The sequence below is a fragment of the Copadichromis virginalis genome, linkage group LG11 (genome assembly GCF_057382275.1).
Source record: "Copadichromis virginalis isolate Kocher_CV1m ecotype Utaka linkage group LG11, C_Virginalis_male_GT1.1, whole genome shotgun sequence".
In the NCBI taxonomy this organism is placed as follows: Eukaryota; Metazoa; Chordata; class Actinopteri; order Cichliformes; family Cichlidae; genus Copadichromis; species Copadichromis virginalis.
Window position 1 is genome coordinate 36652050 of NC_140628.1, and position 59641 is coordinate 36711690.

Here is a 59641-nt window from a genome sequence, read left to right on the forward strand (position 1 = left end):
TGTAAAATAAAGGAAAAGAGATTGGATTTCCATGTGTGGCCCTCACTGTGAGGCACAGGGGACATTAAGACCACAGTCACGACTTAAATCCAGTTGAGTCAATTTGGGAATAGTTGAAAAGCAGCCAACAAGTTGTGCTCGGCTTATGAGGGAACTTCTACAAGAGTGTTAAGAATGCTGTATACAGAAAGAGTATGTAAAGCTGTTAACAAAGCAAGAGGTGGCAACTTTGAGGAATTTAAAATGCAAAACCTACTTTTGCTTTATTAACACTTACTTGAATCCACATGTTATTTAACAGTAATAATTTATTGTGACGTTTTACCATACAACAAAAGCGGAAAGCATAAGCACCCAGAACCTTCCGCAACAACTTAACGCTATTACAAAGAAAACATCTTTATGAGAATTTTTTTTTTTACATTAATAAATCACACGCACCACATAACAGCTCTGTTTAAAAGATTTACTAATGAAAAGTTGAATATTAAAAACAATGGAGCAAGTCATGATTTGTGTAAATATTTTTCTGTGGAAGCAAACAAGTTTGAACATTGAGTCGTAAAGAATCATCCATAAAGGGAAAAGTACAGAAAAATAAACAAACACACATAAACCCATCCAGAACATTTAGAAACACAGTTTTAAATAGTGCAATATAAAGTAAAGTGAATCTAGCTGCTTGATCTCTACATCTACAGTGTATGAAGCAAAGTGTATGAAGCAAAAGAGTGGGTGACCATGAGCTCTCTCAATCACACCCAAAGGGATATAAAAGCTCACCAGAGGGATGTGGGTTTGGGTGATGTGACAATAATAAAGAAACATTAATCTACCCACTACCACTGATTTTGCTAAACTGCTTATGGTACTGTGCCTTTTCTTTTAAAACTGTATGTCTGGATGTATCACAGCATTGGAGGGAAAGCTGCAAATCAATCATGGCTTGAAGGTTTATAATACAGATTTTTTTTGTTTGAAAATTTGATGTTTTTTTTTAACCAAAAACTAGACATTATTGTTTATAGTTGCTTTACTCATTTAGATTTCTTGATTGAAAATGCATTCTTTTATTATGACGGAGGATTTTTATCTGGACCGGTCTGCTGGTTGCATCTTTGGGACAGGATGCAACTCTCAGGGACTGCTGAGTAGGTAGATAACAGCTTCAAGGACTTTAAGGTGCAACAGTCTTACTGGGTAAACTCCAGCAAACCTTTGTAATACAAGGGGTGGTCTCACTGCAAAAAAAATATTTACAATATAAATGTAGCCTGAGTTTTGCATCTTTTAGGCCTGGTTTAGACTTCTGCGGGGAATCTTTGTAGAGCCCACACATAACCTGCTTAAGTGGGTTAAACGTCATTGCCGGCATTTATGCCTTTGCTGGTGCATTATGTGTTAATTACTGTGTGGTCAAGTCCTGATGTTTCATATGTGGTGCCAGCTGATAGATATAAAATGTAATTTGGGGACTTTTTTCTCTTCTGGGTCGCTGCTATTTGTAGTGGTCAGTTTTTTTTCGCAGTCAGACATATTTGTCCTTCCCGTTTTTCACTTCTTTGTACTCTTTCTCTCATGTCTATTCTGACAGTTTCAGCACTCCAGGAGTTTGCTGACATTTGTGAATCCTTACATTGATGCTATGATTATTATTCCTTATACTGAAGTGACCACTGTTATTCTTTCACTCGTAACTTTAAAAACTGCTGCGAAAAACTAGCACTCAAAATATACAGGAGGAATCGATGATGCTGAACAAGCCAATCACAGTAACTTCGGGTTGCATCCACCCAATGTGTAGTTACATTTCACTGGAGGTGCATGTCGGGTTAGGTTGCAGGGTTAGCAGGGGTTTATGGCTACATCACAGGTTAAGGTGTAGATTTCCCGCTGAAGCATAAATCAGATCTAAGTCTTAAAACCAGCAAGTCTGTTCCTGGAGTGCTGCTCACACTTCTCACTGCATCTCAATTCAATTCTTCCTCATTTCGGAAACAGCTCTTATTTTGCTTTTCCACCAGGCCAGCATAAAGGCCTTTGTTATTCATCAGCTCCTCGTGGTTGCCCTCTTCCTTCACCATCCCTCTATCGATGACAATTATGTGACTGGCCTTCTCAACAACACTCATCTTGTTGGATATCAACAGCACGGAGCAGTCTTTTGCTTGATCCGTCAATGCCTGGTGGACCTGTAGAGCACAATTATTATGGTTTTAAAGGAAAAACAGTTTTAAGAAATATGCAAAATCACTAAAGATGAAGAATTTCCTACTTGATATTCGTTCTCTGTGTCCAAATCACTTGTGGCATTGTCCAGAATCAGGACTTTAGGACGTCTGATTAAAGCTCGAGCAATAGCAATACGCTGCTTTTGGCCTCCAGACACCTGGCCACCCTTCTCCCCGGCATCTATGAAACAGAGGGATGTACCAACAAACTTTTGCTTAGGTAGGGCCTTAGAAAATATGAAATGTTGTGGTGCCGTTAAACGCTGAGATTCTGGGTCGAACCTGTGTCATATTTATTCGGCAGTTCCATGATGAATTTGTGGGCGCTGGCCAGATTTGCAGCCCTATGCATTTCCTCATCAGAGGCATGCTCGTAGCCATATTTGATGTTCTCTCGAACAGAGCGAGCAAACAGCACACATTCCTGGCTCACCACAGCAATCTGTGAGCAAACAGAACGAAGACAGGATATTAGTGACTGTGTAATATTCACAGCAGACTCTAAGCAGGGCCTTCAAAGAAATCAGCTGCAGATTAAAGCTAAGAAAAAGCACAAATAAGTATCCTTATAACAAGATAAGACAGATGACAAAGGAGTGAATTTAAACAGGAATTTGGAGGAAAAACGTTTAGTAATCTGTGAAAATGCTTCCCTGTCATCATTAGCTGAAGCTCAGGGGCTAATTTCATTCCATTTCCATTTTATACAGAATTCACAGGATTTATTTAGTATCTTTAACTTCAGTTTAGGAGTTAAATTTGTGGCATGAGGACTTGATAAACCCCTAGGTGCGAATAGCCACAGAGGTTGATGTTGATGATGTCTTTGTTCCCAGCTGAAGTTTACTGTTAGCTAAAACTAAACTAAAACTAGGTGTAGAAAATACTTAGCTGAAATTAAAAAAATAAATAAAATACACTTATATAAAAAGGAAAGAACTGAAATAATTTTAGACACTTGAAAAAAAAGGAAAATATACAGGAAATGTATTTTGTTTTAGCCTTTGGTCAAACTTGTCCTAACAGTGAGTCTGATGAGGGTTTGATGCATACAGTTACTGGGACGGTTGGTGTCCCTGTGACTGCGAGTCAGTTACTTTCATAATAACAAAAACCTAGCAATGAAACTGGTCAATTTTAATTGTAATTATATTTATATTAAAAATCCACTCTGGGAACTAAGGGCCAGATATACTAAACTGGGCAAAATAGCGTGTGAACGCAGTCCCCAAATAGTAAAACAGTATTCGTAGGAGTAGTTACTTTTTCTGAGCGATGTACAAAAGTTGCGTTGTTTTCTAAATTTGGATGCAGTCAGTTCATTTAAATATCAAGCACAAAAAAAGATAACTTTACGTGCTTGATTAAAAAGATTTTCTCCCTATGTTTTGCTCCTTCAGTAGGGGACTCCCAGAAAGACATACAGAACAGGGTCAGTCACAAACTCAGTTCTTACCTCTTACTCGCAGTCGCTTTGTAAATACCAACAGCACTTTATTTTAAACCAATTGGCACAAAGTATTAGTAAATCTGGCTTTAAATGAGATTAAACTAAATTGAAAAAAATAACATGAAGAGAAATACTAGTTAGAAAATGCAAAACAATAATACCTCTGCATTTATTTCTTCTAAAAAAGATATAGTAAAATTTGATCCCAGTAAAAAACATAAAAAAAAATAATATACAGAAACATATGGCCCTGAAAACTATCCTCAGTGGGTCCCAACAGGCTAAAAGTGTTTACTGTTGTTTTTCCACTGTGATCAGGTCTTTTAAAGCTAAAATATGATGTTATTGACCTTTCATCTTTTTAAAGAAGAAATGTTTAGGCATTAAATCGATCTTCTGAAAATACTGCATGCAGAACTTGCATCACACTTAATAATTTTAGAGCAACAGCTTAACAGCTTATAATTTAGCTTTATAAGCTGTTTTTCCCCCAGTGGCCAAAAAAAGACCCCACTTAATGCAGCTTTAAAGGTGCATTCTGGAATTTTCTTGTAAACAAACCAAAGAAATGTTTGCGTTGAGTGTTTCCCATGGCACCGTTAAGCACAAAGATTATAAATAAAAACACAAATGGAATTAAATATCTGATATTCACAAACCTTGTCATGTAGGTACTGGTCTTTGTAGCTTTTCAGTGGTTTGCCATCCAGGAGAATCTCCCCTCCTATAGGCTGGTAAAACCTCTCCAGCAGCTTCACGCAGGTGGACTTCCCTGATCTATTAAGACCCACGAGGGCAGTGATTTGGCCTGGCTTTACCTCCAGAGATATATTCTGGTGAAAGAGGTATATTTTAAGGAATGCTTTAACTTGAAGTAAAACATGCACAGGACAAATTAGTACATACCTTAAGGACGAGATTTTCTTCATTTAATTTTCCATTATATGAAAATGTAACATTTTTGAATTGAATGTGTCCCTGAAGATTTTCAGGGGCCAAAGTACCATCTGGGGGTACTTGAGGTTTTCTATCCAAATATTCAAAGATCTTCTCAGAGGCTCCAATTGCTTTCTTCACTTGTGGGTAATATCGCATGACAGCCTGAAAGAGAAGTAGTCATGAATAAGAGGAAAAAGTGAGCATCCATTTATGCTTCTTCTTGGTCGATGGCTCACCTCAACAGCAGAGGCAAACTGCAGCTCATAAAGGACAAACGACACAAGATCTCCACTGCTGACGGCCCCCCTGGTCACAAGTGTGCCCCCGTAGTACAGAATGCATACCTTCAAAGCTAGGGTAGTCATCTGGAGAAACAAGAACAACAGCTTACAGAGTGATCAACTGTAAAATGAGTTACATTAAGTATTAATGAGTAATTGACCGTGATGCTGAAGTCTACATTTACAGTGTACCACCTTGGTGTACCCTCTTTTAGATTTATTGAAATTTGCTTTGTGTGATTTAAAGTTAGAGCCCTTTATGCACTTCACTTTGAAACAAGAGAATATAATAAGCACCAAAGATTGCAGCTGGACAAATGTTTGGTATCTGCTACACTCCTTAACTGCTTATTGTGTGATATAATGATGGGTTTGGCCTCTTAATAACAAGGCCTATATATATTCATAGGTGCGAGAAATGCACTGCTTAACATCCTCTGTCAACAAAGACACCACCAGAGGTCTGAACTTACAGCACAACAGCAGGAGCAGGAGTAGGCAGGTTAAAGGTCAGATCTGATTGCATTTATGTTTTCGCATGCACCGAAAAGCACAATAGATCCTCTTTGAAATTTATAATCAGATTTCACCTTGTGTATTTATCTCAGTTACAATTTCTAGCTATAAAAACAACAAATAAAAGGTGTTTAAATGTCTTGTTAGCTGCCTTTAGACACTCCCACTGCCACATATTCACACAAGTCAGGCTAAACAAAAACTGCAAATACTCTGTAGCATAGATCAGTGTTCAACTCACACTGTTAGCCCAGGTAGAAGCCGCATAGGCAGCTGCCTCCTTTTTATTAAGGGCGTAAGTGTCCTCCAGGCGCAGTCTGTACTTCTCTGTCTCACCGTCCTCATTGGCAAAACTCCTCACTGTCTTCATGTTTGAGAAGGTCTCTGTGGCCACCTGGTTAGCCTTTGCCAGTGACTCTTGAACTTGCACAGCAATAGTCTGAAATATAATGAAAAATTAAACTACACAGTTTGATTCAGTAAAACAAGACATATTTTATTGATTTGTCACTATTGTAACTGATCAGAGGAGATTTGATCAACAAGTAATTAAAGCTAAATTTTTCACATCACCTGGTGGAAGCGTCCGGTGAGCTTGGGTATGACCCAGATGATGGGCAGCCCCATGCATGTGAGCAGCGTCATTTTCCATGACTGGCTCACCATGTAGAACAAGAGGAAGCCGAAACGAGCCGTGTACCACATCAGAAGACTCAGCTCCTCGCTCAGAGCTTCACTCACGCTGTTGGTATCAGTGGTAATCCGTGACACCAGTTCACCTAACAGTACAGCATGAGTCTTCTTAAAGGGATCGCATTTTAAGTGTATATATACTTCTTTTTTCTGGATTATTTGTAACAAGTTCACAAAACTTTTTAAGAGGAAACTGAGATTGGCTTTTAGGGTTTTAGTTATTAATTAATGAAACATTAATCTTGTATACAGTTTGTACATAATTTACCTGTTGAAGTGGCATCAAAGAAAGCGATCTCCTGTTTCAGCACGGCCTGGAAGACGACTCCCTGCACCGAGGTGTGTATGCGGCTCATGGTGATATTGTACGTGAGGTCACATATAAACTCGAGCACAGCACTGAGACATAAAGCAGAGGAAGAGTTACACTAAAAGTACATAAAATATTATTACAGCCATATCTTTAAGCTTTTGTTAAGCTTCTGTTGTACACATATCCTCAGAAGTGACTGAAACTACACTACATGGGTTGGAGCAGGAGCTCGGGTGTAAAAAGCATCCTAGGTTAACGCTGACCATCCTCACAACACTCTTTCAGTTCATTTCTGAGTATTAAAAAAAATCCCTGAAATTTTTAGCAAACAGATCACATGTTTTTTATTTATTCTAATTAAATTGTTCTGCGTTAGTAAACGGAGAGAACCTTTTAAAAACCAACTTTAATAACCAAAGAAGACAAAGGTTGTATTACCTGGCAATGGTCATTAGTGTCATGATTGTAATGGCCTCTGTGAAGGCGTCAGGTGCTTCTTCATTCATGATCCAGTCAGCCATGCGTCCAGTGTACTGAGGAATAGCCATCTCACCTGAAAGCAGGTGTTAACATTATCACCATACTGATCTTTGGCAAAGCCCAACTGCCAGGTTAACTTTTACATTCAGCAGCGTCAGTGGACTGTGATTACATTTCAATTACAATTACAATTGCCTACAATTACAGTTTCATGTTGCTGGCATTATTACAGATATGCAGCTAGTGCTGCAGAAAACAAGACCTTTTTTCCTATACTTAAATTAACAGCATGAGGACAATGACACGAACACAATGATAACTACAGGATATAATTTCAAAACACTGTAGTGGCAAGAAGGACATGCATGCTTTAATTTAAACGAAAAGAGGCGTATTACGCTTTAGGCTCCAGATTTGTATTCTTGGACTCCACACATGATTCAAAGTTCACAATAATCCTTATTTATCTTATACTGGGCCTTAATGCAACCCTCTAGGTAATTCACTGTCTGGAACGGGCACATTTATCACCCTTCTCCCTCTCTTTAAAAAACTATCTGAAACCGAGTCTGAAGCATGACATTCTGCATACAGGGTTTACTTTCACGTATGCTAACCTCATTATTTGCCACTCTGATGATGTTTAATATGAGAATACACAATTGTAATACTATAAATACGATGGAATGAAAGAAGCGCAACAGACCCCACTTCAAAGGTGTTATTTCACATACCATAAGACGAGAGAAAGACAAGTATCAGCACAGCAACAAAGCGCCAGAAAAAGGGCTGCATGTATCCCATCAGTCTCTTCAGAGAGGCCCCAGTCTCCTCTTTTGGCTTCTGAGATGGTGTCCTCTTAATAAAAGATGAAATGTACTGGCCCCAGGAGATCAAAAGAGATGACACATACCGACTCCAGTAGAGCCAGGCCACTAGTGTCACGATATAACCCTGTAACACCTGCAGGACAAAGGACAGGTTTAATATAACCATTACACGTGTGTTTAGTTAGCTTAGATGAAATAAATTGGTTTTGGTCTCAGATCTTGTTCCAGGCTGAGTATGTTTTATGCATTATTTTTATTTTCTGCTCAAAAAAAGTTCAATTACACTGGAAACTGTTCAATTATCTGAGAGATCTACTACTAGAAATCTAATAAACACATATAGAGAAAAAAATTATTCACTTTTTCATTATATTAATGTGTAAATGTGTGTTTTGTCTGCTGATCAGACTTAAGACATGAAAGCAACAATTTATGCATCCCATCCATGCTGGCAGCAATCACAAAGTTGTTAAGTGGTTTCTGTCATGAAACAAAAGAAGAAGAACTGAAGACCTCCAGGGTGGCAATAACAGTGGTAAAGGAGGTGGCCACAAATAGCAGTAACACAGTTTAAAAAGATTCCAAGTAAAAATAGCATAAAAAATGTAGATTATAGATACATTAACAAATACTTGTATTCATACTTCTTATTTCAGCTAAATGCTCCTGATATTTTCATTATCTAATATATTTGACTGTTCTTACTGATACTGCAGTTTTAACTGGCACTTTTACAACTTTCTGCTGCAGGAGAAGTTACTGATATAGAACAATAAACTTCAACTCTTATCATAAGATTTGTGTGATGCATTTTACACTTCAAAGTAGCTGGTAAGAATCCTGCAGTTCACAGATAGCTATTGCACGTAAAGAAAAGCACATTTCTTATTGAGATATGTCCCCTCAAAGTGCATTAGGTAATGAATTCATATTTTCCTTCTTGCTGCTCACCAAGGTTGCACATATTGTAGCATGGTAGGCAACAAAACACATACACTCACCCTCTCCCAAGAGTGCCACCCCCACAGTTCCTCCATGGTGGACTGCCCCAGCACCCAGAGAAGAGTAGCGTACACTGGGAAGTGGAAGCAAAGGACCCCTAAGCTCTGGATCCCCTCGAAGCTTTTAGTCCATGGTAGGCTTCCAGGGTAGGTGAAGGCCAGGAAGGCAAGGAGGGAGGCTCTGGTCAGGGCTCCTACCCATAGGGTGATGAATGGATGAGAGAGTAGGAGAGGCGAGAGTTGGGCCAGGCGGATGGTGTGCACCACACACACATCCAGGCACACGCAAAGCACCGGGAAAAAGTAGCTCATCTTCTGCATTACGCACACACTCTGCAAAAACAAATGACAGAGACAGCTGAGTATTAATATCAGCAAAATATGCAAACATGCAAAAACATAAAATAAGAATGATCTATGTGTCACCAGTGGGCAAACTTTTTTTAAAGCAACTTTTTCAGCTTATACTCATATATTAACGCTATAACGCACCATGCACTAGTCTTTGTACACTAGAGTATTTCCTTTTCCCCCTGGAAGAGTGACATTACGTCTATAAGTGTTGGGTGGATGGGACTGACGGATCAAACATGATCAAACATCAAACACCAGGCCTACATTTTGAATGCCCTTTAAGGACAATGGTCCCTATTTACTTTCACTTTGCTGCCGATTGCATTTACTTTCATTTTCTGCTGCCCTGATGATTTCTTTGAAATGGCTCCGTGAATAAACCAAACATCACACACAAACACAAACAATTATGGCAAATGTTGACACCTACTATCATAAACAGCATTGATAGCGTATACTACACGAGTTTACAGGGGATAGCAACTGTTATAATTACCCTTAAATCCAACCTACTTACTCGGTTTCCTTGACACGACCTATTTGCTTCGACGAACGTCCCAAACCTTTGAAAAACTCGAATATAACCTCAGACCAAGTAAATAACGTTAATTTAATATCTACAAACCGGCAGCCTGTTCAGTCACGAACCGACAACCACTGACTGGCAAAACTGAAACCGAAACTAACTATTTTTAGAGCTTTTGGAATGGAAAGTCCCACATACGTCCTCCTACCGAAGACCAACGACAAACAAAACTTACCTTTATTTAAACCGTGACGTTTTTATTTCAACATTACTACTCAGAAAACTTGTTTTTGAAGAATAACTTCAGTGTGTGGAGTGCCTGCTGCCACCAACACTGCAAAGTTGATAGGATGTGCCTGATATGAAAATCAGTCCAACAGCGACCCCATGTGGCGAGGAGGTACAATTGCATGAGCTTTTTACTCGTTTTAAATGAACAACAGCTAGAATCACAGTAATTACATAAATCGCTTGGATATATATCTTTATACTTTCATATATTTCTTCATTCATTCATTCATTCATGCATTCTGGTCCCAGAAGCAATAGTAGACTAAATAGCTATGTATATTGTTTTGTGATGTAGTTTTGATATTGTTTAATTATCTTTACTGGTTTACATTGAGTGTAAACCCATCCAATAATAGCCACATGAACCTCCTCTGAGGTATTCCTCTTTTCATCCTGCCTTGCGGCTGCTTATTTGTTGCCTGATTTGCCTGCCTGACGGTCACATGTTGTCTCTTGCCTGGTCTTGGACACTGAAACCCCCAACAGAAACTTTGAACTCCCTGACAGTTTCCTTCCTTTCCCTTCTTTCCGGTTTGATGGCTGGAAAAAGCAACGCTAAAAGTGTTCCTACTATTTTAGGAACCCTCTTTGTAAACCCCTGTAAACCACAAAGCATGTGTTTGCTTTGCTGTTTATTTTGAAAAAGATAAAAAGCAATAAAATACATCTTTGGTCAATTTCTTACACTTCAGCACTTAAAAAACGACAGATTTATAGTCCTTTATTGCATTAAAAAACTTTTAGTTTAAAAGTTTTAAGTTTAAAATGTAGAATTCTAAACTAATTCAAACTGGATTCAGCCAATACAATATCCCTTTTTGTGTTTTCACTGTATTCTAGTTTCTATGTCGGGAAATATTTTCGAAATTTCTACTGCAGCAGCACTTTTGGGATAATGATTTCTTTAAAATGTATGCAGCATGTTTATACTGCAGTTCACTGAGGTTAACTTTGGAGAAAATGAAGCGTTTTTAGTACCTAGTAATCATAACTGTTAATTAAATCCACAGTAATCTGTTCAAAAGTAGAATGCTTTACTAAATGAAAAAAATCAAGGAAAGTCCATCCATTCACTTTCTTCTGCTTATCCAGTTTAGGGTTGTGAACATGTAAAGTCCCTGCAGGAAAGCTCCAGCCTTGTGATGGATTTGAACAAAGGGTTTTCTTGCTGTGAGGCAATGGTGCAAACCACAGTTGGTAAATAAAATAGGCTACTATGGTAAATATTGAACTGAGAGCAGCCACTGAATAATTCTAATTTGAACCCTTATGTTGACCCATTAGACCTATTATTATGGAGAATTATGCTCTTACACTGTCTTTTTTTCAGTATATAAAAGCATATTTACATGTTGTTAGACATGGCACATTGTTGTCATTGTTCTTCTAGTGCAAACTAAAGCAATTAATCTCTTTGTAACCGCAGAATTGAATGATATAAATAATCCTTGCATAGATGGCCTGCATCAGAATACTGTCAGAAGACTTTATGGGATTTGCAACAATAATATTCATTTTTGTTTCCCTTTGGCTGAAATTAAGGCGTAACTTTACACATATGTGATTCATACATTTGTGAAACTGAGCTCCCATCTCTGTTATAAACTGTCACACCAAAGTCACTTGTATATGTACCCTGGAAAGCCTGGATGCGCATGCTCAGACATGGCAGCTGCCTGTGAGAAGCCCCTCAGAGCATACAGTTATGAACATTTAGCCAAATAAAAGTCGAGTTAACTGATTTGACTGCTGCGGAGTTTCGCTGCCAGAGCCGCGATGGAGTAAACAGTTGGCAGCGGGGACATTTGTGAGCTGGTCTGGATGGAAGCGACGGGTTTACGAGACGTTTTCAAATGTATAACGCTGTGTAAGCAAACACGAACGCCAGAAATGTGTCGTTTTAAAGGTTTCAGCCTGCATGAAGGGTGAGAGCTTAGCCAGATATACCGCGTTAGGAGCAGCTTCTCGATCTGCAGTTTTTCCGTGACTCTCAGGCCCAGCAACGCCTACTTCTACGTAAGCTAAAACATCTGGATTTGGCCACATGGGTTTGCTGTGCACAGTAAACAGCTGCGCTGACGGGGTTTCAGGCTGATTTTAGTGATGACCTAAGAGGGGAAAGAAAGATGGCTGGAGAAAATGCGATTTTAAAATCAATCGTAAAATACAATAATAATTCTTTTCTTTTTCATGTTTTAGCTATTGCAGCAATGGAGGATATTGGTCTTCTTCCCAAACCCACCCCCGAAACCCCAGTCCACAGACCCACAGTCCCTGAGACTTTTGGGCACCATCACATCCCACCAGGTGGGTATATGAGCTCATGCAATGTTTAATGAAATGTGAAAAATATCAGGTATTCACCTGTCCTAACAAGCAGAGGCAGACTTAAACAATTCACAAATTGTAACATAATCCCAGGCCACTCTGGTCACTTCAAATAAGAAGTATAGGTTTAGTAGTATATTTTTGTTTAGCAAGGATGTTACATTTCAAATGTGAGTGCTGGGAAGTGAAAAGGGTTTGTATGCCAAGTATGCCAAAGCCATACAAAGAGAAGAATTATCTTTAGTACACAGTTTGTGTTACCAACATGATATCAATATTTCATATTCAAATATTCCTGTGGGGCACGAGTGACTATTTACCAGTCACAGAACACACAAATATACAAGGTAAGGCACAAAAAAAAACGTGTTTGCATGTTTTACACTTTTAAATGATTATTTTTATTCATTTAAGGGTCAATGTCAGTGTCTATTTGATTACAGTTGATTAGTAGCTTCTGAGTATCTGGGGTTTCACTTCTTTGTTTCTCATTTTTGTTAATATTCTTTTTTTAGGGTTATTTCTGTATAGTCTTGTGTTTTTAACCTTTATTGATTCATCCCTCCAGCTACCTGTTCCTTGTCTTTGTAGCCCTTGTATTTACTGTGTAGATGTATAGATGTCCTATTTTCTGTAACTTGTCTTGTGGATTCTGGACTGTTTATCACCTGGGAAATCAACATTAAAGCTCATTTTGAGTTCAATTCCTGCCTCCTGAGTTTGAGCCTATAAATGACTCAATAATCCACAGAGCCATTGATACAAGCAAACAGAACAAAACAAAGCTTCATACAAACAGACATATTTACTGAACATGAATGTGGGCTACAACAATGTAAAACAGGCTGTTGATGTGTGCACAATTACATGTGGAGACTAGGGGGAGAGTTACTGCTGACAGAATTCTGGACAGTCAACTCATTGCTGCTTGTTACAATGTATGCTTCTCTACATAGACCACCTGCATGTCGGTGATGCAAGCAGGAAATCTGACATGGACAAAGATGGAGTGGGTAAAAAACGGTCCCACTCAATGACAATATCTGAGCAGCAGATGATCTCCCAATTTCCTGTACATCACCAAGCACCTGTGGGTGCTGACACTAGTAAGTACAGATAAGAGTTAATGTACATCCACCTTTACTTGGATGTATAAGTGTGCATGCAAGTATTATAAAAAGTTAATTTTGTGAACATTCAATTGATATATATATATATATTTTTAAATTTTCAGTAACACCGGTGGATTATTTATTATAATAATATTTTTATAATTATTCTTGTTATTATTATTATTATCCATTTATCCATTATTATTTAATATATATACTTTTACGTATATAGTTAAATTAATTTGGGTCAACAGAAAAGTCAGCTGCTTCAGCGCCACCGGGCCTAGACATCCCCGAAATCCATGTATCACTCGTAGTTCCAGAACCTTACAAAAAGTCAGATCTTATTGGTTTAACATATTTGGTTCATTTTGACCGTTGCTCATAGAACTTGTCACTGTGAATCCTCAAAGTGAATGATAGTTTTTCCGTAATGTAGATTTCGTTGACTATATTGATGCAGTCCTCCTGTGACGGTGGTTCAACCTTTAACCATTTCCTTGTAATGGCTTTTTTGCTAGCAATCAATAGAATTGCCAACAGTCTCATATCAGACTTCTTCCAGTTTTGCGTGTTTACAGCTCCCAAATATATACACTGAAATGAACAGGGGATTTTAGATCCATAAACAAAATTTATATGATTACACATACAGGACCAAAATTACATTACATCCCCAGAAGATATGATAATGTTTAGCTCCAGAGGTCCCACAAAGCCTCCAACATAAGTCGCGACCTCCTCGGTGCCTTTTTTGAATTGGTGTAATAAAATATCTCACTAAGTGTCTCCATCCAAACTCTCGCCATGTATTGGAGACTTTTATGGTCCACTGCAGTTGACACATTTTTACCCAATTTTCACTAGGGATGAGTACATTGCCCTCCATCTCCCTCTCTTAATGTATTCAGAATTGGTCTCTTTGCCATGAACATTCAACTGAAATGCTTGAGTGCTATCAGAATAATAATAAGACCAATAAACATCCCCAATATTTCTGAGAAAAGATTTTGAGGGTTTAAACTTGAATGATTGTTTCATTGTTTCATTGTTTCTGAAAAATCCCAGACCTCCAGTGCTAGCAATGAAAAATAACAACAAAAATGTTTTTCTGTTTTTTGATCTGTTTGTACAGCACATCTTAATACAGTTGCCCAAAATGGAAACACCAATTTGGATAAAGCAGGCGCTGTCAGAAAAATAACCAAAGCCAAAGTTGCAGATCCATTAAAGTGGAAGCAAAACAGGCAGAAACAGCTGAGGATGGAGGGAAAATCATATGTAAGCAAACGCAAGAAAGATGGTGAGATTGTAACCAAACACCCAAGAGCCATAGGACCAAGATGCACCTCGGATGCATGCAAAACAGCGACAAATCGGCTATGTAGTGAAATTACTGAAGAAACAAGGAAGAAGGTGTTCAATGAATTTTGGCAGCACATGAACTGGGCTCAGAGAAAGCTCTATGTAGCAGGACAAGTCGATCGTGACTCTGTGGAAAGATCTCGGGCTGCGGAGTTGCCTTCAAGGAGATCGGTATCACTTCGTTATCATTTGATGGTGGATGGCAAACGGACACAAGTATGTAAGAACATGTTCCTGTCCACGCTTGGGATTGGAGAATGGTCTGTGCTCAACTGGGCAACAGAAAAGACTGAATCAAACAAGAGCAAGTCAGAAAAAAAGCCAGTTGTGACTGCCCCTCCTGTAGACAGCAACACTGCAGTAGTTACTCAAGGTGAGTGTTTTTTTCTTTGACTGTTTATCAGTTACTTTATAAACTCGTTGACCTGATTTACACAAGTTTTGGCAGAAGCAATGAGGTATATCTCAATAATGATACGTGCATGTTAATAAGGTTCCCATGTTTTTACAGAACACATGAATGCAACTGACAAAGACAAAAACAGGCTACCAGAAAAAGAGGGGGCAATCCGAAAGAAATCCAGAGTTGCAAAACCACTAACATGGAAACAAAATCGTCAGAAGCAACTCAGGATGGAGGGAAAACCGTACACCAGCAAGAGAAAGAAAGATGGCGCCGCTATTACTAAAGCTCAAAGGTCAATGGGGCCAAGATGCACATCCGGTGCCTGCAAAAGGGCATCGAACCGCTTTTGTGCTGACTTTAGTGACGAAACGCGGAGTGGGCTGTTCACTGCTTTCTGGCAGTGTATGAACTGGACTCAGAGGAAGGTCTATGTGGCTGGGCTTGTGGACTGTGATCCGGTGGAAAGAACCCGTGCACCGTGGACTCAGTCTAGAAGATCAGTCTCAATGAGATATCATTTGATAGCAGATGGCGATAAAAAACAAGTTTGCAAAAAAATGTTCCTCTCCACTTTGGGGATTGGAGAGTGGTCAGTGCTTAACTGGGCCCAGAATGCCTCCCAGCTAGACGATTCGGAGGAGAACAGTAAGAAGCGAATGCAGAGGAAATCCCGTAAAGCTTCTGAGCATATAGTCCTGAAGGAGTTTCTAGAGAGTTTACCAAAAGTGTCACCTTCCTGTGGTGGAACGTCCACCTCTAAGCTCTGTCTGGAGCCAGTCTTCTCAAACATGTCCGAGGTCTACAGGTACTACTACAGCCACTGCGTGGATCAGAAGACAGCGCCGCTTTCACGCCAGGTTTTCTGTGCTGTGTTTAAAAAAATGAATTTAAGATTGTGTGACTCCAAAAAGGACCAGTGTTGTTCTTTTGGTGGAACTGGAAACTTGTTTAATGAGCTTTGGGAGCAATACTGCTTGGAAAGAGGAGCTCCAGGGCAACAACCTGAGAGAGTCGGTGACCCGTAGACCAATGTTGGTGTTTGTTGCCAAGTTAATACCAACTTTGTATTATACACCGTTTGTTTGAGACTTGATGGTGGATCCTTCTTTTATATTTGCACTTCTTGAAGCAGTGTACTTGTCTCGATGTAGCTGAAACAATTTAAGCACTACGTTCATTTTGAGGCCTCCGAGTGGTTCGTGTTATTTGGAGCATCATTTTGTTAGAGCACAACAAAACTGCTATTTTATCGTTTCGATATGTATGATGTAAAAGGTCAAAGTCAACTCAAGTGTCAAAGTTGATATTTTCCCTTGTGAATTATATATTAACAGCTACCAGAAGTATTTCCAGAATTCTTTCAAAGGCAGAGCAGTCACAGTCAAGCTGTTAGGACTCCCCAGATGTGTGTATGTGTGAAATCATCAAATCCAAACCAATCTGTCTCGTCACGCCCTGCTGCTTTTTACACAATATGAAGTAACGGCTCTCCCAGCAGCTCCCTGAGTCACAGTAAGAATTACAAACACACGCATACACACAAATACATGCACACATGGTTATCGCCCTTCCTTTTCTTCTCCACACAGTGGCAGGAAGTTGTCCAGATATCCGCAGGGCCCTCTGAAAAAAGAGCGAGTGAACAAAGTGGGCTGGGTGGTGGAGTTGGAAGGTGTTGGTGGCAGCAGTGATGGGGATTTGGTGACTTCACTCACAGTTAACTATTCATTCTGAGCAGCCGGGCTGCAGCTACGGAAGAGCTACAGCGTCTTTTCAGTACGTGAAATAGAGAGTCTCATCTGAGCATTGGCACATCAGAAGCAGTTTGTAGTGGAATAATACCACACAGCTGGACTGGAGGACGGCTTTTTGAGAAGAAGGGGCAGCACCTGGTGACCGGGACGGCCTGAAGATGATAGCTCTGAGGATGTTTGTTCTTCTGGCACTGAGCTTGACATGTCAAGGTGAGTTACCCCCCTTCCCCATCAAAGAATTCCTTTTTCTATTGAACCTACATGAAACACACCACCTGCTCAGTGAGTGACCAAACTGAACCCTGTAGCTATATGTCATGATCAGAAAGCTCATTCTGAAAGAAGAGGGGTTTAAAATGCATTCAGTTACAAACATATTTATATTTCTTTCAATGTGTAAAATATTTATAAGTTTACATGGTTTACAAACACACTTGCGTCAAAATGTAGTTCATAGTTTTGTTAAAGACAAAATGAAAAGTGTTTTTATTTTTTTTATGTCAGCAGTATATATACATATTTTTTAAATCTTTCCTGGCTCAGTTTTGTAAAATTACTCGTATCCAAAAGACTCCCTTTGCTGGCGAGTGAACATGTCTAATTACAGCTCTATTGTCTATCCTTTTTTTTTTTACCATGACTTTATGGTCCCGCACACACCTGCCAAACCCATTGTCCAACTCCATCACATTCTTCATTGCCAGAGTAACAACCTTCGACCTTTATCAAGTTCCCGACCCACTCCATTTCCTGTTTCTATTCGTTTCTCCTGGAAACTTCCTGTTTGTGTCAAGCTCATTTCCTGTTCCCTTTAACAGTACGAATCAGGAGCCACCTTTTATGGCTTGACCTGCATTGTTATGAAAAGCTGCTAATGGGTCTGAAACAATGAGTGGATTGAATTTGTGTGTGAGCTGGTCTGGAGATAAAAACAGTTAGAGAAAACTGCTTGTACAGTCATTTTATTTTCTGCAGCTGTGCATAATGTCTGGTTAGATAAGCTGAAATTTAGGACCTCGGATCTATTTTGCTGTACCAGAAAATAGTAAACTGGAGAGCTGTGGAAGTTTATTTACCTGTGACATATCTCACTGCTGATAAAAGTCACCTGCCGTTTACCCATGTGTGCTTCATTTGAGGACAAAATATTAATTAAAAAGTAGATCTACAAATACTACATCTGCAAATACTCTTTAATTTAGTGAGGAATACTATAATCACGCTGTGTGGTGTAGTGCAGTTTTTTGTTGTTGTTGTTTGTTTGTTTTTTTCTAAAGTCTAATATGCATCTGTCTCCACAGCTGCATCTGGTGATCCATGGGGCCACTGCCCAGTGAACCGAAAATGTAAGGAAAAGTTCGCAGATGGGACGTGTAACAGAGAGTGTACGGACCCTGAGTGTCTCAGAGACGGCTTTGACTGCCTGAAGGACAGGGTTCCCTGCAAGTAAAATACTTTTGTTCTTCTTTTCATTACAGCCCTCTGACTTTCAGAGCCCTTACAAATATTTTTTAACTTAGTGATAAATTCAAAACAACTTTGGCATATATATAAATATAATTTTTTTCAAAATATTTGGGTGTAGGAACAGATAGATTAACCATATATCATGAAACAAAAAGGTAATAAGATAGTGACGCACTAAACAGTCATAACAGCTTATTTATGCACTGTATTCTAATGCTTCTTATAAATATTTGATCAACTAAGATGTAGTTTGTGGCTCTGCTTTTTAAACTGAGGTAATATCACCTGTTCTTCTTCATCTTTTCCTCATTTTATTGTGGTTACCTTTTATTTTTATGTTAAAGAAAACCTTATGGAAAAGAAACTGGGCCAAGAAATACAAACAATCAATGTAATCTAAGAGTAAAACCTGTTGATTATTACTTTTATAATCATTTATGGAAGTTTAGTGTTCAGTCTTTAAAAAAAAATGAAACTATAAAAAAACACTAATACAAACTACAATACTAAAGAGATCCAGGCAGCACAAAGGTGTCTATAAAAGTAGAATAAATGAAAACATTAAGTAACCTTAGTACAAGTAGTCTGTTATCTGTTACTGTTCAGTATACCTTGAGTTGAGATTATTTCTTAGATCACCTATTCTTTTTTTGTTTTGTTTTTCTCCACTCTCATCATGACTCTCAGCCCGGGCCACATTCACTACTGCCGTGATCATTTTGCCAACTCCCTCTGTGATCAGGGATGTGATAGCGCGGCCTGTGGATGGGACAGCAGCGAATGCTTCAAACACCAGAGCCCCGTGTGGGCTAAAGGCACCCTGATCCTACACACTCGATTCCCACATCAACGTGGCGCCTCGTTCAACAGCTCCGTGCTCTGGGCACTCAGCGTCCTCCTCCTGTCACCGCTCAAGCTGAGAGACTCCGTGCCCCTCGCCACCACCAGGAATTTGTTCGACTTTAATGCTCAGGAGCTTGCTAACATGCTGGCGCAGGCGTCACCAGCAGACTCAGATGGGTGGGTACTGAGACAAATGTTTCTGACATTGTGATTGGGAGTTTCAAAAACAGTGCATGTTCTTTGTTTAACCTTTATGTAACAAGAGACATTTTGGCCTGGCAACATAAAAAATGTAAGACAAAGCAACACAATAATAACTCTAAAAATATGCAAATCTGCACCACCACAAGGAGTAAGTGGCCCTGTCAAGTCCTGTTCTAATTAAAATGTTGATATTTGGCACCAGAGTATCGATAACTGTATTATAAAAGAAAGATAAATATTCTATTTTTCTCACTCTTACCTTTGCCATAGATATCACTCTGTTTACATTTGTCCTGTAGACCATCCAAGAGCCTGAAGCTGAAGAAATTGAGGCTATTTTTCCTCTTGTGATTTCACATATCCTTATTTGTGTAAAATAAGATTACACAGCAAAAGTACAATTATTTAGGAATATCTGTGTAAAAATACAAAAATATACAAATGAGCTTAGAGTTAGAGTAGAATTAATGAATTATCCATTTGATTTCAGTTAGAGATTAGGCTATGTGTCAGAGATGTAGAAAAATCTGTAACTTTAAATTTGTTTGCATTCAAAAAATAAAGTGTTAGCTCTTAGCTAAATAGGGGAAAATAGCATATCCCATTCCCCAAATACAGTGGGGCAAAAAAGTATTTAGTCAGCCACCGATTGTGCAAGTTCCCCCACCTAAAATGATGACAGAGGTCAGTAATTTGCACCAGAGGTACACTTCAACTGTGAGAGACAGAATGTGAAAAAAAAATCCATGAATCCACATGGTAGGATTTGTAAAGAATTTATTCGTAAATCAGGGTGGAAAATAAGTATTTGGTCAATAACAAAAATACAACTCAATACTTTGTAACATAACCTTTGTTGGCAATAACAGAGGTCAAATGTTTACTATAGGTCTTTACCAGGTTTGCACACACAGTAGCTGGTATTTTGGCCCATTCCTCCATGCAGATCTTCTCGAGAGCAGTGATGTTTTGGGGCTGTCGCCGAGCAACACGGACTTTCAACTCCCGCCACAGATTTTCTATGGGGTTGAGGTCTGGAGACTGGCTAGGCCACTCCAGGACTTTCAAATGCTTCTTACGGAGCCACTCCTTTGTTGCCCGGGCGGTGTGTTTTGGATCATTGTCATGTTGGAAGACCCAGCCTCGTTTCATCTTCAAAGTTCTCACTGATGGAAGGAGGTTTTGGCTCAAAATCTCACGATACATGGCCCCATTCATTCTGTCCTTAACACGGATCAGTCGTCCTGTCCCCTTGGCAGAAAAACAGCCCCATAGCATGATGTTTCCACCCCCATGCTTCACAGTAGGTATGGTGTTCTTGGGATGCAACTCAGTATTCTTCTTCCTCCAAACACGACGAGTTGAGTTTATACCAAAAAGTTCTACTTTGGTTTCATCTGACCACATGACATTCTCCCAATCCTCTGCTGTATCATCCATGTGCTCTCTGGCAAACTTCAGACGGGCCTGGACATGCACTGGCTTCAGCAGCGGAACACGTCTGGCACTGCGGGATTTGATTCCCTGCCGTTGTAGTGTGTTACTGATGGCGACCTTTGTTACTTTGGTCCCAGCTCTCTGCAGGTCATTCACCAGGTCCCCCCGTGTGGTTCTGGGATCTTTGCTCACCGTTCTCATGATCATTTTGACCCCACGGGATGAGATCTTGCGTGGAGCCCCAGATCGAGGGAGATTATCAGTGGTCTTGTATGTCTTCCATTTTCTGATGATTGCTCCCACAGTTGATTTTTTCACACCAAGCTGCTTGCCTATTGTAGATTCACTCTTCCCAGTCTGGTGCAGGTCTACAATACTTTTCCTGGTGTCCTTCGAAAGCTCTTTGGTCTTGGCCATGGCGGAGTTTGGAGTTTGACTGTTTGAGGCTGTGGACAGGTGTCTTTTATACAGATGATGAGTTCAAACAGGTGCCATTCATACAGGTAACGAGTGGGGGACAGAAAAGCGTCTTACAGAAGACGTTACAGGTCTGTGAGAGCCAGAGATTTTCCTTGTTTGAGGTGACCAAATACTTATTTTCCACCCTGATTTACGAATAAATTCTTTACAAATCCTACCATGTGAATTCATGGATTTTTTTTTCACATTCTGTCTCTCACAGTTGAAGTGTACCTCTGGTGCAAATTACTGACCTCTGTCATCATTTTAAGTGGGGGAACTTGCACAATCGGTGGCTGACTAAATACTTTTTTGCCCCACTGTAGCTGTGGTTAGTCTTTTAGGTGATTTACAGTTATACTGTTTTCTAAACACAGGCACAGTCAATTCATTTCAGTATCAAGTGCAAAAAATAAGACATGCTTGTTTTCTGCTTTAAATGTTGGAGTAGTTAGTAAATCCATTCACATGCTTGGTTTAAATATTCTCCTCCCTAAATGTTAACTCCTAAATATATATATACAACAGAGTAAGTCTGTGTTCCCACTTCTTAGATGCAATCATGTCACTACACTCTCTTTGTAAATGCCCAGTTTTGGGGCATAGTGTGTTAGTAAATCTGGTCCTTAATCTATATAGTTAAGACTTGAACATATTTAAAGCAAATAAAGTAACTGGGAAAGAAGATTCACAGAAATGTGAAATTCCATATTCTCCATAAAAGTTTTGGATCATTGTGCATTAACACAATTAAGACCAAAAAAAGTGGGCCACACATAAAACCTTGGGGAACTCCATTAATTACAATAAGCCAGTCATAATTGAGCTTTGTAGCTTTATTTGTTTTGAAATTATCTTTGTGTTTTGTTTTCTTTCTTTAATTTATTTTGTTGAAAGAGTATAACTTTTTGCAAAGGTAATTTTACCCATGCGAAAATACATATAAAACAATGCTCAAAGATGACATACATGTTTTTTCCAATCATTTCTTACTCTCTTTTTCCTAGCTCCCTCCTTTTCCTCCAAGTGGACAACAGGCCATGCTCCCGTTCACCCTCTACCTGTTTCCCTTATGCAACTGAGGCCGCAAATTTCCTGCGTGCTGTAAAGGAACTAAAACCTACCTCTTTCCCCAACCTCTCAGAGCTGGATGCCGTCATCAGCATTAGAGGTGTCCGAGAGGAAATAGGAAGCAGAGAGGAGGAAAAGGAAGTTGAAGGTAGGCTCACATGTCCTGTCTCCCACACACGCACATTTCCAGCTTTGAATTTCATCCAAACAAAACACTATAAAACACCTTTGTGTTTCCAGTGTGTACATTTTGTGCAGATTTTCAGATTTGTTGATGTGTTTCATATTTCAGATATAAATAGATACAAGCAAAAAGATAAAAATGAATCTTTTTCAAGTGTTTTTTTTGTCTTTGTGTCTTCTTTTATTGTTTGAATTTTTTCATTTAAAGAGCCGACTCCCGCATGGCTTTGGGCCGTAGTTGCCATAGCTATTGGGCTTCTGCTGCTGCTGCCTCTCGTGGTAATCCTGGTAGTGAGGAGGGTGAGGCAGCAGCGGGCAAAGAGGAACAGTACTGACAGGGTGCAGCACCGGTCTAAAGTCACCGACAGTGACAGCAAAGCCAAGGCCTGGATACAGCATGCTACACACCAAGAACAACGGGTCAGAACCAGCAGAGAGAAAGATAAGGTCAGCTTGAAGAAAAAGAAAAAGGCCAAGGAAGCAGAAAAAAAGAGAAGGAGGGAACCGCTAGGGGAGGATGCCATGCGAATGCGGTGAGTGGAGCTCATTTGAGAGGATGTTTTGTCTGCCAATCTCCGGAATGATGTCATTGCATTCAGTAACAAGAGAGAGCTCATCCTGTATAATTATTACAAAGGCTGAATGTCACTTCACTTTCACCCTGGTACATTTTCTCATCTAATCCTGCCCTGAAACACAATTCCCAGTTTCTTAAAGGTAGGTGACCAGTGGTTGGTGAAGAGTAAAACTAGACCATGTTGTTCTTACAGGAATTGCTGTAGGATTGCAGCAAGCAGAATTTTTAATAAAAGAGGAGTCAGGAGTTTTGAAAAGAGCTGCCAGTTAAGTTTCGGTAACTGTTTACAAGATTTCATTTAAAAAATTGTCTGTGTGTCTGATATGTAAATAACAAGTGTTTAAGATGTTTTTTCTAAATATAGAAAGGAATTCATAGAATTAGACAACTGCTTTTTTATTTTATTATTTATGATATTTTCATTTTCCCCTTTGTGAATTAACAATTTTTTTCCCCTGTACAACAGATAAAAAGCCGATTTAGATGCTTACCAAGTTTTGGTTCAAAATAGCAGGCAAAAAAAGGAAATATTTTGTTAGGTGAGATACGGAAATATTTGATAAACAGTAAAACATACATAAAGTTAAAAAACATCATAAGCACACACGCACACACGCAGACACACCAGTCATTTATGCATTTATGCATGCACAAATGACAAAGTTTTACAAAGAACTTTGTTCCTTGCAGAAAACAAGTTTTGTCCATGACTGCAGTGATTTTACCTTCATTACATAATAGTGGTGAACATCAACGCTTAAATGATTCCCATCTATGACTAATCATAATTCAGCTGTGAACATGTATCATCTGCGTAACAGTGGGCTTTAGATACATATATATTCAAATATTATCATTCTATATTAGCTAGTTTGAGGATTTCTGGTTTTTAGTCAAGTTAAACATTGTATTTGATGTAGAAAATCATAGAGGGCATTTTTAAATATGTTTTAACTTATATATTTTCTACTTAAGTCTTGATTAACCTCAAAATATAATCAAAAGCTTAGGTGAAACAGCATATAATCAATAACTGTACCCATAGTTAAGATATAGTACTGGGCTTATGGTGAAAACAGGAACATTTGATATTTCTGGACCTGAGACATCCCAGTGATATCCTCTTCATTTCTGCATGAATACCTTTGTTTCATATCAGCCGATATTTGCATAATATATTATTGTTCTTAACTGTGCTGAAAAATAAGAAAGTAAAGCAAAGGACATGAAAACACAATGTGCCCACATGAAAACTACTGCAGTTTTCAGTGTGCCGTATCAAAACTGTGCTTTGGTTTTCAGGCCTCTTAAGAGGGACCAGGATATAGGAAGTGACACAGACTTTACTCAGAGTTCAATGGAGGACCTCAGTGTGAGATGCTCCAGACGTCAGGACGATGCCTCCATCTGTGACCACAGGACCCAGGAGCAGAAACACTACCGTGCTGGAGCCGCTCAGCCCCGCAGAGCTATACAGTGTAAGGAAACATCAGTATTTTGTCTCAGTTGCTTGACTATCTGGCTTAGTAATCTCTATATACCATAAATTCTATTGCTGTAAAGAATATGGCAGATATTGTAATCAAATCTGTCATTATTCTGTACAACTGTACAACAAAATACACAATACACAATACATTCTTATATAGTTCTATACTGTGTATTGTGTATTTTGTTGTACAGTTATTTTATTTTCAACTTTAATTTATATATTTTATCTTATTCTTCCCAGTTAAATTTACCCTTCATTCTAAATTGTGTTGTACAGTTATTTCATTTTTAACCTTAATTTATATTTTATTCTTTCCTAGTTAAATTTACCCTTTTTAATTTTTCATATTTATTTCCTATCTTATTCATAGCCTTTTTTTTTTTAGGTCACGAGCAGTTGTCTAAGCATTTCACTGCATATCGTACTGTGTATGACTGTGTACGTGACAAATAAAATTTGAATTTGAATTTATTCAACTGTAGTCACAAAATGCTGGTTTCTGATGGACCTCAGCAGCAGAAAAGATCACTGTTATGATTCAAAGAGCAAATCTGTGTTTCCAGTTTCTCCAAAATGTTTTTCATTTGATATTTTTGCATTTGATTGCTTTGGTAGTTTCTCAAAGTAAAATATTAAAGTAAACTTGGGAGCTTTAAGCTATTTTTATCCAGATGATTATTAAAAATAATAATTTGTTGCACCTATAGGCTGAACATTTCACCACAGATGTCACACATACAAAGCTGAAATTCAAACTGTATTCACTGTCAGACCCAGAATCACTCTATTTAGTATCTTCAGTATCTCACAGCTAAACTCACAGACTATTGTTGTAAAGTGAATAAAGTGATTAACAAAGTAAAGTAAAGTAATAAAGTTTATAGTAAAGCAGGATTCATACAAACACACTTTGCAGCACGAAATTGCATTGTGGGACATAAAATGTTCGTGAAAACTATACATTTCCTGTTTTTATAATGTCCTTAACCCTGAAACGTTGCTTGCTTTCCCTCAGCTCCACCTAGAGGTTGGGAGAGGAATGCCATGCCTCCTCCTCTGCTCAGTCCTCCTCAGCAGGTCAGTTTCATTATGTCAATGTTTCGAGAAGCCATTATATGCCAGGAATTTAAACAGTTTTTGCCCTGTGACTGTAGAGAGATTCTGATGGTGTATTTAGTTTCATGTTTTACTTAAGAAGATTTCTTTATGTTTTGACTTTAGAACAAGATTTTAGAAAAGAAGGTTTAAACTTTTCTTTAAAATAAATTTAAAAAAGGCATTATGACAGAGTTTGTATTGATTATGTGTCTCGTCATTGTGGTTTGGTTGTGTTGGCAGTCTGCAGAGTGGTGTGGCCCAGATGGGTCTGTGGTTCTGATCCGAGCAGTGCGTAGTGGGCTGGACAGAGTGGTCTTGGAGCTTCTGCGAGCAGGAGTGCCAGTCAACAATACAGATCATACTGGTAATGCTTCCTGGTCCCAGTTACTATCACGAAAACATGGCTCAACACCAAACCTAATAAACCTAAAATAGAATTTCAATCTAAACGTTTATTCCTTTAATCATTTGGTTTAAGAAAAATTTGTAACAATGAACAAAATCCAAGCCATTCCAGCACACACACACACACACACACACAACATGGTCAAAATGACAAATATTAAAGCTAATGATTCTAAAATTCTTTAACTATATGTTTAGAAACAAAAACAATGGAAAGATTAAAAGGTACCCGGTAGACAACGGTTCCTCAAAAGGTCTCTCTTTGAAATTTAATGGCGTTACAGCCGATACCTTTTGTGATGTCTCTCCAAACCAGAACTGTTGACTGTCTGTTGGTTCACATCATGGGATCACCAAAGTTTGTATATTTCAAACAACTCTTCAGAGTTGGACCACCAACTTACATTGTTTAGAGCAGTGGTTCTTAAATTTCTGCCATGCCTCACTTTAGAGGCCAAAGTTCATTCCCCACAACCCATATTAATTTTTACTTAAATAAACGTGCACATCGTCGGCACAGTGGCATCAGCAAACTTTTGTTTGTTCAGTAAACAACACAAACAATTCTTCACATTAGTTTTACTTCACAGTTTTTACCTGGTTGTCTATGCACCCACGCAGTGGCCCCACACCTCACAGTGTGCAGTACAGGGTGATGAAAAAAAAAAGAACGCGTCTAAATGCAATATCTGTTTAGACGAGAGTGGATTGAAGTTTAAATTTAGTCTATATAGCACCAGTTCAAAACAGAGAGAGACCTTCAATGATCAGACAGTCAGAACTTCTGTTTAACAGGAAGAGACCTCTGGCAGAGATATAGTCAAACACATGTTATCTTTAGGCACTTGGCAAAGTAAAAGTTCTGATATCTGTTACAAAAATAAACCTAGTACCTAAAACTACCTTTTAACAGGATTAAACCAATGACAGAAGCAGGGCCAATCTCCCCTGACATAGCTGGGGTGCAACAGCACACAAATAAAACACAATGCAAATCGTAAACACCTGCCCAGTTGTGAGCCAGCAGTTACAGAACAAAATCTCTGACCCAGAGATAGATGGAAGAAAGGTACAGAGAGATACACAAGACATGCAGTAGTGGTGTATCAATGCACAGTGGCTGAAAGAGAGGAATGTGGAGTATGAGCAGTCTGAGCCTGTAGCAGAATAACTAAGAGAGAGGATGTCTGCCTCCTGAACCCAAACATGTACAGCTCATGAGTAAGTCATTTTTTTTCTGACACCTGCACACGGAGGGGTTGAGTAACTTGTAACTTACCCCATCTCTCTCACGTCCTCTTTTTGTGTCCCTCCTGTCCTGTCCTCTGCTGTCTGTGACCTCCATCACTTCCTCTCTCTCCTTCTCCAGCTCCCCTGCTGCCCTCCTCTGACTCAGAACAAAGTTAATGTGCTCTAGTACTTAAACTCAAGTCGATGGACATATTAGCTTTGGTGTTCATGCTTCCTTTTTTTTTACTTTTACTTTCCTTTGGGCCTCTGTGTCTCTATCTATCTCCTTCTGCAGCTCTTATTCTTCCACCTTTATATCCCGTCATCTCTTTTCCAGTTTGGCTGAGGCAGGTCATCCCCTGCCTTCATCCTCCCTCTCCTCATCCTCTGGGCTCGTTGTGTAATAGTTGTTCACTGGCTGACTTACTCCCTCCCTTCTTCCCCTGTCAACCTCCCCCTCCACTCACACTGTCTCTCTCAGGGAGATCAGCCCTGCACTGGGCATGCTCAGTAAACCACCTCTCACTAGCAAGGACCCTCATTCGCTACGGTGCTGCTGTGGACCTACAAGACAATAAGGTAAGCTCTGATGGATTTTCTCTAGTGTTAAGTGAAGACTTTTAATCCTGACATTTATTTAGCATCACTTCTGTTGTTTATAGTTTTGAATTGCAAACAGAAGTAACATTTATGTTTGAATTTCTGAAGCATTAAGTGTTCATAAATATAAGTAATGTGTGGTATTCCTGATTATTTCTTTGCTAGGGAGAAACAGCACTCTTCCTCTCTGCCCTCCATGGCTGCTATGACACTGCCAGACTTCTTCTTCTTCATGGTGCCAATCTTGAGCTGCACGACCGGAGGGGACGCCGGCCAATTGACGTGGCCAGAGAGGGAATGCGTCACCAAGTGCTGGAACTCCTGTTGGCTCATGAGATCCAGAGAGGACCCATCCCTGTGGACACGGGAAGCGACATGATGTGGGAGGAGCGCACTCTGATGTACTCACCGTGGGTGGGCTCACAAGGCCTGCCTGGAAGAAGTGCCTCCTTCTCTGGTATCATAGGGCATCGGGATATGACCCCACCAGTACAAAAGTAAGATTTTGGAATTATAAGGCCGATCAAAGTATAGAATTTTTTACCAGCCTTATAGCTAAATCAACAGGTTTAGCTAGGTAGATGGATGGATCGATACTCCATAGGCTCTAAAGGGGAAATTTTTGTGTTATGGCAACAGGGTAACGTATTTGAGTCAGTTTTATTCATATACACCAAACCATAACAGCAGTCGCCTCAGGGCGCTTTATACTGCAAGGTAGAGACTAGAGATGGCACGATACCACTCTTTTATGTCCGATACGATATCATAAATTTGGATATCTGTCGATACCGATATGAATCCGATATAGTGTATTTTAATCAATAAAACTTTTTTTTTAATATCTCGCTGCATTTTGTATAAGTTCATACTCAAGTTAAAAAACAAAACACTAAAGCTATTCTGTTATACTTGTATGCAAAAAATACACTGCACCCAAGATATTTCATAGTTCAGCAATACTGATCAACGTAATAAACGTAAACCTGCACCATCCTCCCTATTCTGGTGTTTTAAAGAGTACTTAGCGGAAATATTAAGCAGCCTAACTAATAGGGTTGTCAACTACCAGCTGAAAAAAATAGGGAACCACCCCCCTCTGGCTCGTGATGCTTAATCGACGCAATCAACTTTAATTTAATGCACGTGTAAAGAAAATTCACAATAAATTTTTATTTTTCCACAATAATTAAATAGATTCAACATCTTTTTTCAAAAGAATTGCAGACTGCACAGATGGTACCTTCCCAAAGGAAAAAGTACTATAGCTTACTAGATATTACTAGGTATATTAGACTTAACAGTTACTATATACAGTAATGGACTTCTATACATTTTACATCAGATTAAAACTTTGAGTGTAAGATTCAGATAATTATTTATTAAAAGCGAGACATTTTAACTGAGAATAAGAAAGAAAAGTATGTCTTTGTGCCCCCTTTTCTCTGTTAATGCCCTACCTGCCCCCCTGCATAACTTTGCTAGATCCGCCCCTGCACAGTTACCAGCCGTCAGCTACGTAGAAAAAGATCCTGGTGTAGAAAGTAATATTAAATCAATTCTAACAACAGCTTATCAAGCTGCTGCTGTTGTTCAGCCGCTGGTTTCCTCTTTCTGGCGCAAAGTGGGCGATAAACTAACAAGAGAGACGGACTCGCGACAGAAAAGCCGATCAGCTGATCATTGATCAGTTTCATGATTGAAGTAGCAGCAGGAGAGGGAGGGAGAGAAGCAGTCACTCCATATATCGGTTGTTAAGCTTAACGTGGGAATGCTTTACAAACATTCAGAGATGAAACTTACACACTTGCTTTACTTCTCTCTGGGATAACTTTCTCGGAGATGAAATGCTGGTTTGGTAGCGAGGCTTCAAATGCTCAACCAGACCGCCGAGAGTTCTCGCACGCCACAGCCGCTCTATCATGTGAAGCATACTGCTCCGACGTGCTAAGGTTATGAGCTGAGTTATGCCATGTCGCAAGTTTTGTGAGGTGTTTTCCTGATATTTAATGGATCAGATTGCATTTTTTATTTCTCTCCGATATCCGATCCAGTAATACCGATACGTAATATCGGATCGGTCCATCTCTAGTAGAGACCCTATAATAATACAAAACACCAACAATCAAACGACCCCATTTGAGCAAGCACTTGACAGCAGTGGGAATAAAACCTACCTTTTAGCAAATATTCCCACATGTGCATAGTAAGGGCCTGGTAATGTGAGATAATATGTCATAAAATAAAATAGATAATGATTTTAACACATAAAAAACAAAGAAAATAAAAACAAATGTGAATATCTCCTGTAGTTATAGTTGAACTTCTTTGGAGATTCATTCGATGATACGCTGAAGTCACAAAATTAAAGTTATTTAGCTGATTTTTCATCCAAGATATTGTTAACATAGACTGTACATAAAATATGGCCACTGTGCGTCAGTGTGAATGTTTTGGCTGTTGCCATCTTTGTTTTCTTGGGGTAAGAAATGACAACATGGGTGAAATGCTAAGTTATCAGCTAACACCTGCTAGCTTGGTTTAGCCAGGTGCATCCGTGGCTGCATGTGTATGTATAAGTTCTTTGAACCAACAGAGACACCCAGAAATTAGCACTGAGTAAAATAGAGATAATATATTGCTGTTTCAGTCGCCAAAACTGGCACATTAATATTTAAATTAATATTTTATTTATGTAAAAGTTTCAAATTTAATCAGTGGGACATTATTTTATGTTATTTATGAATTTGCAGAAGAAAAAATGAAGATGTAGACATTCATTTGGACATAAGTTTGTGTTAACCAAGACCTTATTTCAGGCTTTTACACCAAAAACGTGAAGTCTTTGATGTCCATACCCAGAACTGCAAAAATACCAGTTATTTCCAGTTTTAAGGGTTCATTCCCAAAGACCTCTTTAGGTTTTTTTGTTTGTTTGTTTTTATGCTGTCTAATGTTATGATGACCTTCTTGTCTTGCCAGTGATTGGTCCATGGGCCGAGTGCAGTACCCTCCTCCTCAGAACTGGCGACCCCAGCTCAACCAGTCAGCAACAGCTCTCGTTCCTCCACGGGTCATGGGCCGCTCCCCTCGGCCAATCAGCACCTTACAAGAGGTAACATCAGAAGACGAGGACCGTGACAGGCATCAGGAAGTCCCCAGAGCCGCCACGCCTCACTTCCTGTCCCCCCAGCCTGCCCCTCGGCAGCGTTCCTTTTCCTGCACCCAGCATGCACTGCAGCGCCGCTCTAGCGCCCACCATCCAGAACCCAATTACCTTATAGTGTCAGACAGAGCACCCAATGAGCCCGTAGAGAGAGTAGTTGTTTCCCCTCCCACCGATACTGCTACCCCACCAGAACACCAGCCGGCTGCAAACGGAGACAGTGTTATTAGAGTAGAGCAAGCAGCACTGAGTTCAACAAACTCGGAGCAGAAGTCCAGAAGTGAGAGGTTAAACAACATGAGTGACTCCACACAAACAGCCCTGTAGGAAAGGAAATTCAGCTTCCTTTAGAGACACCCAGTTTTAGTTTGCCATTCGGTGCAAAGCCCTAAGCTGGACTTTAATTGTTTGTATCCAGTGTTTCTTTGCCCATTGCTTCTTAAGTGGATTGGTGTCAGACTAATACACAACAGCATAGAGAGATATTCCTTCCCTTATTACCTCTTTTTTAATTATTTCTTTTTAAATCAGCCTCATGTAAATAATTGTTTTCTTGTTTTGTTAAGATTGAGGGATACTGTTGTAAATGTTCTCTTATATGGCATGTTCAGATTTTGTAAATAATAAAACTGAATGTCTAAGATGAATTCTACTCAAATATGCAACAGCTGGTATTCATTGAAGAAATATTCAAGGAAAAATAAATGAATAACACATGCATAGCTGCACAGAGATGTCAGGGATGCATGCAATAAAGTGACTTTTTGTTGACATGTTGTGGATTTTTTTTCTCGTTAATTTACATCCACAGTCTGCGCATTCTTAAGTTATCATAAGTCCTTTATCTATCATCTTTTTTCAACTCACGATCATCAAGCATTAATGATAAAACCAAAGTCTTTGTAGAAGCAAGTCCTGCAACTGTGCAGCAGCACTCAAACAACTCTTGGTACTTACCCGGGGACTTAAAAACTGAAATCAAAAATAACTTTAATTAAATGAAACTGCGTGCATAGAGTGAACAATAAAAAAATAGATTAAAACTGCTTAAAATTCTTCTGGGAGCCCCACCGGCTCCCAGAATCACTATAATTGTAAAATACCATAAAAACTGAATCGCCTTTGATGACGTTTTTAATAACAGTCAGATTCTGCTTTTGGGACTGCAGAAATGAGTTATGATGAGATGTGCGAGGTTTTCACTTTTGCACAGGCAGTGATGCGTAAAACACTGGCCTCTTTCTGGTGACGTCCAAGGCCAGCAGCTACTGCTCCGAGGAAACGTCCTGCAGATATTCTGGTCTCATTATTTTTAAGTTAAATAATTATCAGATGAATGGTTCTCAGCACAGATTTCATTTATTTATTAATTATTGTTGTTATACTCGAAATTCTGGCTACAATTGGAACTGTTTTGATTTCTACTGACAAAAAGACAAAAATCGTCATTTTCATTCTTGACTTTTTTCTACTAATTGAATTAAATCAGAACAAAAAATATTTTTCTCTCCGTTTGTTTTCCTCTTCTTCTTCTTCTTCTTTTTTTTTTTTTATAAATGTCTTTCTTCAGATGAAGGAGCGTATTTGTGGGAAGACTGAATTAGAGTTGCGCTGACAGCTAAGTGTTAAAATTGATACATCCCGAAAACTAGCACAAGGTGTGCACGTCATTTACACGTCTGCATTTGGGTTCCCAGGCGCATTTGTCAGCTGCAGAGGTGTAAATGACTTGCATGATAAGAGAATCGTGGCGAAGGCAGGTCTGTAAACAGGTGGAATTAAATGTAATCAGTGATCAGAGCTCAGATATATCTGGTCATCCCGAAAAGCTCTCTACCGGAATCAGGTAGCCCATCTACTACTAACAAATATACTCATACACCCTATTACTAATGCCAGTGTATATAAAAAAATATTTTTTACTTTGGATGTATTTAGTACTAATGTGTTTTATTTGCAACTGATTATATATTAATGGTGAGACTTAGAGGTGCGTAAAGCAAGTGTTCCGGTGTTTTCCAAACCATGTGACAAAAAATGCTTTTAATTTGGTGGATGCACATTTGTCGTGGCACACAGCACTAAGTAGACAAATGTTGGAAAAGTGTGACAGTGGGAAACTGCTTCTTGCAGCTCTTTCTGGCCGTGGGAATGTGGAGCAGCAGGCTCAATCTTCACTTTATTACCTGTTAAAACTGATACTTCATTTGCAAAGTGTTCTTGGAGGAAAGGTGACTCTTGGATTCCCACGCACAGCACACGTTAGACCTTGTCACAAGATCCCCAAATAGGTTCTCATTTTTGTGACCATTTAACCAAACTTAACCATTTAAAGAGTCCCGCATAAAAATATGGAATTTAGCGTCACGGTTTCTTTTGAAGATCCCTTTGCAGACCTCTCATAACAATTCAGAAATCCAGACTGAAAAGTTGTATTAACATTAAATCCCTTTTAGATTATCTAACAACAGATAAAAGCTGATGTTGATTGAGTTTGGCTGAATATTTAATGGATATTCACACTTTTATCGCCATCGTTTACCGTGGGATACCTCACCAAACTCTCTCTCATGGGAATCGAACTGTAGAATAGTTTCTCACTTTATTACGTGTTAGAAGTGATACATCCTAAAGAAGAGTCTTTGGGAGAGGAGGCGGAAAACAAGAAAATTACATATTTACATTAAACACACAAACAGGCTACTGTTACCTTTTGATATCAGTCCCCTTTTTCACACGTTTTCAAGGATGCGCCTAAAAAAATTACGCACTCCCTCAAATTCAGAATACACTTTCCTGACTCTTAGTCGGCGAAACATGTGTGCACAAAGTTGTTGTTATACAGTCATGATTAAAAGACAAATATCTACAGACATGAATATAGAAATGTTAATGAAAAAAATATAGGAACAACATGAGACTTTTCCTTGCTGCAGATTTTTGCTCACTGCTAAAAACTTCGACACTTGAAAGATGCCTCGGCTTTGTCTTCATAACCATTTTACCCCAGAGCCTGTTTTATAAGGACACATCTCATTTCTCTGTACAGGATAATGGCCTAAAAGGTCGGAGTGATTTACCTGAGCTTCACGCTGTGTGGGCGGCTCTTTTGTCACATATGCAAGTAAAGTCTCAGAGGGGCTGATTACACATTTCAAAGGCTCGTGCCTCTCCCACTTGTATGGGCAGCTGCACGCGCCAGAGGATTAGGGAAAACTCCAAGCGACGCGCCATTCAGTCTGCATGTATCTCCAAAATTACTACAAATGTATTAAAAGTAAAACGTTTAAAGGAAATTAGATGCCTTAATCAGTAATTAAATATATGCATACATGTTTATATTTGTTACATCTTCAGCGACCAGTTGTGGAGGGATGATGTATTCCTACCTGTAGTAGGTTTTAGTGAGCTTCTGAAAAACTTTATCAATTAATTCTAATCGCGGCGTATTTGTCATTACTAATAATCTATCTCACTTCCGTGAATAATAATAAAGATCTACTGAATAGTCATTGTATTTTGGCACGTGTCTGTTGCCTCGTGTTGCCACACTCTGAATATCAAAGTCACCCTGAGGTGATTCACAAACCTCACACTACCTTTATCGGCGTTCATGAATAATTATTTGCATGATACTGTGCGACAAAAGGTCTATTTTCAAAGTGACAGTGAGTCGGTGATAAACGGGCTGGCATTTATGTGTTGCTGTTTTAGTGTCTAAATGTTTGTATCTGTAGATTTAAGGGAACAGGAATTAAAACTGACGAATCAACTTTGACTACATGAAGACCGTGATGTTTTTTTTTAGTTGTTCCCTGGCATTTAACTGCATTAATTTAAAGATCTGTTCATATCTTGGAAGAATTTTTTCTGTCTGCATCTTATTTGCATGAATGTCGGTGGGAATTCTAAGGAGCTTGGAAAGAAAAGCGTCTGGATTGTAAAAAGTGGAAAATACGCGTGCGAACGTGGGAAGTGTCGCCTCTCACTTTCAGAGTTGTGTCAATTTTAACAGGTAGCTGTAAATGCAGCGCTAATTCCTCCTTTCCCACGAGAAATATCTCGATCATTTCGATGCTGCTTTCTCTGTACAAATTAAAGAATTTTCTGAATTAAGTAGGGGAGACCGGGGATAGTTGTAACGTGGGTCAGTTGTAACACTTCCAATTTCTCCAATCAGGGTTAAGTTTCAAATGATGTGACTCATCCTGTGCATGCCCAATTCAGTTCTGCTATCACATGTGAAAAATCAGCACATTTCGTCAAACACAGACAATTTAACACGAAAAAAAGTAATTTGTATGCCAAAAAGTAAGTTTTTCTATTTTATTTCAATTTCTAATAGCATTATCTGCTTTGCAGTTAAACTCATCAAACCTAAATTATGTTATTTGTATGTCTATGGAGATATATTCTGTGTAGGTCTTTAGTGCTAATGTTTTAGCCGTTGGCTGTAATGTTAGCTAGTTCATGGCTATAGGAGTCTGGGTCAGTTGTAACAGCAACAGTCTGGGTTAGTTGTAACAATAATGCAGATGTTACAACTTACCACACTATTACTTTAACTTATATTAAACAAGTTGGGGCAACGACATCAGCAGAGAGAGGTTCACTGGTCGCATTTGTATATGCGGTTAATGCCATTGGCAACACAATTCCCCCACTGTTTGTGTTCCCACACATACATTATGCAGACCACTGTGTCAGAGATGGACCAGTAGGAAGTACTGGTAGTGGAAATAAGTCAGGATGGGTGCAAGAAACAGATTCCCTCATCTTTCTGAAGCACTTTGCAAACCACACCAAGGTAAGCCATGATAAAAAGTAATGGAATTGCGATGCTGGTGAACAACTACATTTTTCAGCTTCATTGTTATGTTCAAAATTGGTGCAAGAGTTGTAGGTTATAATGCCCACTGAACCAATGAGGCCAAACTCAAGGAAGACCAACCAAAATTAATGAAATATTCAGTTGCAGAAAATTCCATAATTTGTCTTTTTTGGGGGGTTGGAATATGTTCAAAAGCTAGATTTCTGCATTCTGTCACACACACACACACACACACACACACACACACACACACACACACACACACACACACACACACACACACACACACACACACACACATAGCTACATAAATGGATGTAAGTGCATTCATGTGATGAATAAACAAAGATTACATGTTAATGTTTTGTTAGTACCCTTATTTCATTGTGTTACATTTCACCCCAGGATATGTTACAACTAACCCAGACTATGGGGTTAATTGTAACATTTCACTCTTTGTGTTTGAGGCCATACCATGCAATGGGTAATTGTGCTGCAGAGAAAATAGCTGCACTATTTAATAGCAGAGACATGTAAATACTTTGCATTACATTTTGAATCCACTACCTTAAAAGAGCTCCAATTTACAGACAGAAATGTCAAAAATGTTACAACTATCCCCGGTCTCCCCTATATTGGCTCGGCGAAAAATCTGAAAATCTTTCTCCTCCTGTAAGTGATTGTTTTTTATTCAACTTAAAATAGTTCTGAAATGAAAACTGGTCATAGGATCACACCGTCGCTCCTAAAAAGCAAGCTTTCCTTGATTAAGGCACGTGTCAGCTTTGCATGCGCAAATAGCCCCCCTCTCCCAAAGCAAAATGAGCTACCAGCTTTTTCAAATGAAGCACAAGAGCAGGAAAAAACAGAACAGCATCTGGAGTAAAATTATGTTTATTTTAAGTTAAATTTTCAAACGTTTTGACGCAAGACTTTTTTTTTAACTTTACGCACGCGACTGCGCATAAGATTCATTTTCTTGTTTTATACTCTTGACATCAGATCGAGATTAGACAAGTTCAAAAATAAAAACAAATCTAGGATTTTTTCATTTGCAGTGTTACCAAACGGTGAGACCAAGGGACCTGGAGGAGGGGTAGGGAAGTAGGAGGAGTCTGAGAGGCTGTCAGGACCACAGTAAAAAATAAGTGGCAGGAAACTAGAGCCTCATTTCCAGATCAGTAACAGACTGCGAAGGAAGCTGTTACCAGTAGACCAGAGCAGAACATGGGACCATCGGTTGGTAGGAAGCTGTTACATGAGGCGGAGGAAGCAACAAATAATAGAAAGGTAAAGGAATTCCAGATACCTGTCAAGTGACGTGATTTCATTTCATATAGTGATTCTCTGTTATTACCACAATAACAATCAGATTCATTGAAGATTAAAGCATCAGCTTTGTCAAAATTTCAGTAATTTGGAGATATGAAATAGTTTGTATAATTTAGTGCGCTGAATTCCCTCTAATCATTTAGTCATTTCCATTTGCTCCTTTTTTTTTTGCTTTTCTTTGGTAGTTTTTCTTTTTACGCGGTATATAATTAAACAAAATCAGGAAACCACGTTTAGACTTTGGTTTTCTTTTCTTTTTTTTCTTTTTTTTTTTGCGATAGTTAATAAAATCTCAGGTGGAGAAACGTCGGAGGGACAGAATGAACCGCAGTTTGGAGTGTCTGAGGACCATGTTTCTGCAGGAGCCACAAGAAGTAAGAGAAGTTTTTAGTTCTCTATGAATTTTATAGAAATAAATCGATGTGGTTCATACTTGTGGTTTTTATTAATTTATTATTATGAAACATGAAGGTTAACTTGCTGCTCTCATGCAGGGGTCCACTCAGCACCGAGTGGAGAAAGCTGAGATACTGGATCACACAGTCCTCTTCCTCCAGAACACTGCCAAAGGAGACAAGACTACAGGTGGACGTGGGGACCAGAAACGCTCCTTCCAGGACGGTTTCTCCACTTGCCTGCAGACAGCTGCGGGGTTTCTGGGCCCCGAGGGGAAAGGGTCGGAGCTCGGATCGGCGCTGGATGCAGCTTTTGCCGCTCGTTTGGCCCGTTCACACTCACAGCCCGAAGGTCTCCAAAGCAGAAACTTTTTGCCGCACGCAAAGTTTATTCTGCGGGTGCTGAGGCAGAAGTCCAAGCTCAGACTCCCGGCACGTGCCTCAGGGGAGAAACGTTTGATCCGACCTTACCCACTCCCACTCCAACAAAGGTTTCCCAGAGTCCCCAAACAGCCTCAGAAACAAAGAGAGTCCGAGATCAGAGCGGAGAGAGGAGCGACCAAACAGAGCTCAGCCCAGAGCTCCCCCTCCAGCCACACTTTGTGGAGACCTTGGCCCTGATCACCAGGCAGGGACTTCAGAACAATCAATGACTATAAACTATTTGGCAAAAACACACAACTTCTTTTTAAAAACTGTAGTCTTATGAAGACGCATAACTTCAGGTCCTGTAAATATTGTAAATACCCGAGTATGACTTGATCTGTATGTGTAATAGGGTTGATTCACTGTTTTAAATACTTTTCAATGAGCTCAGTCAGCCACGTAAGTGGCTCAGGGGAACGGGGACTCTCCCAGGCTGCGACACAGGTGAGCTGGATCAGCCGAGCGGTCCAGCTGGGATTGCTGCGCTGAAGAGCGAGTGAAGAGGTGAGTTTCACGAAGCCGAGGAGATTTTGTCCTCTTTGATGCGCTACTAAAAGCTGCTACTATGTGCCGTCATGATTAAAGAGCATGCTGCGGTAGTGGATAATGACTGAGTGTCCATCCATCACATTTCCAGGTGTGGAAGCTCAGGGTTTGAGGCTGGGAGACCCACGCAGACCTTCATATTCACCTCTCTGGTGGAACGAGCGACACCTGTGTCTCTGTGTACAACATCACTTCTATTCAATCTGAAGATATTTCTGGTCGGTTTTTGCACAATAATTTATTCTGGATTTCTCCCTATGGCGAGCTGTACTCTTCAAAGTTAAAACAACCAAATAAATCTTTAAAAACATGTCAGATGATTGTTTCAAGATTAAAGGAAACCCGGAGGCCTTTTACTCTTTCAGCTCTTTTTAGTCCGAGGCAGAGGTGTGAAGCTCGGCCTCCTGCAGAGTTACATCCTCCAGGTGTGAAGACTGGTCATGAAATGAAAGAGCTCAGCAGCTCTCACTTCAAAGACATCATAGCCATTGTCGCACTTTATTTACTGGCACTGAAAGACTTTTGGATTAAGATTAGTTAATATAGTTCAGATAATTTAAGACAACTCAATAATAATAATAATAATAATATGAATAATAATATTAATAACTACATCCACTTTTTTCTGCATCATCCAGTTTCATTTCTCACAGTTGCCTTTAAACATATTTAGAATAGCAGGATCCATTAAAGTCAAGATCATTTCACATAATTAACACACAGCTCACGTCTGCGTTTGTTTCCTTTGTATTCAGCGTCTATCCTGTCACCAGCATCGCCCCGAGCTGCTCAGAGGTCATTTGTTTTCCACGCGTGTGTGGTGTCAGGTCCCAGGGAGCAAAACGTGTCTTAACCCCGTAAGAATCAGTGGCATTTTTCCCCCTATCGTCACCGTTAGTTTCAAACTATATTGCAGGCTTTATGTGACACCAGCAGTGATAAAGTGACACCGTCTCAATGCTGGTCATCATGCCCTTTTGCTGCTAAAGTATTTATACCTACATTCTATATTCATACTTGTACTCAGGTTGGTACTCTATTGTATTATTTTATTACTTGTTTTTCTGTTTTGGAAAAAAAAAAACCCAAAAACTTTAATACTTTTTAAATTCTGTTTTTTTAAATTCTGTTTCTTCGTTCCACCTCATGTAAACATGTGATGCGAATGACAAATAAAGCTCCTTGAATCCTTATAGTTCTCATACACATTTTATATGAAGTGCAATTTATGGACCGTGAATGCCTCATCACTTCCGGCCCTGCAGCTCGTTATAGGCAACTTCCCCCGACAAAACCTTTTCTCCATTAATTTCAATCTTCTGAAGAAAATAACTGTAGTAACGTCTTGACAGAGTTTTACTGCTTTATGGCTCAGTCAGCACCATTATACTTGTATATTATATATAATGTACATGTATATATAACACCAACCCCTGTTATACTGTGGTTCTGTTATTTGACTCATGTGCATCTGATAAGGATTCTTCCTGAATGTCTGTGAAGACATTCCCCCACTACCTGCATCCAAACAAGTGACAATAAATAAAGAATGGATGGATGGACCACATTCTGTGCAATCAAAAGGCAAAACATTTTATTAGATAAACAGTGAGTTTTTAAAAGAAACTTTGGATCATGATGTCTGATGGCATATATACCAGGTCTTGGTTTTTACATTTCTTGAAAAAATCTTTGGTCACTTCCACAGACTGCTAAGTGTAAGTCTACGCAAGAGATCGAACAGGCCTGACTGGTCTGTGTTCTCCAGTTTGTCATCTGGGATGCGAGAAAGTTCAGTAACGATGTTTCCGTGCCTCAGAAACAACTTAAATTCATTGAGCTTCTCCCTCCTAAAGCCTCTCTCCATCTGATGCTGCCGTTGGTCCCTGATGAAGTCAAGTCAAACAAACAAAGGGGTATGACTTGACCATAACTTACCTGGCGGATAACTGATGACAAGCTACACATCCAGTTCAATCACAAGCTTATTAACACAATTTTAAAACTATAAATCATCCACTTGCATCCTATCACATTAAGATTTGCAGCATGAAGTCAGAGTAAACTGATGTTACTTACTTTCTGCATCACTGCAGGCAGCTCATTCACAGTGTTTGTCTAGGAGGAAGAAAATGATAAATTACAGGATGCTTTTATAAGTATTTTATAAATATTTAGAATACAAAAGGATCACATCCGACGTTTCTTTTTTAGATTTGGGAAGTATTTTCCTAATTCATCTCTATGGGTTTGAAGTTGAGATTTGCCAGGCTGAAACATTTTAAAGGACTGGATTAGAGCAGAACAGTTTCAGATCATTTGACTGCACAGGGCCTGCAACACTGTGTTTGAATGCAAACAAATGTTTGAGCAGGCTGCTGGGAAGATTCATACTAGTCCAATACTACAATCACTTTCAAAGTGCCAAGCATGAAAGCTGCTTTTCAAATTAATAATTAAAATAGTAAAAATCACTGCTGCAGGTTGTAAGAATTAAACTTGCAGGTTTTCTGTTATCTTTACAGTCTGTGTTAAATCATTTATGCATCATAAATTAAGAATAAAACCTAATGAAAAAATATTTTGATGTGGTTCTGTTGGCTTCATCAGGTGATGGCCTCCAGCTCACACTGGAACGGTTCGCAGCCGAGTGTGAAGCAGCGGGAATGAGGATCAGCACCTCCAAATCTGAGGCCATGGTTCTCAGCCGGAAAAGGGTGGAGTGCCCACTCCGGGTCGGGGATGAGTTCCTGCCACAAGTGGAGGAGTTCAAGTATCTCGGGGTCTTGTTCACGAGTGATGGGAGCCGGAGATCGACAGACGGATTGGTGCTGCGGCCGCTGCACCGGTCCGTCGTGGTGAAGAGGGAGCTGAGCGTAAAAGCAAAGCTCTCAATTTACTGGTCGATCTACGTCCCTACCCTCACCTATGGCTACGAGCTGTGGGTAGTGACTGAAAGAACAAGATCGCGGATACGAGCGGCGGAAATGAGCTTCGCCCAAAGGGTGGCTGGCCTCTCCCTTAGCGATAGGGTGAGAAATTCAGTCATCCGGGAGGGGTTCAAAGAAGAGCCGCTGCTCCTCCACATCGAAATCAGCCAGCTGAGGTGGTTCGGGCATCTGACAAGGATGCCTCCTGGGTGAGGTGTTCCGGGCGTGTCCCACCGGGAGGAGGCCCCGGGGCAGACCCAGGACACGCTGGAGAGATTATATCTCATGGCTGGCCTGGGAACGTCTTGGTGTTCCCCCAGATAAGCTAGAGGAGGTGGCTGGGGAGAGGGAGGTCTGGGGCTCTCTGCTTAGGCTGCTGCACCTGCGACCCGGCCCCGGATAAAGGGAGGGAGGGAGGGATGGAAATATTTGTCTCAAGGTTGTCTGCACAAATATTTTTTACAACAAATATTCACATTGCATGCTGATACTGCATGTCAATATATGAATCAGACTCTGTATCAACAGATATTCACTATCAAAGGACTCGAATCCAGATTAGAGCCACAAAAACTTTATCCGAATATTTCCTGGCTTTAAGTGTTGTGACGGTTAACAATTATTGTTTCACCGAGTACACAGTAAGTGTGGATGAAGCAGAACGAGTATTACTGGGTATAAAGAGTGGAAAGTTTTGTTTAATTATTACCCTCTGTAGCCTTTGATGCCCCAAACCAGTGTTTTTTTGGCTCAACTGAGTTCACCTGCCCCCCGTCATGGTTCTTGAATCTGTTCTTCCTCAGTCTCTGTTAAGTCATCATCTCATCTCATTCAAAGTCCTTCACCCTCCCACTGTTTGTTTTTTTCTTCTAGGATATTGGTATTCGTTTATTTTCCCCAGTTTCCATTCTTGATTAAAAGTTCAGTTCAGTTTTAAACTTGTCTTACAGTCTTAGTTGTGTTTGCAGTGAGGTCCTAAGTAATTTTAGCGCAGAAATGTGAAAATCATTTACTGAGAAGAGAGCAGAGTTAATATTTGTGAACTTACCAACAGTAGTGACACCGGTTACTCCCCTCGAGGATCTTGGACCTGTACAGAAAATATTAAAATGACTTCACACTTATTATAAATCGCTGGCACTAAATAATCTAACCGTTTTGTTCTCAAAATGTCTGAAATGTAATCTTTTTTCAAATTTGTCCTGAACTTTCTCTCCCTTATGCACTCACAACATTTCTACCTTTGAATCACTTATTGCCTGAAAGTCTACATTTATCACTTCAGATGGGTCTCTAACATGAACCGTTTATAAGTGGAACTGCACAACATGCATTCTTCTAGATGCAAAAGATTAATAACAAGAACACAACACTGAATACTTTTCTACTTGATAGATTAGCGAAAGCTGTTTGGATCTCACCTTCCCCATAACCAGACTTTGGATGATCGTCTGAAATAAAATACAAAGCAAATAACAATCTAAACAGTAAATGTTATTTTACAGTCACCATAAAGATTTTATACAAAAAGCTACGTGCTATCTGAAGTATTCTATTTAATAGTTAAATGTGACATATTCCAATCTCTTTGAAATAATAATTGACAAGTGAGCAAAATTTAAATGGCTCCAGCCAAATAAAAAGGAAAAAAAAAAAAAAACTTATCAAAGCTATGATCTCCATCTTTAAGTAAAAATATATTAAAAACATATTCTTTGAGAATATCATGTTTTCTGACAATAGTATATTAAAAATAACAGTATCTAACCCTTTGAGTGTGCATTAGGATATACAAATTTGATTTGTTTCATTTCAATTACTGACCTTTTTGGAGTTTACAGGTCCAGACAGGTTCATACACCGGTTCATATTTTTTGGACAAAGCATACTGAAGTTTTAGATTGAAGCATCCTTTGGGATTTTCAATGTACACTTCATAGAAGTTGGAGTCCTGGCCATTATATCTGAGGGTTATTTTCTAGTTAAAAATATAACAGAGAAGGGAGGAGTTAGTCCAGTTCCATCAGAAGCAAAATAATAAAAATAAAAGACTGCAAAGAGTCAACTGAATATGCAGCTGCTCTGTGACTTAACCTGGAAATCTATCAGCAAGTCTGATGACAAAGCTTCTGGTGAAAGTCACCAATTTTTCAGTGCTTCTGGTCCACACAGTGGATTCTCAGGCCAGTATTTCAATTATGTCCACACGTTCTTTATTGAGGAACAGAGACGTTTAACAAGGTAAATAAAAAGCTAAACCATCTTTGGGTGACAGCCGATGGTTTCCAGATTGCATTCCAGCAAATGCAAAACCTGCTCTAAGTAACCGATTGAAAGAACTATTAGTGGACTACAAATGGAAACCAGAAATCTTCCTGACTCTTGCTCACAGGACAGTGTATTCAAATGCATTTATCTATTCATAGAGTAGTGAAGAAATGTGACAATATCTTACTGCAGATTCCTCTGTGATTCCCACCCATACTGGTCACACTATTTACAACCCGTCGTAAAAATGCTCTGATCCTAAAGCACCACAGTTGCTGACAGAGTGTAAAAAGCGTACCTTTGGTTGAATTTCTGCCGAGTCGGTGTCGGCTGTGAGGGAGAAACCATGATGCATTTTGAGGTACTCATCTGGGCGTGGCTTGGTAATTTTTTCATATCCATAACACAATTCTTGCTTGTCCACTTTCTGTGAGGAAAAAAAAAAAAAAATTCAACTCAGTATTATCCAATCACAACACCAGGTGCCTCAAGGTGCTTTCTGTTGTGAGGTAAAGACCCTACAAATATACGTCAAGTCCAAAAGTCCTTCAGGATTGCCTCAGCATTTCCATCTGTTGTCTTTAAATACAGTTTAAAAACAATGTATGGAGTTTACTCTAAATTAGTGTAAATACATTTGAAGAAAAAGTGCTGTTGCCGAGAATAAAGATATTATTCAAAGCAGACTTAAAATAATATTTATAACACTCTACTTTTGTATCCTGTTTGTTTCCAGAACTCTAGGATTATATTTCATATATAATTTATATTCAGCTTTTCATTAACAATTTTATAATGTTATTATCTGCTGTGGCTATAAATCAGTGAGATTATATTTTACTTAAGTCGGTAAAATGTAACATTATCTGACAGACAGATCTCATGACTCGTACATGAAGATTAACCGTTTTCTGTTGTCACTGCAACTGCATTCACATACATCATTAATCCATGGGTTACCAAAACAAGTGTTTACAGCCAGCTTATAAAAAGAAAACTGAAATATTTTCCACAAATGTATACATTCTATCTTAAAGTAAAATGACTTCCTTCTCTTAATATTCACTTTTATCCCTTAATTCTTTTTTTAATTATCTTAAAATAACTTTTCTTATGAAATACTACTCTTCAAATTTGAACATCTATCTTCTAATGAAACAGACCATATAAGTAAGATTGCCACCTTTCAAAGTTTGTGAAGTCCCTGAAACACAATCGCAATTTCCCTAGAGTAGACCAGAGGAGTCTTCCCTTTCTAGTAATTAGAAAGAATGCATATTCCGCATTGGCTCCACTTTTCAGCCCTGCAAGTTAAAGCCATCATTCAACTACAGCATATGTCTAATACTCTATTGGGGTCAGTCTGAGTCTGTGTTATTTTTCCTGTGACAAATACAGATTCAGTTACCCGTTGTAGAGCAGGATCATTTGGAATCACAAAGACGTGGAGTTTGAGGAATGGGGTGTTGGGTTTGTAGTATAGCAACACGTTACAGCTGATTTTAACAGGGGGGCCCATCTTCATCACGACTGCTTTCGGAAAGTAAGTTAACTCGTTTAACTTGACGTGTGATGCTGTGACCTCACGCACTTCTTCTACAAAATCTCCGCAGTCATCTAGATGCAGGACTGCAAACTTGTCGGGGATGTCATCTGCACAAAAATACACAGAAAACACAAAGAGAAAGAAGAAAGTTTGGATCAGAAATGCAAAAGTTTTTTAATATATTAGTAACTTCTTCATGTCCTTTTACCTATACAAACCCAGTGTGGCAGGTGCATTTCACTTAACTGCCCAGCAGTGACTGCAACATCAATTACAGGACCTGCAGGCATGTACTGTCTGCTTTCCACTCTCTCCATGTGTCCTCCCCAAGAGCAGAAGTGGTACTGAAAGCTGATCTTTTCCTTACAAACCCAGCGCAAGCCAGAGACACTGCATTCAAAGTCTCCCGCTTCAGACTGAAGGCTAAAGTGAAAAAATAAAAAGGAACACAGCGTCATTTTTAACACTTCATTTTATGTCAAATGCAGAATTAAGATTTTGCAAAACTGGGTCTTCTTCTGGCAAAGAAATCTGAATCACTGTTGATTTCTCGTAATTCACCTGTAAGTTGGAGCCTTGTCTGCATCTGTAGTGTTCACCCCAGGCTCAAGTTTAGTCCAGTTGCTGGAATGCTGCTGCAGAAGACAATCAATTAAATAAGTGCAGATTTTACATTGTGTAACACCACATATATGAACAAATACATATTTAAAAAATTAATGAAAGAAACGTGAGTGAATGTATGAAAGTACCATCATAGTTGCACAACCCTCGATCTCAGAGCTTCTGGAAGCTTCTTGTCTTGAAACACAGAGAATTTAAGTGGACAAACTACAAAGTACAGTGCAAATGAAGCAATTTAGGTCAGGATGCTTCAGGAGAGTTAATAAAACACACTCAAACATCAGTCTCTATTTTATTCCTTAGCTGTTCTCTCCTATCAAGTAAGCCAAGTGATAAAACTTAAATCTGGGTCTCCTGAAGTGTCATTTCCACACAGAGGAAACCTGTTTGCATCAAGAAATTCCATGATTTTTGAACACTGACTAATCAGCCTCTCATTTCTCTAATTTGCACCTCATCTTTTGTTATACTGAACAATGTCTCAATTGCTGAAATAGATCTGGAAAAGAGAGGAGCCTTTGCCAGAGCACCATAATCACGAACGCAGAGGTCTAGCCTGAGTATTTAAAAGAAAGGTATAAAAGTAGAATAGGTGGAATATACAAACCACTGCAGGAGGAAGAATCTACAGACAAAATGTTTGGATTCATACTTTGCTTCAGTTATTTAAGCTGTTTAACTTCATGATCAAACTGTCTTACGTCCACTGTGTGAGATTAAAGGAGGGGGGGGGGAGGGGGGGTAGAGTTTTTCACATGTTGTGAATTTAATTAAAGGTTATTCAAACTATTAAAAAGGCTATGGACAGAGTTACACTGTAATGAAATCACGATAAGCAATCATGAGGCGACAGCAGACACCCTGCATCCCCTACCGAACGATTTTTAAATTGTTTAGATTAATTTCAAACCACCTCATATTTCAGCAGCCTGCTACTAAATAACTTTTAAGAATATTAAAATGTTAAAACGCCTTTAAATGTCATTTTTAGAACAAAAACCTGCTGCAGAAAGACTGAATGATAGCTCGTATACAGACAAACTATGGCGTTACATTCAGTTGACGCTAAACGCGGAAATAAAGCTCACTCGCTTTCTCTCCCGTTGTTTTACGACTTGCTTATTTAAATTAGAAGCTCTGAAACGGGGAAAAGGTTAGGAAACAGCACCGGCTCTTTCAATAACACGCTCAAACCAGTGAAGTCTAAAAGTTAGTTATAGCCTAGGCTTTAAAATAGCGTCCCCACACGAACCGTTTCTCCAGCCTCTTCACTCCTAACATGAACGCTCACTTCCCTGCGCACAGTCACAATGCAGTTTGTGTAACAACGGTGCATTTGTCTTATATGCTAATACTTCAACTTACATGGAAAAAAGTTTATGTGTTTTTAACATTCACACCAATTACAAGACAAAAAATACCTTTTCCTGTATCCTACACAAGCCCCGCCTCCCGACCGAGTTCCACCAATAGAATCTCCGGGTTCTTTTCCTGGTTTGTGACAAGCTGTAGCAACATCCGGTTGTTTAAATGCCATATATCCGTCCAATGATTATCTTCACAAGAAATTCAATATAGATACGACCGCATGCACTTTCTGCAGTACTGATGTTGAAACTACAGAGCATATTTTTTAGTTCCAGATGTTTTTGGGATGATTTTCAGTACTGGTTAACCTCTAAAAATTTTGACTGCCCTTCTCTAACCTTTCAAGTAATTAGATTTGGCCTACAAACAGAAAATAAAAAAATAGACTTTGGGATTAACAACTTATTTATAGTTGCAAAATTTTTCATTCACAAATGTCGCTTCTTGAAAACGTGTTTTGCTGGCTTTAAAAATGAAGTCCTGCTGTGGAAGGCTTCATTGGATAAGTGTAACTTAGCTCACACCTTACTTGAATTTTTGATGCAGCTTTTCAATTGATGTAGCTAGATTGTATGTGCGTACTTTTGTTTTTACTTTTATATGATAGGTCACCTTACTGTACTTGTATGCTGTTTTATGGTATCTCTCACCTATACTGTTCTTTAAATGTTCTTTGTTCGACGACTGCTTTGTTCTTAACTACTTATACCTGTATATAACTTTTTGTTGATATGTAAAATAAGTGCTGTAATTGTTATTTTGTTTGACCAAAAAAAGTATATAATGGAGGAGACAGCGATTTTGATCAATCCTGCACCACACAAAAAATAATTTAACCCCACAGAAATTAAAGAGTACCTGCAGAATCACAAAGTAGAAAAAAATGTGTGCTTTCAGGCTTTTATTCTTAATAGAATCGGAGTTTTGTGTTCCTCACAGAAATAGTTCACTATTTCTCATTTAAAATATATGTTTTCATCAAATTTGGATCATTTGTATTCATTTATTTAGACTGTATTTATTTATTTGCGACGAATTCTGTGTGAAGAAGCAATCTTTCACGGCGTATTAAATGTAATTTTAGTCAAATCTGTGTGCTTTTCTCACGGTTGCGGAAGGATCTGCTTATAAATCAAAGTTGAGCTTAAAGTCTTTAAAGATTTCGTTATTTTTAAAGCAAATGTTACCGCGTTTTCCAAACACCGTCATAATAAATAAACGAAGTCTAGTAGACCTGCGTTTGTCCCTCTAAACACATGGCAGCGTGCAGACAAATGTTGCTTAAGTGGGAGTGTGTGCTTCAGCTCTTCTCTCTGGTCGCAGGGAGGCTCAATCTTCGCTTTATTACTTGTTAAACCTGATACCTCACTTAACAAATGTGCTCGGAGGGGAAGTGACTTTCTGGTTCCCACGCGAAACACACGTGAGAGGTTGTCACACGGGTCCAAAACAAGCTGTTATTTTGTTGTGATCATGTAACCAAACATGGCGACGTGAGGAGTCGCGCGTAAAACCATGGATTTTACGCATATCAAAGTTTCTTTTGAAAACCATTATACAAGAAATCAAACATCGCATTTTAATAATTCAGACTAAAATGTGAAATAAAATGAAATCCCGTGTAGATTATCTAAAACAGAACAAAAGCTCAAGCTGCTTGTGGCTGGATGTGGAGCATATGCGCACTTTCACACTTTCATTGCTGATTTAGTGTGGGATCCCCTTACCGAACTCTTTTCCGTCAAAATGGAGCGGTGAAAACGGTATTTAACACTTTATGTATTTACACACTTTTATTCATTTACACACAAATAAACACAAACGTGTCTATAGACCAGGAACTTCTTATGAAAAGTCAACTGTTTACTCTTACTGTGAAAAATACTCAGAATAAAGTTTTTGCATAGGAAGATCAGCACAGACTGGCTTTTTTTTTCCATTAGGGGTTTCTAAAACCTCCGTCAGAGATGGCCATGACAGAGATGGCTATCACATCGGTAGTTAACTTCTGGGTCAAGCTTTGTGCTCGCGCACATGAAAGGGGGCATTTAATCCGTCATGTGATTCTTTTTCTGCAGAAATAATCCTTATGAATGGCAGCTACCAGGACAGGCTGCAGAAAATCATAAATGTTGGGTTTTACCTCAAAGAACAGTAAAAAAAATGTGTTTTTACACCTCCGATTTATTACTTTATCGCTCGGTTTTGTCACAGATCTTTGTCAAATTTGTCTCACAGGAGCTGATGACGCCTCTCATCTGCACGTGTCTTTCAAACTTGTAACGGGAGCCGCACGCGCCAGAATATTAATAAAGGGTTTAATTAAATTAATCGAATAAAGGGTTACGGTCTCCTTACTTTACAGGGATAAATATGAAAGAATTCGAGTATCAACACGACAATTGGTTTACGGCCACAGAGGTGACGTCAAAGTTACTGTTCTAGGGTAGTCACGAGGTACGACGTAAACGTTAAGCAGTGGTAACATTCTAGCTACATTAGCAACAGCATTTAGTGGTTTGTTTGTGTTTGTTTTTTCAAATTAAAGCTGTTTGGATCTCGGGTACAAAACAGAAATGTGGGTGTCTTGTTAAAATTCCACTGAACATGTGTTGTCATATACATATATAGCTTACATCAGCACCATGGACAGAGCAACAGAGTTCATCAGGACCTTTGACTGAGAGGTGAGGAAGACCGTGATGTGATCCATGCACACTTCTCACTTTCCAATCTTTCTAAAGCACTCGTACTTCCAAAGGGAATTCCAAATGAAGCCCAACTGTGAGAAGTAAAACAAATTTAATGGAAAATATGCATATGCATGTATTCAGCAGTGTGGACAAGATGGGCAGTACTGACACACTTCAGTTTTCGTAATGCTGTTTTTAGCCTTTACAAGTAAATTACTCCTCTGTGGGAATACATTTATCTTGGCATTAAGATCTAAAACTGAATGGCAATCTTTCAAATTTCTGTGGAGAAATTTTGGCTCAATCTTCTTTGTTGAACTATTTTAAATCAGCAACATTTGAGGGTTTTTTTTTTTTCTTTTCTTAATAGCATGAACGGCCTGTTTTAGACAAGTAAACAAATCTCGATAAAACGTTGCATAAACATCATCTGGGGTACCATGTACCAACATCTGGATTATTAAATTGTAAAGATCCTACAGTTACACAGAGAAAACAACTACAATCAGATAAACTCCTATGAGCAAGTACTGGGCAAAAGGTGGAAGGAAAATTCCTCTTTAACAGAGAAAAACCTCAAACAGAACCAAATTCAGGGAGAGACAGACATCTTCTATGAGGGTGAGCGGAGTGAGAGAGGACAAAAGTGGGAAGTCTGTGGAAGAGAGAATTTAATAATAACTGATTAAAAGCAAAGCAGTATGTAAACACACATCCATGCAGAGGGGTTGTCTTTAACACAGAAAAGCCCATTAATAGATTAAATTTTCCATCGCATTTTTAAGTCAATATTATCATTTCAGAATAAACTTTGTCAAAACTAAATTCACAAGCAAGAGGAGGATTCTCACTCTTGGTCTCAGACATTCGGGGCTCCACTGCATGTCAGAAAAGATGTTATACCTTTTCCTTTCAGCACACTGATCTGACAAGTTCAGCTGATCTTTCATCAGAAAGAGTTTTTCTTCAATAAAAACCTCCAGGAAGCATCAGATCAGTATATAAAATCAGCTTAACATCATGGAAGCAATAAAGCAGAGGGAATGAGAATGAAAGGCACAGGACAAGAGAGGACATGCTTTATCTGTAAACTATTTTGGCCAACAAGGCAGCTTAACACAACACTGCTTTTCACATGAAGCGAAAGGCTTTCCCAGAAGGTCAACCTTCATTCATTACTGAATCATTAAATACTACACAAATCAGAATCAGAATACTTTATTAATCCATAAGGGAATGATGTGGGTTACTGTTGCTCCAAGACAGTAACAGTAACAGACTAAACAATTTCAACAATACAATATGTTACAGATTTTACACATTTAAGAAATAGCACTAATATATACAGCTCACTCAATAATAAATATCAAGAATTAGCAGAGGTGATTATAAATAAATATCAAGAAACACTGACTTGTTGCGCTGACTTTGACATACATCACTTAAAAGTACACACAAACCATTACTTTTTAAATTTGACATTTTTATTTACAATTCAAGTTTATTTATAAGGCAATAAATGGTAAAAAAAATAAAATAAAAAAAAAAAGGTAAATGGCCTGTATTTGTATAGCGCTTTATTAGTCCCTAAGGACCCCAAAGCGCTTAACACATCCAGTCATCCACCCATAAATCACAACAGTCATCCCAAATCTCTGTGTACTGTAAGGGAAGGACCCTGCAGTATTTGAGAGATAACCCCAAAAAGGATTTAACAATCCCCTATGAGCAAGCACTTTGGCGACGGTGGGAAGGAAAAACTCCCTTTTAATAGGAAGAAACCTCCGACAGAACCAGGCTCAGGGAGGGGCAGCCATCTGTCGCGGCTGTTTGGGTTGATGTACGTTTTGAACTGTTGTGTGTATTGCCTGATCAAGATGGTACGAGTCTAATGAATATTGTTATACTCCAGTCAAGATTTTATAGCTAATTTAAAACAGCTTTAACCAAATCAAGATTTTGTTGTGCCTCTTTAAAGACACGCTCAATACTTACCTCATCTTGCTATTTTAAGGAATCAGTCTGTCTGACAGATTCCTGTCCTGTCAGTCTCACTGATGCTTTCTTCTCTAAGATTTGACTGAGATTCATGAATTTCAGTTCAAATCGAGAAAAATGTCATCTTCTGAATCACTATGAAATTGCTCACAGGATTCATCACATGGTGTATCCACATGTGTAGAACAAGTATTGTTGAGTGAATTAATTCTGCCAGTCAAAAACATGAACTCTTCATATGAGTACTGCTGAGTTTCACTCAGGCACTCCGAGCCTAAAGTTTTCTTATGGACCCAGCTCAAAGCTTGTGAAACTTTTTTCTTGAGTCTAAACAGACAGTTTCCCCAAAATCTAAAGAAAATGAGACAAATTACAGTGAAGCAACAGGTGATAACTATAAGTGGTCCTCCTATTGGCCCTATCTCAACGGCGACTTTGGTAGAATAATCAAAATCTTCTCTAGTCAAAGGGAATAAAATTCGAAGTATTCCTCTGATTTTCGAAAGGCCATCTACCGCCATGTTGAGAAAAGTTGTCACGGTTGCTGAACCTCTGTGAAATTGCTCACAGGATTCATCACATGGTGTATCCACATGTGTAGAACAAGTATTGTTCAGTAAATTATCTCTGCTGATGACAGACGTGTGCTGTTCAGCTGTGTTCTGCTGATTTTCACTCAGGCACTCCAAGCCTGTTGTGTAATTCAGTGACCTTTGATCTGTGAGCCTGTTGGCTACAGAATCTGTCTCAGTATTAGGTGGACAAGACTCTGCCTGTGGTTGTGCCAGAGCAGATCTCACGAGCTGTCGAGCCTTTTTAAAAGCCCAAGGAATCACATGATGAGTCAAAAGCAAGAGAGGCATGCTTGCTATAAAGCTAGTTCAATGGAGATTACAGAAACTGTCTAGTACGATCCTACGTTTAGTTTTACAATCCTGCAAAACAGAGGTTTGTCCGACGTATTGTCAAGGTGCTGCGTGTAAGGGGGATAACTTCTATTTAAGGGAAACAGATCAAATCAACTGACAGATAAAAAAAAAGATCAAAGGAACAGCCATGACGTCAAGGTGATGTCACAGTTGAGTTTTAGCTTCTGTGTTACGGTAACATTCCTGCTACCATGGCAACAGTCTTCATTTTTTTATTGTCTTTACATTGAAGCTGCTTGTTTCTCAGTTAGTGCTTCAGTTGATGCACAAAAATATGGGTGTTGTCTTTAAAAATCACTGTATCATATATAGAAAATCACATATATTAATGTACAGATTGTATCATGCGGCGTAGTCATAAAGGATTATCACATGTTAATATTTCGCTACAGCAATATTATACGCCAAATGTTTAAAGCTTCTATCAGCATGATGGACACAGTCCATCAGGACTTTTGACTCAGAGTGGACGTTTTGTCACCAAAACTAGAGGAATTTATTATTTGACGAAGTTGGTGTTTTAAAGGTCCGAGTCTCGTGCATGAGACGTGCATAAAATTACTGGGATTCCAGGACTCCAGTTTCAGCCAGTAGTTTCTAAACATAACAGGGAGCAACATTGCCTGCTTACTATAAAAAGATCAACATGTTTTACAATCTGCAATAAACACCCCCAATCTTTATTTTGGTTTTGAATTTTTGAGAGAATGATATCACATTAACAACACGTGAAGCAAGTATATTAATCCCATGACCACTGAGCTTATTTCCCACTATGTGAAAGAATGGTTGTTTAGTTTTTTGACAGTTCAATGTAAGTAAAAAGGAAATATCATCAAATAAATATGAAATATAATTATAAAAACAACAAACACGTCAAAGAGTTACTCGATTTGCATTTAACTCAGGATCACAATAACCAAAGGCAGCTTAAATAGTGCAGTCAGTAGACCACAGGTTAGCTAAACTGCAGGCTAACACTGCCTTTGTGAGCTAAAGTAAGTAACAGATGAAACCAGTAAATAAAATCAAGTTAGCAAACTTCAGCACAATAAGACACAACTTTGTGTTTTTTATGAGCATCAAATAATATAATGTCATTTTGGGGATCAGTCAGGGGCCATAAATTACAACAGACAGGACTAATTACACATTTCAGATTTTTGTTTTGTTTGTTTGGTGACAGGATAAATACTGATCACAACACATATAGGTTTGTTTCCACTTTCACCACTGCTGGTCACTGATATGGGATATGATAGGTATGTGTAATCAATGCATTTGAGTCATTCTATACTCCAGGATCATCTTTACCGGTTACGAGGGGATTTCACCAAGAATCTAAAGATGAATACAGACTGAAAGGCGCCGCTGTGGGAGCCCATCATTAATCCACCGGCGCGTGCAGCTGCTGCGATAAATGAGAGCTGCACGCGCCTGTGAAAGGTGTTATCAGCTCGTGTGAGGGTTATTTACATGTGTGACCAACATCCGCCCAAACAGTGTGAGATCAGACAAATGACTGTAAACTTCCAGGTGATCATTATGGAAGGAGAAATGAGATGTGTCCTCAGGCGACAGGTTCTCGGTTCAGCGCTGCTAGGAAGAAAATGTTTATGGAGCCCCGCAAAACGCGAAATACAAAAACTCATTCAAGGAGAAAAGCTTTCAGTAGTTGTCTGACTTTTTTCTTTTTATTCACAACTCTTCACATTTTAATAATCATTCCCTCGGTACAGAATATTGGCAGCCGTTTTCCTCAGCCTTGAAAGCCTTAAAAAAAACGTGGTCAGAAGTCTGTGTATCAATCCAGCTGTGAATGCATAATTTTTAGGAGCCCTGCTCATGGGAAACTGATTTCCACCTCTTCTTCCAGCTACTCTTAATTACGACGTATCGATTTTAACAGGTAATAAAGTGTGACATTCTTCCGCCCGATTCCCACGAGAAAGTTAGGTGAGGTGATCACATGCAACAGAAGAGCTGAGCTTGAGCTTACGCATTTTCTGATCTTATATAACTTGCAAGGAATTCAATTTTAATTCAAGTTTTCAGTCTGGATTTTTGAGAAATTATATTAGATTGTTAGAATAGAATAGAATAGAATAGAATAGAACTTTATTGTCATTGCACATGTCACAGGTACAAGGCAACAAAATGCAGTTTGCATCCACCCAGAAGTGCTTTAGTGATATAGATATATTACAATATATATTAGCAATAATATAGATATGTGAGTATATTACAGAAATGGGTCTATTATGGTATGTTATAACGTATGTTATGAATATGCTATAACTATAAGTATGTACATGCTGTGGTGAGTACAAGCGATGTACAGGCTATGAACAGGATATAAATATAAAAAACTATACAGAAATACAAAGTATTCTTGACAGAAATCTATGATCCAAGTAAAATAAATCTTTTTACGCGTAACTGTTCAAATTGTTGAGTCACACGAACAAAACAAAAGAAAATTTAAAAAAAACAAAAACAAAAAATTACTTTCGGCTCGCGTGAGAACCTCCAGCATGTGCTGTGCGTGGGAACCCGAGAGCCACCTCTCCTCCAAGGACACAATGAAGCATCAATTTTAACAGGTAATAAAACAACGACTGAGCCTTCTGCTCCACATTCCCACGACTACAAAACGTTTCCCACTATGACACGTATCCAACTTCTGTCTGCATGACATTTTTTTATTATAATAATAATTATAATAATTAATACTTTTCTATTAAGATCAGTCACCTGACCAACTCAGAAATGCACAACAACCCATCCATCGATTTTCATCCACATAATTCATACTAATTTTTTTTCGAGTTGTATGCTGTGTGCGAAGTTCTGCACTCTTTATTTTAGTTTTTTTTTTTTTTTAACATTCAGTCCCCGTAACTTCTTAAATACACGAGATAAAAATTCATCAAGTGTACTTTATCAAACAAGTACACTGAAAAAAGAGCATGTTGGATTTACTTAATTCAATAGTGGACCTTAGTTGCACACAGTTGTTTTGCTTTGGCAGAAACTTAATCAACACAACTTATTCTGTTTTAAAACTGAAATCAAACCAGTTTAGTTCCTATTCCCGAGTCAGACAATATGAATCTTTTAAATCCTTGTAAATTGAGCACACCTAAGGGCTTGGATCACATAAGGTCTCAGGCCACCAGCAGTTGAAGATACTGCACTAAACTCCAAGGTCACAGTAATTGTATGTTGTAATAAGGCAAGCCCGCCTGATTGAGTGAAGCTTGAGAGCTTCAAAGTCTCTAATGACATTGTAAAGAGCCGCTTCCCTCGTGTTTTCCTACAAAAAAGGCACAGAAATCTGTCTCATTGAGCTCATTGGACAGTAATATCTAAGCAACCCTAAATAGATATTTAGTGTGTTAGTACAAAGATTCTTTTGGCGAATGAGCAAATACACTTCATGTGTAGACAGTCTACTACTATGTTGGTTTGTTTTTGGTTATCTCACTGAAAAAAGACTAAAAGAACAAGCTTAGTCAGACAAATTTCTCACCAGAAAACTGTGGCAAATAAAGGATAAGCTTCCTCTGTGCCTGAAACTCAAAGGGTTACATGAGGTGTTAAGACGCGTTTTGCTTCCTGGGACATGACACCAGACACGCGTAGAAAACAAATGGCCTCTAAGCAGCTGAGGGTGGTGCTGGTGATGGGATAGACGCTAATCACTAGAGAAACAAACGCGGACGAGAGCCATAAGCAGTGTCAGATGTTCGGCTCCATCCTGTCATATACACTGATAAGCTATCGTGACAGATTGTTCAAATAAGGAATAAAGACAAAGATGCGATGCTCCTCTAGTTGGGAAAAGAATGTGAACTAATTCAGTGGTATTAGCTCAAAGAGGTCCAGTCTAACATCAGTGTAATTACAGGTTAATAATAGGAGAAATTATTGTAGAGAAAAATGTAAACTAAACAACAACAAAAGAATATAAATGATGAATATGAGGGGAAAAATACATGATACGTGATTTCTTAAGTCTTCCTAGTTATATAAACATTTTATCTGATATCTGTACCTGAGCTGAGGTGAGGTGACGCAAACATTTCCCCGTTGTGGGATCAGTAAAGTCTTATCTTATCTTATTTTTCAGTGAATACAGAAGGCTCTCTGTGAGGTCTTTGAAGTGAGAGATGCTGCAGAGCTTCATGCTCAGATTTCACACCTGGAGGATGTAACTCTGCAGGAGGTCGAGCTTCACACCTCTGATCCGGACTAAAGGGAGCTGTCAGAGCAACCGCAGACTAGAGTCTTCCGGATTTCTTTTAATCTTAAAATAACCACACCACGTGTTGTTGTAGTTTTTTTTTTTGTCTTTTTATTTTAAAGAGTACAGCTCACCATAGGGAGAATCCAGAATAAATTATTGTGCAAAAAAGACAAGATTTAACGTCAGATTGAATACAAGTGATGTTGTAGCCTACACAGAGATACAGATGTCGCTCTTGCCAGCAGAGAGGTGAATATGAGGAGCTGCGTGGGTCTCCCAGCCTCAAACACTGGGCTTCCACACCTGGAAATGTGATGTATGGACACTCAGTCACAGCAGTTCATAAAAGAGAATAGAAGCTCTTGAGTTTCGTGAAACTCACCTCTTCACTCGCTCTTCAGCGCAGCAATCCCAGCCGGACTGCTGGGCTGATCCAGCTCACCTGTGTCCCGCGGTAGAGTCCCTGTGTAAGCAGATTAAATGGATGCCCCACTGACAGAGCTTATTGAAAAGTATTTAAAACAGTGAGTTAACCCTATCACACATACAGCGCAGGTAGAAAACATACATTTAGCTACATTATTTACAGGATCTGAGGTTCTGCGTCTTTATAAGACTACAACACCTATCCTTTTCAGTTACAAAAAATAGATACCAACAATCATTGTTAAATATTTTTGAGTGTTTATGTTAAATAGTTTATAGTCATTGATAGCTCTGAAGTCCCTGCCTGGTGATCAGGGCCAAGGTCTCCACAAAGTGTGGCTGGAGGGGGAGCTCTGGGCTGAGCTCTGTTTGGTCGCTCCTCTCTCTGCTCTGATCTCGGACTCTCTTTGTTTCTGAGGCTGTTTGGGGACTCTGGGAAACCTTTGTTGGAGTGGGAGTGGGTAAGGTCGGATCAAACGTTTCTCCCCTGAGGCACGTGCTTGAGCTTGTTTGAGTTTGAGCTTGGACTTCTGCCTCAGCATCCGCAGAATAAACTTTGCGTGCGGCAAAAAGTTTCTGCTTTGGAGACCTTCGGGCTGTGAGTGTGAACGGGCCAAACGAGCGGGAAAAGCTGCATGCAGCGCCGATCCGAGCTCCGACCCTTTCCCCTCGGGGCCCAGAAACCCCGAAGCTGTCTGCAGGCAAGTGGAGAAACCGTCCTGGAAGGAGCGTTTCTGGTCCCCACGTCCACCTGTAGTCTTGTCTCCTTTGGCATTGTTCTGGAGGAAGAGGACTGTGTGCTCCAGTATCTCAGCTTTCTCCACTCGGTGTTGAGTGGACCCCTGCATGAGAGCAGCAAGTTAACTGATCTTTACATTACATTAAAAAAAAGAAAACATTAATAAATAAACAGTACTGAAATTCATGAACCATATTCAAAGAGAACTAAAATATGATCTTACTTCTTGTGGCTCCTGCAGCAACATGGTCCTCAGACACTCCAAACTGCGGTTCATTCTGTCCCTTCGACGTTTCTCCACCTGAGATTTTATTAACTATCGCAAAAGGAAAAGAAAAGTCTAAAAGTGTTTTTTTTTTTTGTTTTAATTTCTGTGTTACAAGTGATGCAAAGTTGATCAGACGTTACCCGAGAAACAAACGAAATATAATCGCAGCTGCGTCTAAATTCCAATTTGATTGAAACAAACGACCAAATCCTCATTAGAATCTTTGTCAAAGTGGCTGCATTTGCCCATGTGAATAAAAAAAATCAAAGTTGTTTTTTTCTTTTTTTACCTTTTTATTGTTTGTTGCTTCCTCGGCTTCCTGTAGCAGCTTCATGGTTGCAGATGCTCTAACACCTTCTTTCTCAGGCTGACACCGATCAGGTAATGAGGCTCTTGTTCGACTTCTTTTTACTGACTCCCTGTAGCTAAAAGACTCCTCCTCCTCCAAACCCCTCCTCCTGGTATCTCAACCTCGTCGTTCCTTAAAACCCAACCAAGATTTAATTAATTTAAATCTCCTATCACAGTCTCATATTCACCAAACACGGAGATCTTCCCCATTGCGCAGAAATTTTACGTGTATGCATAAAAACTCACACGTAAAAATAACCAATAAAAAATAATTTAAATAAAAAGAATGACATTTGTAACTCATTTTTGTACACACTATAGGTGACAAACATTGAATGAAATGCTTCACAACAGCTCCTTTACCCCGAGTGACAAAACCAGATTTTGAGTGTTGGAAACATATGCATTTCCTATAACGCTACCACGGGAGTTTCTGGTCATGTGTCTGCGCTTTAATCCCATTATATTTCAGTAAGATTTGGGGTCTTATATTCTATGAAGTCTCGTGTATTGTCAACACAGAATCTGATTTATTTAAAGGAACTTGACTTTTCCTTGCCGTCTCTGTACCCGTTGAGCTGGTTACGCAGTGAATGAAATTCTAAATAAGGTAAAAAGGT

General features: G+C 39.1%; 6 protein-coding genes across 14 annotated transcripts; 3 read left to right on the forward strand and 3 right to left on the reverse strand.

Annotated features, from left to right (window-relative positions):
- Positions 1–452: 452 nt before the first annotated feature.
- tap1 (transporter 1, ATP-binding cassette, sub-family B (MDR/TAP)) lies at positions 453–9914 on the reverse strand. Of its 2 annotated transcripts, none has more exons than XM_085472239.1 (13): positions 9850–9914; positions 8735–9067; positions 7638–7866; positions 6862–6976; positions 6379–6509; positions 5991–6196; positions 5659–5856; positions 4857–4985; positions 4588–4782; positions 4341–4514; positions 2514–2673; positions 2276–2412; positions 453–2192 (listed from the first exon to the last, which is right to left on the reverse strand). In XM_085472239.1, the coding sequence occupies exons 2-13, from the start codon at positions 9053–9055 to the stop codon at positions 1971–1973; spliced, it is 2217 nt and encodes a 738-aa protein (XP_085328365.1). In that variant the 5' UTR covers positions 9056–9067; positions 9850–9914; the 3' UTR covers positions 453–1970. The 2 variants fall into 2 exon arrangements, with proteins under 2 accessions (XP_085328365.1, XP_085328367.1); XM_085472241.1 differs by lacking the exon at positions 9850–9914 and adding an exon at positions 9606–9732.
- A 45-nt stretch (positions 9915–9959) lies between these two features.
- On the forward strand, positions 9960–16142 carry LOC146699353 (uncharacterized). Of its 3 annotated transcripts, none has more exons than XM_085472243.1 (5): positions 9960–10014; positions 12105–12212; positions 13190–13339; positions 14481–15083; positions 15222–16142. In XM_085472243.1, the coding sequence occupies exons 1-5, from the start codon at positions 10002–10004 to the stop codon at positions 16139–16141; spliced, it is 1794 nt and encodes a 597-aa protein (XP_085328369.1). In that variant the 5' UTR covers positions 9960–10001; the 3' UTR covers position 16142. The 3 variants fall into 3 exon arrangements, with proteins under 3 accessions (XP_085328369.1, XP_085328370.1, XP_085328368.1); XM_085472244.1 differs by lacking the exon at positions 9960–10014 and adding an exon at positions 11580–11921; XM_085472242.1 differs by lacking the exon at positions 9960–10014 and adding an exon at positions 11580–11772.
- A 9-nt stretch (positions 16143–16151) lies between these two features.
- Positions 16152–31873, forward strand: notchl (notch receptor, like). Its single transcript, XM_085472238.1, has 11 exons — positions 16152–17080; positions 18172–18316; positions 19025–19357; positions 22288–22499; positions 22743–23067; positions 24414–24589; positions 25619–25680; positions 25942–26065; positions 27818–27915; positions 28102–28433; positions 30919–31873. Exons 1-11 carry the CDS (start codon positions 17029–17031, stop codon positions 31427–31429), a joined length of 2370 nt encoding a protein of 789 aa, XP_085328364.1. The 5' UTR covers positions 16152–17028; the 3' UTR covers positions 31430–31873.
- A 5182-nt stretch (positions 31874–37055) lies between these two features.
- On the forward strand, positions 37056–38420 carry LOC146699355 (transcription factor HES-4-B-like). The gene is made up of 3 exons (XM_085472744.1): positions 37056–37223; positions 37547–37639; positions 37760–38420. The coding sequence occupies exons 1-3, from the start codon at positions 37161–37163 to the stop codon at positions 38279–38281; spliced, it is 678 nt and encodes a 225-aa protein (XP_085328870.1). The 5' UTR covers positions 37056–37160; the 3' UTR covers positions 38282–38420.
- Positions 38421–40209: 1789 nt separating this feature from the next.
- Positions 40210–47474, reverse strand: LOC146699356 (NACHT, LRR and PYD domains-containing protein 1 homolog). Of its 6 annotated transcripts, none has more exons than XM_085472251.1 (10): positions 47422–47474; positions 46129–46177; positions 45938–46008; positions 45585–45799; positions 45239–45483; positions 44129–44257; positions 43387–43540; positions 42984–43013; positions 40712–42652; positions 40210–40518 (listed from the first exon to the last, which is right to left on the reverse strand). In XM_085472251.1, the coding sequence occupies exons 2-9, from the start codon at positions 46132–46134 to the stop codon at positions 42507–42509; spliced, it is 996 nt and encodes a 331-aa protein (XP_085328377.1). In that variant the 5' UTR covers positions 46135–46177; positions 47422–47474; the 3' UTR covers positions 40210–40518; positions 40712–42506. The 6 variants fall into 6 exon arrangements, with proteins under 6 accessions (XP_085328377.1, XP_085328374.1, XP_085328375.1 ...); XM_085472248.1 differs by having other exon boundaries at positions 45938–46011; XM_085472249.1 differs by having other exon boundaries at positions 45938–46011; positions 46129–46207; positions 47422–47443.
- Positions 47475–57622: 10148 nt separating this feature from the next.
- Positions 57623–58718, reverse strand: LOC146699357 (uncharacterized). Its single transcript, XM_085472745.1, has 2 exons — positions 58626–58718; positions 57623–58505 (listed from the first exon to the last, which is right to left on the reverse strand). Exons 1-2 carry the CDS (start codon positions 58677–58679, stop codon positions 57975–57977), a joined length of 585 nt encoding a protein of 194 aa, XP_085328871.1. The 5' UTR covers positions 58680–58718; the 3' UTR covers positions 57623–57974.
- Between the last annotated feature and the right edge of the window lie 923 nt (positions 58719–59641).

Excerpts from the sequence above, each read along its gene's own strand:
- LOC146699356 (XM_085472245.1), bottom strand. The coding sequence starts at position 47,394 with ATGTTAAAAACACATAAACTTTTTTCCAT. Across the intron at positions 46,012-46,128 it reads AGGGTTGTGCAACTATGATG|CAGCATTCCAGCAACTGGAC; the intron begins GTACTTTCATAC and ends TGTCTTCTGCAG. Across the intron at positions 42,653-42,983 it reads AAAGTCTGGTTATGGGGAAG|GTCCAAGATCCTCGAGGGGA; the intron begins GTGAGATCCAAA and ends TTTTCTGTACAG.
- LOC146699357 (XM_085472745.1), bottom strand. The coding sequence starts at position 58,679 with ATGAACCGCAGTTTGGAGTGTCTGAGGACCATGTTGCTGCAGGAGCCA. Across the intron at positions 58,506-58,625 it reads TGCTGCAGGAGCCACAAGAA|GGGTCCACTCAACACCGAGT; the intron begins GTAAGATCATAT and ends GCTCTCATGCAG.
- tap1 (XM_085472239.1), bottom strand. The coding sequence starts at position 9,055 with ATGCAGAAGATGAGCTACTTTTTCCCGGTGCTTTGCGTGTGCCTGGAT. Across the intron at positions 4,783-4,856 it reads AGTTTGCCTCTGCTGTTGAG|GCTGTCATGCGATATTACCC; the intron begins GTGAGCCATCGA and ends CTTCTCTTTCAG. Across the intron at positions 2,193-2,275 it reads ACACAGAGAACGAATATCAA|GTCCACCAGGCATTGACGGA; the intron begins GTAGGAAATTCT and ends TGTGCTCTACAG.
- notchl (XM_085472238.1), top strand. The coding sequence starts at position 17,029 with ATGATAGCTCTGAGGATGTTTGTTCTTCTGGCACTGAGCTTGACATGT. Across the intron at positions 23,068-24,413 it reads GAGGATGCCATGCGAATGCG|GCCTCTTAAGAGGGACCAGG; the intron begins GTGAGTGGAGCT and ends TTTGGTTTTCAG. Across the intron at positions 25,681-25,941 it reads TGCTCAGTCCTCCTCAGCAG|TCTGCAGAGTGGTGTGGCCC; the intron begins GTCAGTTTCATT and ends TTGTGTTGGCAG.
- LOC146699353 (XM_085472242.1), top strand. The coding sequence starts at position 11,727 with ATGGAAGCGACGGGTTTACGAGACGTTTTCAAATGTATAACGCTGT. Across the intron at positions 12,213-13,189 it reads GCACCATCACATCCCACCAG|ACCACCTGCATGTCGGTGAT; the intron begins GTGGGTATATGA and ends TTCTCTACATAG. Across the intron at positions 15,084-15,221 it reads CACTGCAGTAGTTACTCAAG|AACACATGAATGCAACTGAC; the intron begins GTGAGTGTTTTT and ends ATGTTTTTACAG.
- LOC146699355 (XM_085472744.1), top strand. The coding sequence starts at position 37,161 with ATGGGACCATCGGTTGGTAGGAAGCTGTTACATGAGGCGGAGGAAGCA. Across the intron at positions 37,224-37,546 it reads AAGCAACAAATAATAGAAAG|TTAATAAAATCTCAGGTGGA; the intron begins GTAAAGGAATTC and ends TTTTTGCGATAG. Across the intron at positions 37,640-37,759 it reads TTCTGCAGGAGCCACAAGAA|GGGTCCACTCAGCACCGAGT; the intron begins GTAAGAGAAGTT and ends GCTCTCATGCAG.